Genomic DNA, 62,941 nt, shown 5'->3' on the forward strand with positions numbered 1-62,941 from the left:
CAGGAGCACAAGGAATGATCCAGAGAAAGAAACTGAAGAGAGGAAGGAGAGAGAGCAGCCTGGAAGCCTGAGCCCAGCTCCAGTGGTTCCAAGTCACCTTATCTGCCAGTGCTCTACATATCCCTCTAAGGCTACGGGTGGCAGAAAAAGTGTTGCTTTGCACTGGCCAAGTGAGCGTCCTCACCCTAGAGTTCCCTGTATCAGTAAAAGCCCCATGTGCCAGGCACTGTACTAAGTGCCCAACCAGACCCAAAGAATGGATTTAGAGTCCATGATATACCACCTCTCTCATTTTACAGAAGGGGAAACTAAGGCCTAGTAGGGAAGCAACTTGCCAGGATCGCACAAGCTTCAGAAGCAGTCATTGAACTATGACTTTCCTTGTTTGCTAATGTCAATTAAATGGGTTAAGCGTAAAATAAATGTGTTATGCCTTACAAGTGACCTAGTATGGAGTGAGAGCTGGCCCTACAGCCAGGAAGACCTGAATTCAGTTTCTGCCTTTGACACATACTAGCTCTGTGACCATGGACACCCCTTCACCTCTTCCCCATTCCTCTCATCTGTAAAATGGGGGTGACAATAGTAGTGAGAACAAAAAACATGAAATAATGGGGGGATGTTAAAGGCCTGAGGTTCAACTCCCAATTTTGCTACTTGGAAAGAGCACTGGCTCTAGAGTCCAAGGACCTGGGTTCAAATCCTTCTGTCTCACTTAACATCCTTAGGCCTCAGTTTCCTAACCTGTAAAATGATGAGGGCAGATGACGCCCCTTCTAGTTCTAGGGCTATTAGATTTGAAATCAGCCCATTGATCAGCCCAGTAATGCTTCCCCAGAACTTATACGGATGACTATTCTAAGTAAGTAAAACAATTCCCCTACAATCTTAAAAGATCTATAATTTATTTGAGCATGGTTTAAAAAAAAAAGGCAACCATAAGCCCAGTATCTGACTAATTTATCACGAAATACGCAAGAATGAGGTCTGATGTCATTGGTGCCATGCCCTTGGCTTTCTAGGTCAATTCATACAATCGCCTTCCTTTACGCTAAAGTAGGGAATGGCAACTTTCACATCCCTTTTGGGATTCATGTCACCACAAAAGCCAAACACAGCCCCATCAAACTCTACTTCCTTCCCTGCCAACCTCCCGATCCTTAACTAAGGACTTTCATGCCCAGACCTCGGAGAGAAAGAGCCACTGGGTTAAGGGCTAGGAAGTTAATACATCCAGTCTCCTCTCCTATTAGGTAAAAACAGCAATGCTAACTCTATCACTGTTTGTGTGACATTGGGCAAGCCTCCCTTGCCTCAGTTTCCTCATCTGTAAAGTGAAGGATTGGTTACTTCCAGTTCTAGACTGATGATCTATCAAGGTAAATAAGGACGCTGCTGAAGCACATCAGCAGTTATTCAGCCATTTCTAGCCTTGATGGGTTGCTTGGAGGCACTGGGAAGCTACTTGTACAGGGTCACACAGGTCTTCCCAACTGCACAGCCAGTTCTGATGGCTGGATTTGGAGTCAGAGGGTGTGGGTTCAAATCCTCCATCTGCCACTTCCCAGTTGGAGGAACTTGAACCAATGCTTCCTTTCTCATCTCGTGTCACTCAGGTGTCTTTCTTCCTCCCCTCAGTAAATTCCTATGACCCCCAGGATCAAATACAAAATGCTTTGGTATCTATAGCCCCTGCTTCCTACCTTTCCAATCTTCTTTGAAATGAATGGCCTTCCTGCTTCTACTTCCATGCGGCACCCTCCCAATTCCATCCCTGACTAGGTTAGACCCCACTTTGGGCCCCACACATGCTCTTAGCTTCCTCCAAGAAGGGCCACATCTCCCTCTGGTATTTACATAATTGTTGGCCTGTATCTTATTAGACCGTGAGTCCTGGGAGGGCAGGAGCTATGTTGGTCTTTCTTAGTAACCCTGGGGCTCACTACATCTGGCACAGAAGAAGTTTAAATAAATGCTAACCTCTCTGGGTCTCAGTTTCCTCATCTATAAAATGACTGGATTGGCCTAGATCATCTCTAAGGTCTCTTTCAGCTCTAAATGTGAGATCCTGGAGCCTCTCCTAGGGTCACCCAATCTCAGGTTTGGGAGGAACCACAATGCTTCTCTAGTGGAAATCCATAACTACAATGTGGCCCTCACCCCCATGTCCCCATGAGTGGCTGCTCTGAGGTATTTCTCTGGCCAAGAGGTCAGGCCCGCCAAAATTCCTTCCTGCCAGGCAGCCTGGCCTCCTTAGATCAAGTCCCCCTCCACCCATACACACAAAGGCATGTGGGAACCGCCAGCACATCTATTTGGGACCCTTGTGCATCAACCAGAGGCCTAAGTCAAAATAACACACACACACACCCCCCTCCCCCCCCCGAAAAAAAAAAAAAAACCAACTCCAGGTAAAACTCATCTGAAACTGAACTACCTGGTCAGTTCATTGAGACGAGGGGAGAGGGGGGAGAAGGAGACAAATAGACCCTAAGGTCCAAGCCTTCCAGGATGGGGCTGAAGGAGGCCAGCCCCACTCAACTCCCTTGGCCTGCCTAGGGGAAAGGAATAGGAATATAGGTCTCCTATGTAAGCTCCAGGCACCAGGCTAAGTGGTCATCACAACAATACTGGGAGGTAGGCGGTGTTGTTATCCCCATTTTATAGCTGAGGAAACTGAGGTAGCTAGGATTTGAACTGCCCATCTCTCCGTCCATTCTGCTATCAGCTGCCTCTGCCCAGAGGTCCCTCCCCAACTCTGTCTCTTATGGATTGGAACAAAGAAAGGAAACCCCTCACAATCAATCTACAGGTACTTATCCTGCACCTGCTCCTTTTTACATTCTACAGGGAGACACGTACATAAATATGTACAAAGTAAATTGGAAGTGCAGCTAGGGTGGTGAATTGGGAGGCAGGAAAGCCTCAGATACCTATGAGCTATGTGACCCTTGGTAAGTCACTAGAGCTCTCTCAGTCTCAGTTTCTTAATCTATGAAATGGGGATAATAAAAGCACCCATATCCAGGGTTGTGAGAATCAAGAGAGATAACCTACAAACACATTCTGCAAACCTCAAAGCTGCTATGTAATGGTTAGGGGAAGGAATCGGGCAATGTTTCATGGATGTGGTCCTTGGGCTGGGTTTTGAAGGCAGCAAGGAAACTCTAAGAGGCAAAACTAAGGTTAGCATCCAACAGTCCCCACCATGGTATAGGATCAAACGGTCATTAGAGGTCATCTGGTCCAACTCCCTTCATTTTACATTTGAGGAAAGTGAGGCCCAGAGGGGTTAGGAGATTCACCTAAAGTCATCCAAGGAGTACGAGGCAGTGTCATGTCTTGAATGGAAGCCCTCCAGCTGAAAACCTAGTATCCTGGGCCAAGTACATGGAAGAAGAAGCCAGTTCAATATGGGTGTCCACATACCATTTTCAAGGTTCCTGCCTGGCTTGGGGAGGTGGGGAATGGGGGGGAGGGTCAGAGAAAGAGAGAGTTGCATAAAGAAAAATGAATTCAGCTATAAAGATAGGCACTGGCCTGGAAACCTCAGGCAGAAAAGCAGCATAGCTGAGGAACCAGAATCTGGCCGATAAAGGCTGGCTAGGTTCTCCCTTCCATCTCTCTTCTCTGTTCCCTTTTTGCCCTGTTTTCCTGGAACCTTAGTTCCTCTGTTAAGGGCTGAAGTTCACCTATGAATGGGGAAAAGGGACTCCTAGCAGGAAGTTGGGGAAAGGCAGAGGACCCATGTCACTTCTAGGGGTGTCACATAAGGATTCATGGTTAGCCAAGGGAGAAATGTGGGAACGTCCTCACCCCTTCTCTCCCATAAGATCTACAGACACTGTGCATGGTCCTGGGCAGCATCCTGCCCTACTGTGTCCCCTAGCCTGGCCCTCCTCCTTACCCCTGTCCATGACCCCAGTATACCCCTCTCTACACTCTTAAGAAGACCATTTTGTCTGTCCATCCAGAAGACCTTAGGGAAATTCTTTGCTTTCCTCTGGGGGGTAGTACCCAGTCCCCAGCCCCCTTTTCTAATAAAAGAATGCTTTTTTGAGTCCACCCCAAACAGCATTTGCTACCGTTGGAGTTCAGTTCTAGTCAAGTTATTTCTCCGAGATCTACTCCAGGAGTGACATTCAGATATGCCCCTACCCTCCTCAATCTGGAGGCTGCTGGCTCAGCTGTAGCAAGCTAGGAGGAATGACAGGTCTCTTTTGTGAACTTATTCTTTAACTTCGCCCAGGGCCCCCAGGGCACTAGGCTGTCCTCATCTATACCAGTCCCAACCAAGCCAGGCTATCAGGGCCTTCAGCTCTGAATCTTGTCCCCTTTGGTTAGCCCCCTCCGCCTTCTCTATTTTGGTGATGAGACAAGAGTAAAGGTAATTCAAAACGGCCCACTCCTCCCTTTTTTCAGTTGTGTCTGACTCTTCGTGGCCCCATTTGGGGTTTTCTTGATACAGATACTAGAGTGGTTTGCCATACAGATGAAGAAACTGAGGCAAACAAGGTGAAGTGACCTGCCCAGAATCATACAGGTAGTAGGTGTCTGAGGCCAAATTTGAACTCAGGAAGATGAGTCTTTCTGACTCCAGACCTGATGTTCTATCCACTGCACCACCCAGTTGCTTCTGTCTTTTTACAGATGAGGAAACTGAAGACAAAGCAACAGGGTCGGTAAATAGTAGAGGCAGGTCTTGAATCTAAGTTCCCTGACTCTGGAGCCAAATATTCTTTCCACTGGATTCCAAATATTAAGGGCAGTTCTTCTCATGGGTTGGCCTGCTAAATTATGGGAAGGATGGAATGGTCACATTCCAGGATACCCCACCCTCACCATTTTATCTGGCCCAAAGGGCTCAAAGGCCCAGAATGTGGCCATGGAAGGTGAAAGCCCACCATCATCTTTCCAAAAGCATAGGAAGTGACCCCAAGCAAGTCATATTAATTAGCCCTAGTTCAGGTGTGGCCCTGCTTCCCCATCCATTAAACAGGGCGCCTGCTACCTGTACTCCATGACTGATGGGATTGTCTTGAGGTGGAAGAGACAATGGAGGAAAATTTTGAGACGGAGATCTTTGGAGGCACCTAGTTCAACTCGTATTTTTTTCAGTAATGTTTTATTCTACATGACCCCATTTGGGGTTTTCTTGGCAAAGATACTGCAGTTATTTGCCATTTCCTTCTCCAGTTCATTTTTACAGATGAGGAACCTGAGGCAAACAGGGTGCAGTGACTTGCCCAGGGTCACAAAGCTAGTAAGTGTCAGGCCAGATCTGAACTCAGGTCTTCCTGATTCCAGGGCCAGCACTCTATCTACTTCACCACCTAACTGTTTCCATTTTCTCCCTCATTTTACAGAAGGGGAAACTGAGACTTGGGGGAAATGACTTATCCAAGGTCACACAGACAGTAAGTGGAAGAAGGAGGAATCAGTTATCCTTATTATGGGTTACGCATTCAGATAATCACAGAATCTCAGAGTTGGAGGGGAATTCTGAGGTCAGTCAGATCAAGCATTATCTGAATAAAAATCTTTGCCCATAAACCTGATAAGTAGTCATGCTGCCAGTAGTTAAAAACCTTCCAGGAGGAGAGGGAGCTTCCTTCTAACCTCAACTCCCCAGCCTCTTTCTTCTAAAACTCCCCCCTCCAAAAAAGCTGAGGTGGAATAACATATCTATCCTCTCCATCCCCCACTCACAGCCCCCTACACCCCAAGTCTGCCCAGGAGATCTTGTCCAGCAGCCCTGGAAACCAAAGTCACAGGTCAGAAAGGCAGAGGAAGTCCTGACTGCCAGAGAGAAACTGAGGCTGGGAAGGACCCTCATCTTAGTTCCAGACCAGTGGGATGCAGGATGAGTTCTAGCCCTTGCCTCCAGCCCTGGCAAAGGGGCAAGAGGACAAGGATCCATGTGTTTCACTGCCCTCCAAAGAGCCCTAGGATTCCTCTTCCTACCCCAATGGGAGGTCAGCCTCATCCTCATCCACTGGACCCTGCCTGGAGTTCAGGAGCTGGTCAGGCCTTCCTCCAAGGTCCATCCACCTTAGAACCTATGCCAGCTGCCAGCAGGGGCCCGAGGCTGGGGGAGGGGGCACCCCCAGGCCTCCCACACCCAGTTTCTCATTTCTCCAGAGGATCTTGTTATGTTGGAATCCCCAATTCCTCCTCCCCCAAGTTGTCCCTATTAGCCGGTCTCCCCCCCTGGCCAGCCTCAGCCCGGGCTCCTCCCTCAAGCCCCACCCCCTTCACCTCATGCTTAGTGACCCCACTTCCGGGGGCTTGGCTACCACCACCAAACAGCCCAGGGATGGCATAAGGGAAACACTTTATCTGGGGATCTATGTCAGCTGCAAGGCGGGGGGGGGGGGGGCGGGGGGGGGGCAGGAGCTTCAGGCTGGGGATGGGCATCCTGGAGGGTGCAACCTCCCCTCCTCCAGGTATGGGTTCGTCCCTCTTCTCCCCAACTAATCTTGCCACTGCCCCCAAATTTCTGCCATAGACTCCATCTTACACGCGCCAAGAAGCCAGAAAGCAGAACTCCTGGGGGCGGGGTATCCCCCCCCCCCCAGCCTGGGTCTCCAAAGTCAACCCACTAACACGTTTGATCCCCAGCCCCAGGCACTTGCCCCAGCAGTGGGAAGAAAAGGTGGGCTAGGGGGTGAATGCCAAGAGGTGCTCAGCCTCCCCAGGCTGGGGCTGGGGCACAGCAGTAAGATGCCCTCAACCCAAGCCCATCTCTCACCCAGGATGGGGAGGGAAAAGTAGCTGGAGCGCCCCTTTGCCAGGGAGCACTTTTCTCCTCGGCCCCAGACTGGCACTGGGCAGAACTGACCTCATTCTCCAACTGCAGCAAACCTCTGTCCTCTTCCCTCTCCCAGATCACTCGGGCACCCCCCCACCCCCCAGCAAGGGTCGGAGGCTGACAGCTCCGGATCCCGAACATCCCCCCCTTCCCCGCAGGTGGAGGTAGGAAGTGGGGGGAGGGGTGCCCCCTCCCAGCCCCCTCCCCCCACACCACCATTCCAGCCGCGACCTCCCTAGTCACGTGTCTCCCAATGCACCCAAAATATAGACCCAGCCAGATTTTGTTCACCTCGCATGGGAGGGTAAGAGGGTGGGGGGAGAGATGGAGTGAAGGGGGGGGACGGCTTCAGCCCACCCGCCCCCCGGTATAAAAGTTTCTCTTACCTCGGAGGATCCCCAAGCACTCCTGCCCACCGGCGCCCCGGCCCCAGCTCGCTCCCGGCCAGGACTCAGCCTCCCGCCGCTGCCTCCTTAATTAATCTGGGAGAAAGGGGAAGACGAGGCAGAAGGAGAGGAGGAGGGGATGGGAGGAGGGAGAGAAAGACGGGGGGAGGGAGGGAGGCAGGGAGAGGGGAGGAGGAGGAGAAGGAGGGGGAGGAGGAGGAGGGGGAGAAGCTGCGGGGTGGGGGTGGGGTAATCTCTCCCCCCCACCCCCCCAGCCTAGGCACGCAGGGGGGCGGGGAGCGGACGAAGCCCCCGCTCCGGGGGCTGGGAGTGGAGCGGAGCGAGCCGAGGGTGGGGGCCGGGCCGGGCCGGGCTGGGCTGGGGGGGGCTCGCTCGCTCTCGCTCTCCCGGAGCTGGGCCCCCCCCCCGCGCGGGGCTGCAGCAGAGAGGAGGGGAGGGGGGGAGAGACGGGAGAGAAGGGAGAGGAGGAGAGCGGAGAGCGGAGAGGAGCCTCTTTGTTCTGTAATCCCAGTAAGATTGCAAGCCATTCGCCCCGTCTCTAATCCCAGCCCCGCTCAACAACCACCTCGATTGGCTGTCATTTACATACAGGATTAGCCCGAGCCGGCGCCCGGAGAGCCCGGCCGGCCGTGGGGACCCGGGAGGCGGACACCCGGGGGCGCAGGGAGGGGTCCCGGAGGGCGGGATGAGCGGGGAGAGCGCCCGCCTGCCCCGGGGCTGGGCACCCTGGGGGGCCCTGGCAGTCTGGGACTGGTCCCTTGAAAAGAGGGGAGATGACGGAGGAGGGGTGCAGGGGCGCGGAGGCTGGAAGAGAAAGAGGGCATGGGGGAGGGGTGCACCGGAGCGGGAGGCAGGGGCAGGAAGAGAAGGGCCTAGAAACTGGGGGAGGGAGGCCCCCTTTGGAAAAGATACCTGGCAGAAAAAAAGGGGGGGCGGGAAGAGCACCCAAGGATACATCCGAGGAGGAGGAGGGAGTAAACATCTTAGTAATAATCCCTATCCTTAGCGAGCTCTCGAGGATAACCCTGTGAGGGAGGCGGCGCGAGGATTATTATTCCCATTTTACAGATGGAGAAACTGACCTCCCAGCTTTTCAGGGCAATCAGCACTGCCCTGCACGGTGCTGAAGTGCTTCATCCTAGGGACATTTGTTAGGAGACTAGGCCAGGTGAAGAGACTGCAAGGACAGAAAAATGAAAGTCCCTGACCGCAAAGCCTCTCCTTTCTATCGCACATAGATATGTACACAGATATGGAAACAGAAACTGATACAAAGTAATTTCTAGAGCGACTCAGCTAGAGGGGAAGCAGGCCGGGGTTCTTGTAGGACGCTACACCTGAGCTCTCCCATTTCTTTTCAGCCCATGGGGTGTGTGGTGAGGGATCGGGGATTAGGTGACGAGTTTCCTGGCATATGCCCTCTGTGCCTCTCCAACACTTCAGGACTGGCTAGTATGGGGAGGCGCTCTAAGGGGGTGCTGGGGAAGCAAAGCTTCAGGGGCGTCAATATTCATGGAAATGACATGCCGCTGGAAGCGAGGATCTTAGACCTAAAGCAAGGCAGGACTTTAGAGACTATTCAGTCTAAGCCCCTTATTTCACAGATGAGGAAACTGAGGCACAGGGACATGATGTGACCTAGGTCACAGGGAAAATTCTGAAGACAGATCCTCAGACTCCAGAAGCAGGCTCAGGGTCCCCCCATTGGAAGCTGCTTTGCTTTTGCCTATCCTGGGCTGCCTCCCTTGAGGGGAGCGGGGAAGGGTGGGGGAGGAAGCTGATGGGATGTCGAGAGGGGAAATATCGAAGGGGGCGGGGTATCGTTGGAGGCAAAGTGCTGAGCTCTAGGCTAGAAGGGCCCTGTCTGGGAAGGGGAGGGGTGGGATGGTACACATTCCTCAGACTAGGAAGCTGAGGCAGGTAGAAAGCACTTTCCAGCGCGGGTCCCAGGCTCAAGGTCCACCCTGCTGGTGGTCCCTTAGCCTCAGGTCCAGTGCCTGAGGGAGAGGCGGTGCATGGGGGGCGCTGTTCATTGGGAGGATGTATGCAGTCCAGTGAGAGACTGGACCTCAGGTCTGTCTCTCTGCTCTGAGTCAGCCTAATGAAGTCATTCCCGAGGGGGCCCCTGTTGCCTCCCACGACCTTGTCTGGGCCTGTCTGTCCTCTTTCCTCCTGACACCCCCCCTCCTTCACCCTTCCATTCCTTCCTGGTTTTCCCTTTTCTTACCCTTCTGTAAGACACCCACCCACCCACCCCAAGGCATTGTCTGTCCCTTCTCCCTCCCTTGATTGGGCTGGCACATCTGCCTCCTCTTCCTCCCGTACTCCCTCCATTTCCATCACCCCCTCTGGTCCTTTCCCCCACCCCCCATGCCCCAGGCCCATCCAGGAGTTTGGGAGACTCTAGCCAGGAAGCCCTTATCTGACTCTCTCTCTGCCTGATTTACTAGTCCCTCCACAATCTGGCCCCACCCTCCTAATCCACCCTTATTTCCCCATCCTCTCCATGGCCACGCCTCCCTCCTTCCACTCCAACCAGGCACGTCTCCCCACTGTCCCCTGCCCACACCCCACTCATTCCCACTTTGCCACCTTTTTGCCCCTCCTGGAATGTCCTCTAACTAGCCAAAACTTATCTATCTGCTGGTCCAGGCCCTCCCTGCTCAGTCTTCCCTCCTCCTTGAAGCCCTCCCAGACTACCTTAGCCCACCCCATCTCTCTCTTTCTGGTCTCCTCCTATACACATAATTACATATTCTATCTTAGACTGAGGTCTGTGGTTTTGGGTGGTTTGGTGCCATGGCTAGGACCTGAGTTTGAATCTTGCTTTAAACACTTTCCATCTCTGTTCATGAGGCTAATAAGAGCACCGACCTCCCAGAATTTTTGCAAACCTTGAAAGTGCTGTATAAACACTAACTATGAATCTTGTTTCCCCACTGGTCTGTGAGCTCCTAGAAGGTCCTCTTTTTCTCCTCTTTTACTCAGATCGTAGACAACCCTAGGACTCAGCATTCAATAGGGATAACTCCTCTGAAAGTGTCCAGGACCAGACCACAGCCTGGGTTACCAAAAAAGTTTTTAAGGAGTCTCTCAAGCCTTAGACAAAAAATGCTGGTATAAACCTGGACCCCAAGAGGTACTTGGCATTGCCCTCAGTCTCAGGACATATATACTGGTAATGTGGTATGCCAATGGGGGCTGCCTCATTTTGCTCATTGCCAGCTGAGGCCAAATATCCCGAACCCCTACAATGAGAAAAGAAATCAATCAGCAAGCATTTATGAAGTGCCTACTGTGTGCCAGGAACCTGTACCAAGCTTTTGGGTACCAAAGCATTAATGAAATCATCCTTCTCCTCACTTTGCATCCTAAAGGGAAAAGATACTGATGAAAGGACTTGAGTTAGACCTTGAAGAATGGGTAGCATTGGAGGAGGAGGGATTATTCTCATCAGGTGGCAGGTACCACTGGGTAATCCCCACCTCTGAGATGGTGAAACAGCAGCTATCATTCCTCAAACACCCAGAATAACAGGTGAAGAGTGATATAGGAGAAGAGTGCTGCTGCAATAGAACTAGCTTAGTTCTAGCTCTGTGTGACCTTGGGAGAGTCCCTTGCCTTCTCTGGACCATTGGAGTTACTGATTTCTAAGGTTTCTTTCAGGTGACAATCTAGGACTCTACAAGAGCAATGAGGCTGGCACACACACACACACACACACACACACACACGCACACATTCTTCTATCCCCTCTGGAAACCAGATCCTATCACTGAATGTTCAGGGGGCACAGGCCACTGATGAAAGAGACTAAGGCACCCTATTCTCTGTCAATACCCCCTTGCTCAGCAACCAAGCAGTTGGCATGAGTATCTGTCTGTTGCTAATTCATAGACCTAGTAAGGGCTCCAGAAGCCATCTAGTCTAATGCCCTCATTTTAAGGATGGAACTGAGACCCAGGGAAGGTGAAGTACCTTGCCCAACTCACAGAGGGGATGAGCATTAAAAGTAGGATTTGAACCCAGGCCCTCAGATTCCAGAACTTCACTGAACACCTTCACCTCTCCACCCCCATTGCCACCCCAGCCTGACCCTTAGGAAAGAGGAAAAGGTTTAAAGCCAGGAATGTTGGCAGGGGAACAGGACAGAGTATTCTGCCAATCCAGTCACCGGGACCAAAATGAGGCTATTGGGGGCACCCATCCTCAAAGCAAAGGCTGGCTGGAGATCTCTTGTTTGAGCACCTCCAAACTGGAGATGGAACCATCCTGTTTGGACATCTATTGGGGCTCAGAAGGTGTCAGCCCAGTGGGAGCCCCAGGGAGGTGAGACAGGAGGGAGAGATTCAGCCAACAAAGGATCCAGTAACCTGGAAGTGTGCTCTAAGAACAGCTCGCCCATGGTGAGCAGGGGACTGTGTACAGCACTGCCCTCTGCAGGTGAGAAGTCAACTTGCAAGAAGAGAAGGAACCCCTCTGAACTTGGGATATACAACTGACCAAATCACTGGGATCCTAGGAATAATTATAATAACAGATAGTAACAATAATAACTCATTTCTGTGTGCTTCGATACTTACGAAACATTTCTTCCTCCAGACCCTGTGAGGAAGATAGGGTCGGTGAGTGATGAGTCAGAATAAATAATAGATTTTGAGTCAAAAGATGGGGGTTCAAATCCAGGAACTACTAGTTCACGTGACCATGGGTGAGTAGCGCTCACCTGTCTGTGCCTCCATTTCCCTATCTTCAAAATGAGGGGATTGGACTAACTCAGGGGTTCTTAACATTTGGGGCATCATGGACCCCTTAAGATAGCTGATAAAACCTCTAGGCCCCTTTTCAGAATAGTGGTTTAAATGCATATTATAAATAATGGTTTTAGATGAATATAATAAAATCCACAGGATTATAAAGGAGACCAATTACAGTGAAATGCTGTTATCAATTAAATTTTTTAAAAAAAGCCAAGTTCACAAACCTCAAGTGAAGAATCTCTAGGTTTCTGAGCTCCCTTTCAGTTCTAAATTTGATTTCCTGTTGGCAGTTATCCCCTCAAGTAATTTTTACATAGGAATGTCAACTTTAAGACATATAGGATAATGAATATAGATTCAGAAGGGACTTCAGAGGTCATTGGCTTCTAGAATTATCATCCAAGCACCTCATTTTACAAATGGAGAGACTGAGGCCCAGAGAAATTATGTGACCCCATAGGCTTGTAGGACCAGAGATTCAGAGCTGGAAGGAACATCAGAGGTTATCTAATCCAACCTCCTCATTTTATAGATGAGGAAACTGAGACCCATAGAGATGAAGTCACTTGTTCAGTATTGCCCAAGTGTCCCTTTTATAGAAACCACTGAATGTGTTCTTTGCAATAACCTGTATGTTTTGGATCTCTAGACTCTTGATTTTGGAGAGCCCCATTCCCTGGGCAATCTTTCAGCTCAGAACGTTGAATGATGGGCCAAACAGCAGAAAGGTAACGGCTTAGGTTGTTTACACTGCCTCTGCCAACTGGAAATCACCTTGGAAGCAAGAATCGGAGTCACTTTAACCTGTGTCTCTCACAGAGTAAAGAGTAGCAGCAGCAGTAGTAGTAGTAGATAGTAGAATCGAGATCTGAACTTGGGTCCAGAGCTTCAAATCCATTATTCCAAGTTGAGTGTTTTCTCCACTGTTCCCTGCTAGGTCAAGCTCCCCACAACCAGAAAGAATCGTCACCATCAATGATACTGATGGATTGGGACAGATCTACATTATCCTTCCCAAACCCATCTTCTTTCAAACTTCCTCATCCCTGTCTAAGGACCCACAATCTCCCAGATTTGTACCTTCAAGGTCATCCCCCCTCCTCACTCTCCCTCATCCCAGATCTTGTTCTATCTGTCTCCACAACCCCAAAGACATCTTTTCCTCCTTTCCACTTAAACAACCCCTCCTCTAGCTAAGACCCTTGTGGCCTCTCTCATGGGCTATTGCAATGGACTTCTAACTGGGCTTCCTATCCAGAGTCTCTTCCATTTCCAACTCATCCTCTGCCCAGCTGCCAAAGTGATTTCCTTAAAACACAGATCTGACTGCCACTTCCTTGCTTAATAAACTCTAACGGCTCCCTATTACTTCTAGGACCAAATATAATTTCATTTTTATCTTATCTTTTAAAATTTTTTGTTTACTTTGTATATTTTATGTTCTATGTATTTATCAGTATAGAAGCGGATATAACTGGTAAAAAGGAACAGTTTATGTATTGGGGGTGTGACAGCTAGGTGGCCCTGTGGACTTGGGAAGACCAGAATTAGACACTTAACTAGCTCGGTGGGCAAGTCACCTCACCACTGTCTACTCAGTTTCCCTATTTATAAAATGGAGATAACTTTCTAGGGTTGTGAGAATAAAACGAGTTAATATTTGTAAAGCATTTCTCACACCTTAAAGTCTTCTATAAATGCAGACTATTATCAGTGTTAAGTGATTTTAAAAAGAAGTTTGGATGTTACTCCAAGGATGATCTCCAAGGTCTGTTTCAACTCTGAGAGTATTTTGTATGGCAAGACACCCATAGTATTTCATTTTAAGAAGCACTAATTACCTAGCTAGGTGACACAGTGGATAGAATGCTGAGCCTGGATTCAAAGCTCCTGAGTTCAAATCCAGCCTCAGACACTTAGTAATTGTATGACTCTGAGCAAGTCACTTCACCTCTGCCTGCCTCAGTTTCCCCACTTGTAAAATGGGAGATAATAATAGCACTTATCTCCCAGGTGATTGTGAGGATCAAATGAGATAATAATTATGAAGTCCTTAGCACAATGCCTGGAGCATAGTAAGAGCTATATAAATATTTTTTTACACCTGCTATACACAAGACACCCTGGAGGCCACTTGCAGGACAAAGATAAAATAGGAAATTGTCCTTATATTCAAGGAGCTTAGAATCTATTAGGGGATACAATCCAAGGTAATATGAAGGGCAGCGAGAGAAGGGAACAGCTATTTATTAATCACCTACCATGTGCCTGTGCTAACCCTGACCCTGTGCTAAGCAGTTTACAAATATCATCTCATTTGATACTCACAACAGTTCTTGGAGGTGGATGCAATTATTATCTCCATTTTACAGATGAGGAAACTGAGGCAGACAGAGGGAGAGAACATTATCAAGTAGGGGTATGAGGAAGGCTTCTGGAGGAGATGTGACCTGAGTTGAGCTGGAGAAGGCTAAGCAAAAATTCTGAGAAGTAGAAGAGAGGAGGGAATGTATTACCAGCCTGGGGCAATGGCTCATGAAAATACCAGCAGAGGTGACCCATGCCTGTGGAATTCAGAGAACAGCTAGCAGTCCAGTTTGGATAAAATATTGAAAATAACAGAGAGTGGAATGTCTGGAGAGGTTCATAGGTTCATGTGTTTAGAGCTAGAAGTGACCTTTAATGTCATTGAGTCCAGACCCCTCATTTTACAGTTGAGGAAAATGAGGCCAGGCACATACTCACAGTCACATCAGCAATGAGCACCAGAGTAACAGTTCAAGCCCAGGGCCTCCAAGTCTAAATCTTCTGCTCCGTCTGCTGTCCCATACTACCCTAGGATTGGGGAGGGCTTTAAATCTGAAGCTGAGGAGTTTGTACATAGAAGCACAGGGTCTAGAGCTGGTACAGCCCTCGATGGGGGGAGTTGGACTTGAGGACCTCTAAGGCCCCTTCCAGCCAATTCTGTCTAGACAGTGACTGTAATGGTGAGCAGACATTGGGCACTAAGGTTATCATGGACTCACCAGTGGCGATGGTGCTATTGAAATGGTTATTGTTCTTAGAGTAAGAAGAGATGGAAAGCAGAGAGAATCGGGGTGGGGGTTGGGGAGGGAGCTATCTCACTGGGAAGGACAGATATCAAGATGTCTGTACTGGGTAGACCCAGATACCCTAATGGCTGGCTGGCTTGGCTATGAAGAACATCCTGGGGCTAATTAGAGAGAGTAGACAGACGTGAGTTTTCACTCATTCATACACCAACATAGACAGCTTATCTCTAGGGTAGGATTCCAAAGATGAAAGAATTAACTCACTTAGGGATGGGGAAGAATGATCTCAGAGGTCTAAGTCTACAAGGGAAAAGGTCACTTCTCTTGGAAGGGTGGGTGGTAAGATGCCCACGTTGAGTAGGTCCTGGCATCCTGATGGATATATCCAGATTTTTCATTTCCCTTCACTTGATAGTATTTTTTCCAATTACATGTAAAGATAGTTTTCAACATTCATTTTTATAAGATTCTGAGCTCCAATTTTTTTTCTCCCTCCTTCCCCTTTCACCTCCCCAAGATGGTATGCAATCTGATATAGACTATACATGTACGATCCTATTAGACATATTTCCACATTAGTCATGTTATAAAGGAAGAATCAGAACAAAAGAGAAAAACCATGAGAAAGAAAAAAAGAGAAAATAGTATGCTTTGACCTGCATTCAGACTCCATATTTCTTTCTCCAGATGTAGATAGCATTTTCCATCTTTTGGAATTGTCTTAGATCATCATCTCGCTGAGAAGAGCTAAGTCTATCAAAGCTGGTTATTGCACATTGTTGCTGTTACTATGTAGAGTGTTCTACTGGTTCTGCTCACTTCACTCAGCATCAGTTCATATAAATCTTTCCAGGTTTTTCTGAAGTCTACCTGCTCATCATTTCTTATAGCACAAAAGTATTCCATTACATTCATATATCACAACTTGTTCAGTTATTCCCCAGTGGATGGGCATCCCCTCAATGTCCAATTCTTTGCCACCACAAAAAGAGCTGCCATAAATATTTTTGTACATGTGGGTCTTTTTCCCTTTTCATGATCTCAACCCAAAGTATTTCCAAAATGATATTTTAGAGAGGAGAGAGTGCTAATAACTGGGAGGAATTTATGTGGGATGACACAAACTTGTGAAGCATTACATATATTTCTCAATCTCCTTTGTTGACTCTTCATCTATGTCCTACCCACTAACCATAGATGTTCCTCAAGACTGTGTCCAGGGACTTCTCTTTTCTCTCTAGCCTGCTTCACTTGTCTGTGTCATTAGATCCCAAGTGTTCAACTTTTATCTCTATGCCAATGATTCTAAGGTCAACGGGTCTAGAGTTAGTCTCTCTCCTGAGCTCCAATGCCACATTAATCATTACCTATGAGAAACTAGACTTACTGTAGACATGTCAAACTGATCATGTCCAAAGCAGAAATTTTGTCTTGATCTTTTCCCTAAAACCCTTTCCTCTTACTGCTGGTCACTATCAGATTTTCTATCTCAATGTAATTGACCCCTCACTCTCACTCACTACCCTTATCCAATTTATTGCTAAATCTTGCATTTCTAACTTTACAACATCTCTTCTATACACATTCTTTTTTTCCACTGATACAGCCCTTACCACGTTTCTGATCTCCATCACCTCTTGCTTGCAATATTTAATTGGTCTCTATTCCTCATGTGTCCCTCCACTCCTGTCCATCCTCCACTCAACTGCCAACATGGTCTTCCTAAAGCAAATGTCTAACCATATTTCTCACTTTCTCCTCCCCCACACACTCAATAAACTCTGGTGACTCCTTATTATCTCCAGGATCAAATAGAAAGTTCTCTGGAATGAAAAATTCTATACAACCTGGCCCCTTCTTACCCTTCTGGTCTTCTTGCATTTTATTCCCCTACAAGAACTTCATGATCCAGAGACACTGACCCCAGTTGAATGAAATAAAATGTGGACTTAAGACAAGAGAGTACCAACAAGCGATACCTGTCATTCACTCCTCTTATAAATGTATCGCAGAGTAGGGAACCCTAACTTAGAGGTCTGTTCAAGCTCCCCTCTTCCTTATTATTTTTATATCCTTACCTCTGAGTATCTCCTTCATTTCTTTTTTTATTTTGTATTTTAAAACAAGTCTTTATTGATGTCTTCTTACATCATCTTAGTTATATCAAGTATCCCTGCCTTTTCCAAAGAGCCATCCCATAGAACAAATAGCATTTTTTAGAAAAGAAAAAAATCACCACAACTGATCCATACATTGTTATTGTTCTTCAGTTGTTTTTCAATCACATGTGACTCTTTGTGACCTCATTTGGGGTTTTCTCAGCAAAGATATTGGAGTGGTTTGAATGAAGATGAGTCTTCCTGACTCTAAGTCCTGTTCTCTATCCACTGAAACATTTGATCAATACACTGAGAAAGTCCAAAAATCTATGTACTATGTAACACTTGTTAACATCTCCTAACCTCCATAAAGCTTGGGGGTGTCTTCTCATCTTTTTCCTTTGAGTCCTGTTTGATCTTTATAATTTTGTTACATTTGCATTTGATTTTTTGGTGTAATGTTCTTTTCAATTATATTGTTATAGTTACAGTGTATATTGTTTTCTTGATTCTGCTGACTTCACCCTGCATCAGTTCATAGAGATTCCAGGTTTCTCTTTTCATCACATGTCTTATAGCACACTAATATTCTATTACATTCATGTGTCATATATTTAGCCCCAGTCAATGGGCATTTAATTTGTTTTTTAATTCTTAGCTATCACAAAAAAATATTGCTCGAAAACTGGGAAAGAATTTTTACAACTAGTGTCAGTCATAAAGTTCTCATTTTCAAAATATAGAGAGAACTGAGTCAAATTTACAAAAATACAAGTCATTCCCCAGTTGATAAGTAGTTAAAGAATATGAACAGACAGTTTTCAGAGGAAGAAATTAAAGTTATCTATAGTCATATTAAAAAATGCTCTAAATCACTATTGATTGGAGAGATGCAAATCCAAACAACTCTGAGGTACCACATCACACCTATCAGATTGGCTAACATGACAAAACAGAAAGATGATAAATGTTGGAGGAACATATGGGAGAGTTGGGACATTAATTCATTGTTGGTGGAGCTGTGAACTGATCCAACCATTCTGGAGAGCAATTTGGAACTATGCCCAAAGGGCTACAAAAATATGCATACCCTTTGACCCAGAAATATTACTTCTAGGACTGTATCCCAAAGAGATCATAAAAATGGGAAAAGGTCCCACATGTACAAAAATATTTATAGCATCTCTCTTTGTGGTGGCCAAGAACTGGAAATTGAGGGGATGCCCATCAATAGGGAAATGGCTGAATAAATTGTGGTATATGAATGTAATGGAATACTATTGCACTATAAGAAATGACAAACAGGAGGACTTCAGAAAAGCCTGGAAAGACTTACATGAACTGATGCTGAGTAAAGCGAGCAGAACCAGGAGAACATTATACACAGTAACGGCCATAGTGTACAAGGACTGTTTGTGATAGACTTAGCCCTTCACAGCAATGCAAGGACTTAAAATATTCCCAAAGGACTCTTGAGGCAAAATACCATCCACATTCAGAGAAAGAACTATGGAGTCAGAATGCAGAATAAAGCAGACTATGTTCTCTTGTGTTTTGGTTTGTTTTGGTTTTTCTCATGGTTTCTATCATTCATTTTAATTCCTCTATGCAACATATGTGAAAATGTGGTTAATAAGAATGTATGAGTAGAACTCATATAAGACTGCATGCCATCTCAGGGAGGGGGGAAGGAGGGGGAAAAAAATCTAAGACTTATGGAAGTGATTGTTGAAAACTGAAAACAAATTTAAAAAAAAAATACTGCTCTAAAAGTATGTGTATATAGGAGACTTTATTCTTATTAATGTCTTCTTTGAGGTAAAAATCCAATAATGGAGCCTCAAATTCAAAAAGTAGGAATATTTAAATCACTTTACTTGCATAATTCCAAATTGCTTTCTGAAATGGTCGTACCATTTCATAGATCCACTAACAGTGTAGTGGTGTGCCTACCAATCCACATCCCCTTTAACCTTGGCTACTGTAATTTGTTGTCATTTTTGCCAGTTTGTAGGGTATGAGGGAAAATCCCAGGGTTATTTTGATGTGCATTTTTCTTATTATTTGTCACTTGGAGCATTCTTTTGTGTGGTTGTTGATAGGTTGCAATTCTTTTGAGAATTGTCCACATTATTTGATCATTTATCTATTGGGGAATGGCTATTAGTAATTTATATATGCATGTATGTGTTTATCTATATCTATCTATCTGTGTGTATCTTTCTATATCTTGGATTACAAATCCTTCTCAAAGAAATGTGATATCCACCACCCCTCCATTTCACCACTTCCCTTCTTATCCATTAATTAATATTGTCCGTTCAGAAACTTTTCAGTTTCAAGTAATCAAAATTATTTATTTTCTTTTTAAAAATTGCCTTTAAATATTATTTGATTAGGAATCTATCTCTTATTCTTGGAAATAAAAGGTATGTGATTTGTCTTCTCATTTTTAATGGTATGATCTTTAATATTAAAGTCACATATCCATTTAGAATGTATTGTGGAATATGGTATAAAATGTTGACCTAAGTCCATTTTCTTCTAGAATGCATTCCAGTTTTTCCCTAGGTAGTTTATGTTTTCCACCGTATCAAACCCTGAGTTATTGAGCTCTATTGTTTCTGAATCTCTCGTCTAGTCAGTTCCATTGATCTCTTTATTCTTTAACCAGTACAAAATGGTTTTGATGACTGATGTTTTATGATAGGTTGAAGTTTAGAAGTGCTATTCCCCCTTCATTTCTACTTCTTTTCACGATTTCTATGAATACTCTAGATCTTTTGTTTTTCCAAATGAATTTTTAAAACTTATTTTATCAAGTTCTATTAAGGTATGCCCTTATACCTTATGAGTATTATTATTATAAGTTTAAGTATTATTACTTATACTTATAAGTATTATTAAGGTATACCCTTATACCTCGGTCATTTGATGGGTATAGCATTAACAGTGTAAGTTAACTTGGTAATATGTGTTTTTATCATATTAGCACAGCCTATAAATGAACATTGAATATTCTATCAGCTATTTAAGTTGTTCTTTGTTGCTTTAAGGAGTACTTTGTAATTGAGTCTATACAAGTCTTTTTGTTGCACTTTGGTAGAACACTCCCCAGATATCTTATGCATTTTGGAGTTATTTGGAATGGGATTTCCTGTTTTATCATTGCTTCTTGTGTTTTGTTATCATTCTACAGAAGTGTTTTCAAATTTTGAGGATTTATTTTATAGCCTGCACCTTTGCTGAAGCAATTGTCTCAGTCAGTATCTTTGCTGAGTCTCTAGGATTTTCCAAATAAATCACATATGATCAGTAAATGGGATAGTTTTACCTTCTCTTCACTAATATTGATGCCTTTGATTACTTTTTCTTTTCTTACTGCTGTTTCTAGCATTTCCAGATCTATGTCAAATATTAGAATTCAAAGTAGACATCTTTGCTTCAATTCTGTATTTAATGGAAAAAGTTCTAGTTTGTCTCCATTGCATATGATGCTTACTTTTGATTTTAGATAAATGCTTTATGTGACATTTAAAATGGTCCCTCTATACCTGTGATTTGTAGGTTGTTTTTGCATAAAAGAATGTTGTACTTAGTTAAAGGCTTTTTTCTGAATCTACTGAGATGATCACGTGGTTTTGGATATTTTGTTTTTTAATATAATTAATTATGATGATTGTTTTCTTAATGCTGAACCATTCTTGAAACTTTCGCATAAATCCCACTTGCTTATAATGAATGATTTCTTGGATAAATCATTGTACCATTTTGCTTAAAATTTCTGAGCCGATGTTCACTAATCATAGCCTATAGTTTTCTTTCTGTGTTTTATCTTTCCCTGGTTTAGGCATCAGAGCTATATGTGTCTCATAAAAGGATTCTGGAAAAATGCTTTCTTTCTTTGTTGCTGTCCTTAAGTGTTGCATTTATGTACTCCTCTTACATTTCAGTTTTTTGGGATGTTCAAGAAACAAATAATCTTTTCAGTTCTGGTTTTCTTTCTAAAACTGTTTTTCAAAAGTCTCTTTATTACTACACATTCATTTTTTTCATTTGTGGTTAAGCTCAGATTTGTAGTGTAGGTCACCCTGGACTCCATCCTCAGTTCTATTGTGCTTTGAAACACATATTTTTCCATTCCTTCCAATATTTTCTGGTAGATACAAAATAGCCTTGTGTTATTTGAATTTCCTTTTCTTTATATATGAAGGTCTTTCTCCTAATTACTTGCAGAACTTAGCGTTTCTGAATTGAATTGTCAAATTTAACCACGATGTGTCTTGGTGTTTGCAGCCTTGTTTTCTTTTCTTTTTTTTCTGGAGGTGATCTGTGAATTTTTTCAATTGGTATTTCGTTTTCTATGTTCAGATGTTCTGGGTAGTTTTCTTCTGTTATTTCATTTATTTTGATGCTAAGTTCTACTCTGCTGTTATTCTGGGAGCTGTATGATCCTTAGGTTGTCTTTATGCATCCTATCTTTGAGATAAATACTTTTTTCCTAGCACGGTAGGCTTATTTTCTTTTAGTGTTATTGTTTTTTACTTCTCTTCCTCTCAATTGTCTTTTACTTCTGTATATTTGCATTCCCAACCTAGTCTTTTCTCTTTTGTTTCTTTGGTATAACTTGTCTTCGCAAATCTAGTCTTTCAATTATTTTTGCTGTTTAGGTTATACATTTTGCTCTCATAATTCTCATTTCTCTTTTGAACCACTCAAGGATAAAGTATGTGATATGGGTCCATGCTCTCCTCACATTCCACAGAGTCTTATAGTGTCGGATTATTTTCCTTTGTTTTATAATATTGATTCATAGCTGTCTGAACTTGTTTATTGGATCTGGAGCTGTATTTCATTGTTGTTACTATTTTTCCTATTGATTTGTTTGCTTATGTTCAACATCCTTGAAGTCTTTTCTTCCTGAGATCTTTAGTAATTGCAATTTTCCCCTTCTTGACTTCCCCCTATTCATATTCTGAATCTGTCCTCTCTGGTGGTAGTTTTCTTGGGGTTTGGATCTCAAGTTGTCTCAGCCACCTCCCACTATGGACAATTCATGGTTTGCCAGCCTAGATCTCTGCCTAACGTGACTTTTGGATAGTCAGAACTGGCCCCAACTGGATGCTGTGCTCTGTCTCTCAGACAGTGGAATGCTGCACTCTTTTCCAACCTCCTGCCCTACAGGATATTCTCTCCTGGTGTCCTGTCCTGCTCTTTCTATTTCTCAGTTCTTTGGCCTGGTATCTGCTTCATTAGTGGTCTGAGGTTGAACACCTCAGCACCAGTTAATTCAGAGCTTTGCAAAACTGGTACAATGGAGTTGTGCCCCCCAGCAGGCTTTTGCTCCAGAAGGGCTTCTGCTTGCCTTGCTGGCTCTCTGTCCCCGCCTAAGCAGGGACATCATGGAGCTGGAGTCTTCACAACAGTGGAAAGGGGGAGAGGAGAGCAAGGTGTGGGGTTGACTTTTGATGCAAGCTCTAAACTGTGTGTTGGATCCTTGGGTCTGCTAATGCAACCTCGTGCTAGTAGTATGGGAGGTTTGGGAGGGGTGATAAGTGAGTTTAGGGTCAGTGAGCATTAATTCATGAGATTTTTTTAAAAACTTTCTTTTGGATTCTAGGTGTCCTACTTCAGCTACCATACTTAGTGTGAACTCCTCACACATTTAGCAAGAGTGGCTTTATCTCAGAGATGTGACTCCATAGACAGTACCCCACTCCCACCTCCCCAGCAGGCTCCTAGGGGCATGCTTCTACCTCCCACCCTCAGTGGCAGTACCCTAGTTACTAAGTGATGGGGCTAGGATTAGAACACAGGTCTTTTCACTTTTAGGCTGGTGCTCCTACCATTGTACAGCACTGCTACTCACAGGATCTCAGAGTTGGAAGGGGCCTCAAAGACTGTCTCTAGAGTCCCTATTATGGAGTCCCTAGAAACTGGCCCTCCAGCCTCTGCCTGGAGATTCCCAGGGCAGAAGAACCCATGGCAACCTCTTGAGTCAGCCTGCTCTCTCTAGGATAGTTCTAATTTTGGGGAAGTAGAATTTCCTTCTATAAAGCCAAATGTCATCTCTAGGCAGTCTTCATCCTTTGTTCCCAGCTCTACCCTTTGGGTCAAGCAAAATAATCTGAATCTTTCTTCTCCATCATGTCCCCACTAAGTCTTTTCATTTTTGACCCTGTTATGGGAGCAATAATCTTTTCTTTGAGTTTATAACCACTGCCAAAATAAATCTACCACTATGCAAGAATTACGGAGGTAAGAAAAACATTGGTTTTATTATGCTTAAGGATAGATTCAGATCTCAGACAAAAAAATCTGAACCCCAATTAGGATTGTTACAAGGTCTCTTTTAGACAAAATTTTGTCAAAGTGACAGAGAAATAATTCTTTTACATATTGCAATCTTGTAAGTTCCTCTTAGGTCACAAAAATTAAAGAAAAGACAGATTCATCATCCAACACTTCCTTCAATGTCATGAATAATCTCATACATAAACAAACCCAGTTAAATAGACTCTATAGTTAAACTAAGGTAGGTTACATATTAAACTACATTTAGAGGGTTCACAAATAAGTTAATTGAGAGGGAGAGATTTACATGTGGCCAAGAAGTCAGGGACAGTTGAGATTCTTCCTCTGGCTTCTTGTGTAAGGAGTGGTTAAGGCCCCAAGTAAATTTTCATATCTCATAAGACAGGTTTTGGTCAGGTGAGGCTAATATTAACAGAAGACAGGCTTTCAGTTAACTAAAAGTTGCAGAAGGAATGGATCTGAGTCCCACATAATAATAATTAATTATAGGAAATAAAAAATAAAAAAATCCCTACTATAACCCTCACATGTTATGTGTTTAAGAGCCTTCACTCATCTAGTCAGTTAGCTCTGGAAGTTCTCCCGTTTCTTCATATCTTTCTTAAAATAATCAGTTGAATTGCTCTGAAATGAATACACTCCTCCAGGGCCAGTCTGACTAGGACAGGGGACAATGGAACTGCTATCTCCTTATTCTTGGACATTATGCTCCTGTTCAACCAGTGGATGATCTCCTGTATTGTACCACTGAGTTCTCATGAATTTGTAGTCCCCTTGTTGGTTGGGTCACTCTCCTGTCAATGTTTACATTTTATTAGAACTTTCCATACCTTAATCCAAAGGAATAGCTCTAATGGTGAAAATCTCAAGGAGTCAGGAAGGACAGAGGAAGAAATATTCAAAGCAGTGAAAAGGTTGTTCATCTATAAGTAGTCAGGCCACCAGAGTCTGCCAATCACTCTCCATGTGACCTTGGGCAATTCATTCCCCATCCCTTGTTCTTGGTTTCCATAGTTGTAAAATGAAGAGGTTGACTCGATGGTCTCTAAATTCCCTTTCTCTTCTGATATTCTATGGTTTCTTGGATCTCTTCCTAAGCTCAGTCCTCCTCAGACTTCTTTGCTGGATCTTCATTCTCTTTTCTATTCCGTAACATAGGTGCTTCTCAAGGTTCCGTTCTTTAGAGCTCTCCTCTTTCCTTTGGCAATCCTATTCACTCCCTCAGCTTCCATTAACCAGTTCTATTCAGATGCTTACTAGATGTAAGGATGGGAGGGCAAAGTCCCATTCAGACTTTGTCCACTTAGACCATGAATGGCCCATTTGTGATTTGTAAAGCTGTTACACTTTGAGTGGTTTTGTTTGCATGTGAAAGGGCCAGAAAACATCCTTGGAGAAGCTGACACACAATGGACTTACCCTGTCTTCCACTTTTTCTCCACCTGGGCAAATGATAGAGACTGAGAATTTTAAAATGGGGGAACCAACCTTAATCAAAAGAGTTAAAAAATCAGTCAATGCTGAAGGATCAGCTCTAGAAGTAGAACTTGGCTCTTAGCTCTTAGTTCTCCATTCCTGAGGACTGGCTTTTTCATCTTTTCCCTTTTGCCTCTTCAAGAGTGCAGCAATGGGGAAAGGGGAGGGGAGCAGGTTGGGGGCAAGGCTCTCCATCCTCCAAGCAATGAGTACTTGCAGCAGAAGCACTTGGACATAGGAAATATGTGCTTCCATGAAGCCTAACACAGGAATTCAAGGACTTTGCTTACTGAGCCCCCAACTTTTTGTGTAGATTTATGTGTTTGAGGAAGGAGTGCTTCTGAATTACCTGGACAGCATAATCCTGGATTCTAGCCCATCTATCAGAGAAAGGCTGAGTTTTGGGACTGGACCAGCTTTGAGAATTCCTTAGTTCAAAAGTATTAGGCACTGGATCTCTCAGAGAAAGATTGACTTATACTTGCTCCTTGGAGAAGGAAGAAAATGTTTCCTGTGTCTTACTTGGAGCACAAAGCCTGAGAAATTTGGCTGAGCAAGAAGTTCAAGGTGATGGAGACTATAGGCAAGTGATGTTTAACAATAAACAGTGGAGCTGAGTATGGCAGAGACCAAAAGACTAGGGTCAGAAAGAGCAGTACAAGGATATCACCATTGCCAAAACCCTGTGGGACTTACCCAGTGGGTGTGAGGGAGCCAGCTCCAACTGGCTTACAAGAGTCAGTTGTCAAATTTTCAGTGTGAACATTTACACCTCAGAAACGTCTAGGCATCTCACCTTGATTTACTGTTTTATTAATTGTCAAGACTTAAGGAAATATTAATAGTTAGTAGTTCAGATGTTGACATTGTGCCATTAACAATACTTTTTAACTGGCTTTCCAACTAGTTGTCAAATAAGAATAAGGACTGAGTCTGTGATTTCAGTGTTTTTAGAGAACTTTCTGGTGAGGAAACTCCCTCTTCCAATGCAAGTTGGCATCTGCTCTGTACCTTAGAGTTTAGAAAGTTGCCTTGGACACTGAGAGGGTAGTGACTTGCCCAGGGTCACACAGCCAGAAGGTGTCAGAGCAAGACTTAAATTCAGGTCACCCTGGCTTCAAGGCTGACTTGCTCCCCACCATGCCTTACTACCTCGGTTCCAAATCCATGTAATTAACTGTACCATCATCGAACCCATATCTTTTCATCTTTTCCACAAGAATAGTATGAGATACTTTATGAAAAGTTTTGCAGAAACCATGGTAAACTGTATCTACAGCCTTCCACTTCTCTCCTAATTGAGTAATTATGTCAAAAAAGGAAATGAGCATTGGTCTAGCATGACCTGTTCTTGACAAAACCAGGCTGGCTCTTTTTAAAAACTACTTCCTTTTCTAGATATTCACCAATCTTCTCTTTAATGATTCATTCCAGAATTTTCTCAAAAACAGAAATCAAGCTCCCTGGTTGATATAGCTTGTAGCTCTGTTTTCTTCCCCCTTTAAAAATAAAAGCAAAATTTACTTTTTCTTAATCTTGTGGCATTTCTTCTGTCTTCCGTATCTTTCAAACTTTACCAAAGATGTAGCTCATCTGTACCAAGTGTTTCTAATTCTTCAAGGACAGCTAGAGGATCTCATACTATTTCCTAATGTATCTTGGGTATTGACTTTCATCATTTGTGTTCTGTCATTTCCGATAGCATACCAAGGTCATCCTCCTTAGCACAGAAAACAGAAGCAAGGAATTAAGCATCCTTTCCTTCTTGATATTATGTTATAATTATCCCACCCACCTCAAGCAAAGAACCTATTCCTTCTTTGATTCTTTTTTTGTCACACACACACACACACACACACACAGATGCTAGCCTTAGCTTATTCTGAACTTTAGCATTCCTGATATTATTTTTACAGGACAATGCCACACTCTTATATCCATTCTTTGTTACCTGCACTTGCTTCCATCTTCTGTATATTTCTTCTTAAAACGGAATTTAGTTGGAGAGTTCCCTGTGCATCCACATCAGCTTCTTGAGATATCCATTTTCCTCCTTATTGTAGTGGTTTCCTATGTTTCTTCAGCATTTATTTCTTAAGCCTTTCCCATCCTTCCTGCACTGATTACTCCTGTAGCATTTTAGTCCATGGGGTCCTACCAATATGTCTTCTGAATCCTTTGAAATCAATTTTCTGAAAATTTAGGGTGTATGAAATTCTACTTCTCTACTGAAAGCTCTAGGAGGAACTGGACACTATTATTTCCATCCCAGTAATCAGTCCCTGCTTATTAGTGAGAATATTATCCAGAATAGAATTTACATGCATTGATTCTTTCATCCTTTGAAGAATTAAATGGCAAGGCAAATTAAGAGCTTATTAACTGATTTGCTTTGGAAAAAGACAAAGGGAGGGAGGGAGGGAGGGAGGGAAGGAGGGAGAGAGAGAGAGAGAGAGAGAGAGAGAGAGAGAGAGAGAGAGAGAGAGAGAGAGAGAGAGAGAGAGAAAATAAATTAAAGGTCAAATTTGACTCTTTACATTAGGACCTCCAGTTCCTTTCATTTGTTGTCTAAACTTTGGGCATTTGTATATATATGGTTGAGGTCCTGGATTTTACTGTTGGCTCCCTTTTTGTATTTTTGTTTCCTCTAAACTTCTGTGTGTCTCATTTTTCTGCCTGCATTGTAGCTACTATATGATATCTAACTTAAGGGATATACATAAGAAGTCTTTTCCCTCCCCAACCTTATTAGTTTAAATCCCATTTGATTTGGCTTACATGACACCCAGCAAATACATCCTTATAAACTTTTGCTAGGTGTACTCCATCTCTGGTCAGGAATCTGTCATTCTTCAATTTTAAGCTGTAGATCATGAATTTGAGTTCCATTTTCAGACAACTTTCTTAGCCAACTGTTGACCCCTCAAATTAATTTTTTCCCTTCTATATCTCTCGATCCTAATGAGTTTTAGTTTCTTGCCCAAGATTTCATATACTTTTTAGTTTAGGTCCCTAATGGAAGCATCATTTATGTCCTGATGAATCATCAGAATGAATGGTTGTCATCTGTTTTGTTAATTCTTGGGAGGTTTTCTGTTATGTTTTGGATAAATGCCCTGAGAAGACAACAGACTTTTCTCCTGCTCTTATCAGGTCAATCAAAAGCTGCCTGAGCAAGTAATCACCAACTACTTACTTACTTTTTGATTCTTCCCTAGTCAATAACAACCCTAATTTCCCTGTCAGCTAACTTGATTTCCTCATACTGCTACTGTCCCCCACATTTTTCTTCACCTGTTGAATTCCTACCTAAAAAAATAAAGCCTGATTTACACAATCACACATCTGTAGAGTTAGAAGGGACTTCCTAGGCTGTCTAGATACACATTTATTGTAACAAAAATCCCTTCTACAATATCCCCAACAAAGTGCCTACCTTAGAGATTCCCCTACCTCCTAAGCAGGCTGTTTTACTTTTGGATAGTGCTATTTTTTCTTAATTTTCATGCTATGTATTGTTTTTGCATCACTTTGGTTCTCAGTATGTCTCTCTCCTTGGCCAGGGGACCATCCCTTATGACAAAGAATGAAAAAGGAAGAGGAAAAAATAGTCAAAAAAAAAACCCTAACCAACCATTTCGACAGTATACAGCGTTCTGCACCAGTAATCTCTGATCTTCACAAACAAAATAGGGAGATGTATTCATGTATTTCTTTTGGGGGGCCAAATTTGGTCATTATCATTACACATTATTTAATTGCAAGGCTCTAATTAATAAGTTTTTGCTTTTTTTTTTAAATGTCAATCCTAAATTTGCCTCATTATAACTTTCACTGGATGTGCTTTATTTTCTGTGGCTAAGCAAAAATGAGCCAATTTTTCCGCCAGGTTTGCGTTCTTTGAATACATAAAGACAATGAAGGATTCCCACTTCCTTTAACTGATCCTCATGGGACATGGTCATTCTTATAACCCTGTTTTGGATAGGATCCAGTTTGTCAATGCCCTTGCAAAAATGAGTCACTTGGCACCGAATGCAGTCTTCTAGTGGTAATCTAACCAGAGCAGAGCAGCACAAGGGTCATTTTCCTTAAATGCCACTTCCCACATGAAACCTGCACTAGCCATATCTGTTGGTGATAACTTTACCTGTCATTTCAAAAGATGCTTTGTTTTTCATATTATCATGCATATTCATTAACTCGGTGTTTGTGTGTTTCCATCCTGCTTACCTGAAAGTTTCAGAAAGGTTTATCTTAGCTAAACTTTGTTCCTCCTAGCACCTAGGACAGAACTCTGCACACAGTAGGTATTTAAAAGTCTTCTTTGAGTTGAAGGAAGAAAGCTGGATTCTGGCTGTCCAGATAGCCTATGAAGATCCTTGTTCATTTCCTCCCTCCTAGAGCTCTCTTCTCTGTCTGTGTATCTATCCTGATCTCTTTACTCATCTGTCTCTCCATGAGCATCCCTGTTCCCTTCCTTTCCTCTGTCAGCCTCCATCTCTCTTTCTTTCTGCCTCTGCTGTGATTTTCCTTCCTTGAAATCTTTAAAGAACAGAAAGAGGTGTGTAATTGAGCCCCGGCCGTCACCATGGTTGCAGCTGCTGAGTAACTGAAGGATCAATTTGGAGCAAGTGACTCCATAATAATTGCATCTTAATAGCTTCTCAGTGCCCCAGCCTTGCTTACAGGAATCAGAGAGGTGGCTTGAGGTGGCCGGGACCCTGGTTGGGGAGAGAGAACTAATGGGGAGCCCTGGACACTGGATGACTGACCACACAGATCTTCAGTGGGTAAAACTTTGTAGGAGTTTCAGAGACTGCCATATGGGAACTCAAGGGGAGCAAAGAAGAGTGGGGAGCCAGAGAGCAGCCCCCTCATGTGCCTGGAACCTCTTCCAATTATTCTGGGCTCTCTTGGCTGTCCAGCCCCCGCCATTGCGATTATCATTCAGAATACTAGTCATAATAACACAATAATGTAATTATAATTACATACCTGCCTTGATAAATTACACTGGTGATGATTTGTCAGCATATAATGTGCTCTCAAATATAAGAATGTCAGAAACTCTTGAGTTCTGCCTAGAGAGTTCCCTTGAATGGTGCATATTCCCCTGACTTCAAACCAGGAGCTTGAGATGCTGTGGGGCTGCTTGGTCTCCCTTCCTCAAATATCTCCCTACAGCAATTGATCCTCCACTTAGTGTCAACATAATTTTCCTAAAAGCACAGGTCTAACTATGACGCTGCCCTACTCAGTTAACTCCAGTAGCTCCCTATTACGCCCAGAATGAAGTATAAAATGCCCTTTTGGGCATTTCAAGCCCTTCACAAACCCTTTCCTCAATTTCTTCTCGGTCAATTGTTATTAATTTGGGCTCCAAAGACCACCCCTGCTCAGAGGTCCATGAATAGATTTTAGGAATCCATGAACTGGGTGGGAAAAATATATCTTTATCTTCATTTATATTTAACAGAAACTTAGCAGTTCCTTCAATTAAGAATTAAAAATAACAATGATATTCTGAGAAGGGTTTCACCAGACTACCAAAGGAATCTAGGACAGAAACAAGGTTAGGAATCCTTGAACTGGGACATCTTAATATCTTACTTGAGTCCACCCCTCTCACAGTGCCCCTGGCTGCAGTTCTAACTGTTCTAGAAGTCTGTATCAATGAGAGTGAGCCATGGAAAATCGACCAGCAGTTGTTGTCTGGTACTGTTGTGTCCAGTTTTCTGATTTGAGCCTAGGATGATAGGTTGAAGGTATGAGCAGATCAAAGACCAGTTCATATTGGATTACTCTATGTGGCCTTAGAGGGATCATTCATCTCCCTAAGTCTGTTTCCTCATCTGTAAATGAGAAAGATGATCTCTGAGGTCTAACTTTAGAGCTATGATCTGGCTTCAGTTTCCCCATTTGTAAAGTGAGGATGTTGGACCTGGTGCTCTCTGAGTTCCCTTCTAGCTCGGGGTCTGTGATCCCATGATTCTGGGTTGAGGACTCTGTCCTAGGTCCTGAGAGGGCTGGGCATGGCCTGTAAGATCATATCCAGGAAAACCTTGGAACTCTGAATCCAGAATGGAAGGGTAATCAGGACAAGGATGAGAATGCCAGATTAGCCATTCTAGGCACTGGGCTGAGACAGGGTGGGCTGGGTGACACTGAAAATTCTCAGGCCAGGAAAGCTCTGTCTCTGCCATTGCCAGCCAGGGTAGAGGGGCATCAGGTGCACATAGACAGGTCAGCTCTCAAACCCCAAAATAGCCTCTCCCAGAGATCCTTTCAGCAGGATCTGTTGAAAGGGCTTTGAGCCACATCCTGGGCATCTTTCCTATTTTTATTCTTTTCTGTTCTCTACTCCTGCCCCCAACAAATCTCTCACAAGTTCTCTGACCCTTCCAGCGCCATGGCTCCCACTGGGTCAGTGCAGTTGAGCACTCATTCGCTTCACTCTCCTACTGCTCAGGGCTGTTATTACCTTCAATTCCTGAACCAGTCAGCTGTAGATAATATTAAATAAATATTTAGAAAGGCCAGTGGGACAGAGCAAGATGAAAGAAAGGGAGAACAAGGAGAGAGGGAGGCTATTTCAGGGGGACAACAGGCAAAGTCAGTCAGGAAGGTAGATTCAATCTAATGGGAAGGAGGATGAAACTGCCTGTCCCCCTTTTAAAATATACTCCCCATTCCTGTCCTTCCCCCCACCCTCCCCATCCAGACATTCCCAGCAGGCTATGCTACAGGAATGAATATCCAGGGCCTCAGTATCCTACTGTTCCCACCTTTCATCCTCCCATAAGACAAGTAGGGCACAGTCCTCTCCAGGTCTCCCTGAGTCTATGTGTCATTGTCTCTTAGAGGAACCCTTTCCCTCCCCCACTCCCATATCGTGTAATTGCCTCCTTCTAATAGGGGCTTGGAGATCCAAGGTCCCCCTCCCAAGGCCAAAGCAGACAACTCTGATTGATGAGCAGTGTCCTGGATGTTGTTGCATTTATTATTAATAAACCCTCTGTTCCCCTCAGGGGTAAACAGTTGGAAGGAGCCTTTCAAATTCGTTTCTCCTTCTCTGAAAGTTAAAGAAAAGAATTAATAAATAGTCCATAATTCTGGCAAACTATTGAATCATCCAAGAGGAAATAGAAATGTCTAGGAGATTCTGGAAAACCATGGATTGGGGGAAGGTCACTACTCATTCCCTCAACCTAGACATCTGTTCAAAGAGCTTGAGAGACCAGTCTTCATCCTTGGTATTAAGATGCACATAATTCTTGTAGCAACATTTAAAAAATAATAGCATTATATGCAATAATAATAATGGCCACTTCTCATCTATACAGTCCTTGATGGTTTATGAAACAATTTCACATCTTTTGTCTTGTTTGATTCTCATGAGAGCCCTATGTAACGGGCAGGGCAGGGATTGCCACCCCCAAACTGAGCAAGTAAATTTCCCATTATCATCCAGCTAGAATCAAGATTTTCTGAGTCCGATAGACTCAGTTTTCCTGTATCCTATTCCTGGGCTCTTTCCATTGGGCCAAGTCAGTACTCCATAAGTAATGCTCAGGATTAGAGACTAAGAGACCTTGGAAGACATCAAGGTCAACTCCCTCATTTTATTGATGAGGAAAAAATGAGAGATGGAGAGAAATGAAGAGACTAGCCCAGGGTCACAGAGTTAGCAATTGCCTGAGGCAAGATTTGAACTCAAGTCTTTCCGACTCCAAATCTAGCACTCTATCCATTATACCACCTAGATGCATTGCTGACCCATTGATTCCCTCCAACTCTCTGCATTACCCCTTACCTTACTCCCAGGCTATACACATTGAGATATGAAATAGGAAAGAGCATTATTTTTTGAACTCAGAGATCTGGGTTCAAATCCTGTCTCTGTTACTGTCCCTGTGACCTTGGGTAAGTCACAATCTGAGCCACTGTTTCCTCATATGTAAAATGAGACTCTGGATGCAATACCCTCTAAGATCCCTTTCATTTCTAGATCTGTGACCCTATAATCTATTCAGATGATTGACTGGTCATCACAGGTCACACTCTGGGATTGAATTTGCAGGAGCTTTAGGAAAGGGACCACAGAGGAGTATCTCCCTACTGCAAATGATTATTGTGTCCTGCGAGGTAACACACCTTGTTACCTTCAGGGGAATCTGACCCTGAGACTCTCACCACAGGCAGTGAAACAACTAATTAATCAAGCATTAAGCATTTATTAAGTGTCTACTGTGTGCTAAGGTCCAGGTCTCAGTCTTGCTGTTAGCTTGTTATGTAACCTTGGCCATCCCTTCTTGTCTCTGGCTCTCAGCTTTGTCATCTGTAGAATCAGGAAGAACCAGCTCCCCTGAGTACTTTAAGGTAGAGGATTCATCTGAGAGATTCACTTGCAGAGAACTGGAAACAAAGCAGATGCCCACTGACGGGGAAATAACAGAATGAATTGTTACATAAATGTAAAGGCATGCAACTGTGCCACAAGAAATGATGACTAGGAAAAATATGGAGAAGCATCAGAAGATTTCTACAAACTGATGCAAAGTGAAGTAAGAAGAACCAGGAAAACAGTGTACACACTGACTACAATAGTATAAATGGAAAGAAAAACAATAAACAATAAAAACAAAATGTCTATGTAATTAAAATGACAAAATTTGGCCCCAAAGAAGAAATTTCAAAATTTTTGTGCCAGAGGTGAGGATGGGGGTGGTTGGGTGTGGAATATTGCATATACTATCAGACATGATTAGTTTTGTTGAATTGCTTTTTCTTCTTGTTTTTAGTATTGGTTATGGGGCAGCTAGGTGGTACAGTGGATAGAACATCAGTGCAGGAGTCAGGAGGACCTGAGTTCAAATCTCACCTCAGACACTTGACATTCACTAACTGTGTGACCTTGGGCATGTCACTTAACCCCAATTGCCTCATCCTGGGTCATCTCCAGTCATCCTGATGAATATCTGGTCGCTGGATTTAGATGGCTCTGGAGGAGAAGTGAGGCTGGTGACCTGCACAGCCCTCCCTCACTCAAAACAAAGTCAAGTGCAAGTCATGTCATCATTTCTCTGATGGCATGGTCTTTTTCAGCAACAAAGGACCAACACACACACACACAGATGAAGTATTGGTTACAAGTGATGACTATCTAAGGGCAAGAGAAGGGATATATTTAGAAATGAAGATATAAAAACAAAAGATAGCAATAAAAAGTTTTTAAAAGAAAGCGAGATTGTGTATCTTTTGCTTTCACAATTGGTAGGGAAAGGGTAGAGAGGGAGAGAATACGGAACTGAAAATTTAAAAAAAATTAAATAAAGAGAGCTGTGGTATTGTATAATAGAAAGAGTGTTAGATTTGAAGTCAAGAAGACCAGGATTAACATCTTTCCTCTGAAACTTACACTCTCTGTGCCTCACCTTGATAACCTATAACATGGGGATAATTATAACTTCAGCAACTACCTCACAGGAGTTGTTATGAGAGTCCAGTGACATAACCATTTATTGGCTTGCCAATTGTCTCTAGACTTAAGGAAATAATGGAGACAATGCTAATAATGCAGAGTAAATTTAAAAGTGATTCATGTATACATTTTCCCCCTGATAAGCCAGTTGTTAAACCTGGTCCCTTCCTTGAAGGATTTTTCAGTATGAAGCAGTTGCACATTTTGGAAGACAACCCCAACTATGCTTGCATTTGAAGTAAGACAATTCAGCTCGTTTAGTCCAGTCTCTTCTTTGACAAGAAAAGCAAACCAAGGCCCAGAAAGCGTAAACTACCTGTCGATGGTCACACAAGTGGAAGGTAACTGTCTTTTTCTCTGCTCTGTTCTCTCCACTTTAACCAACAGAATTTGGAGAGACTGCCAGAACACTGGAAAACAGTGCGGAGTCCTTTTCTGGTAGGTCTTAGGAAGTGGTTCAATTATAATGGCGTCCACCTAAGTCTTTATAGATCTGTACCAAGAGCCCTGGGACCAAGTGGTGTTGATATTAGCCATCTGGAATGCACAGGAACATATTGATGAAAGATGACCACATAGACTTTAGGGGAGGATCCAGAGACCTCTTGGGAAAGAGGACTTCATAGGAGGAAACTAGAATTTGGTAGGTGACTTAAAAAGAACACATATGTCTGCAGCTTCTTACACCCTCTGAGATGTATTCAGAACCCTCCCCCATAATCCACAAATCTTTGCATTAATTGATGTCATGTATTCCTAAGGATTGACTCCAAGGGCTCTGGCTACTTGCCATTGGTTCTTAGCAAGTGTGTTTCTCTGGGTGGACCAAGCATGTGCTTCCTTTGAACCCAGGTGCCTTTGTCTGGGTCTTCCTTTTCCTTCTGGTTGTTTTCTTCACACACACACACACACACACACACACACACACACACACACACACACACACACACACACACTTTAAGAAGCCATCTCTGTTCCGCTCAGTTCACACAGTAATTCTCTTGGAGGAGAATCTTCCCTTTAACTGAATGGTTTATGTCAGGGACGGGCAATCTACTGCCTGAGAACCAAATCTAGCTGCTGCCTGCTTTTGAACCAGATAAAAATAGTTGTTACATTTTAAAATAAAATTTTATTAAATTTTAAAATGTGAAAACCATTTTTAGCTGAGGGTTACACAAAAACAGGCAGCAAGCTGGATTTTTGGCCCTTGGTCAGTGGTTTGCTGATCCCTGGTTTATATAATAGTCATAGGATGCTGGGTAATGATATTGACCCATCTAGGCATGTCCTAGTAACATATGTGGGCTGTTCCTTATAGAACTGTTCCCATACCTTGATGTTCTGCCTCTGATACTTATTACCTATGCAACCATGAATAAGTCTCTTAATCTCGGGAGACCTTGGTTTCTACATCTGTAAAATGAGGGGGTTGGTCTGACAAGGACAGAGATCTGGGATCCAAAAAGGCATTGACTAGCTAGAAATGTTGGGCAGACTCTAATGAGATGACCTTTAATAGGGATAATTGTATAGTCCTATACCTGAATTCTAAAGAGCATCTTCAGTCAGTCAATAGGCATTTATTTAACACCTACTATGTGCACTTTTGCTAAGTGTACAATATAAGATGGGTAGAATGAGATTAAACAACCAGATTTCTAAAAAAGATCTGAGGGATTTGGCAGACTACAAATTCAATACGAATTAATAATACAATAGGATAGGCAGGAAAATGAATGTGATCCTAGGCTGTGTTAAGGGTAGCAATGTCCAGGCTGGAGGGAGTGATGGTACTATAGCATGATGCCCTAGTCAAACCACATCTGCAATTCTGTGCTCAGTGCTGATCACTCTATTTTAGGGAGGATATTAACAAGCTGGGGCATGAGTTAATTTGTTCAAGGTGCAGAATGACACATACATTTTTAGACAAGGAAAGTAGGGGATATAATCAACAGTCAATAAACATTTATTAAGTTCCTACAGTGGGGATACGAAAAGAGGTAAAAGGCAGTCTTTGTCCTTAAAGATCTAATGGAGGATACAATAAACAGACAACTAAGTACAAATGAGCTATAAACAAGGTAAACAGGAAACAAATGAGAGAAGAAAGACACTAGAATTAAAAGGAGTTGGTAAAGGCTTCCCCTAGAGGATGGGGTTTGAGTTGAAAAGAAGCCTGGAGGTGTAGGTTATGGGGTGGGGGGAGAGGGAGAGGGAGAGAGACAGAGAGACAAAGAGAGAGAGAGAGATACACAGAAAGAGTGCATTCCAGGTTTGGGGGGCAGCTAGAGAAAATGCCCAGAGTCAAGAGATAGAGTGTCTTGTTCCAGAATAGCCTGGAGGCCAGTGTCACTGGATCAAAGGGTACATATTATGGGGAGTAAAATATAAGAAGATTGGAAAGGTGGAAAGGGGTGAAGTTATGAAGGGCTTTGAATGCCAGACAGAGCACTGGGTATTTGATCCTGGAGCAATAGGGAGCCAGAGGAGTTTATTGAGTAGTAGGTGACATATTTGAAGCTGCACTTTAAGAAAATCACTTTGGAGACTGAATGAAGGACGGGTTGGAGGGAGGAGAGACTTGAGGCAGGAAGACCTGCTAGCAGGCTATTGCAAAAGTCCATATGTTTTGTCTGGCTATGCAAATGTCTTTTTTCCCCCCCAAGTTTATTTATTTTAATTAATTAATTAATTAATTTGCTTTCAGTTTTCAACAATCACTTCCATAAGTCTTAAATTTTTCCCCCTCCCTCCCCCCTCCTTCCCTGAGACAGCATGCAATCTTATATGGGCTCTACACATACATTCTTATGAAACACATTTTGGCACTAGTCATGTTGCATAGAAGAATTAAAATGAATGGGAGAAATCATGAGAAAAACCAAACCAAACCAAAACATGAAAATATCTTTAATGAGTTTTATTTTTCCTTAAAATATTTTGAGGGGATGGGATATGAGAGAGAAAATTAGTGTTTATTAATCTAAAAATAAAATTAAAAAAATCAAATTGGGGTGTGTTCAGAGGAGACTGGACAGGAAAGGTCCTTGAAACTATGCCTTTATTTCTCTGTTAATATGGAGAGGAGATAGTTGTTTTCTGATATTTGAAAGGTATGGAAGAAAGATTATAGGCAGCAAGATGGTGTGGTGGATAGTCAGGAAGATTTAGTCTCAAAATTGTCCTCAGATACATACTAACTATAGGACTGTGGGCAAGTCACTTGACCATGTCTTCCTCAGTTTCCTCATGTGTAAAATGGGAATAATAATAGTATCTACCCCCCAGGGTTGTTGGAAAATTAAAATATGATAATATTTACAAAGTGATCTGTAAAACTTAAAGCACTATGTAAAAATGGTAGATATTATTATTATCTTAATTACTATTATAAATCTTGGGTGCCTTGGTCTCAATGGGCAAAACTAGGAGAAAATTGTGTGTTGGAGTGGGGCATGGAGTTGTGGAGGTCATTGTAAGAACAACTGTATAGTAATGAGAGCTGTCCAAAGGTGAAATGAGTTGTTTTGGGATGTGGTGGAAACCTCTTTATTAGAGGTCTTTGCGAGAGGCCAGATGAAACCTTGTTCAAGATATTTATTGTTTGTGAAATCTTGTTTAAGTATGGGTTGGGCAAATTGGCCTCTGAGATAAAAATGATGGTAACATTGTGATTATAATAGCATTTATAAAGTGCTTCAAGGCTTACAAAGAACTTTAGAAATATGATCACATCTTATCCTCTCAACAATCCCAGGATCTATGTGCTATTACTAGCTTTCTTTTACAGATAAAGAAACTGAGGAAAACAGGGGTTAAATGACTTACTCAGGGTCACAAAGCCGATATCAGAGGTTGGATTTGAATTCAGGTCTTCTTGACTCCAGATCCAAGGCTCTATCCACTGAGCCACCCAGCTTTCTGAGAGAAGTTAAATGACTAGATCCTGTCTTAAGTGTTGGGGTTATAAATAAAAAGCCAAATGGTCCCTGCTCACAAACAGCTCTGCTCTAATGGTGGTAGAAGAGGCAGGTAGAAAGTTTCGATTGCAAATCAGATGGAAAGAGCATGGTCCTTAGGGTGAGTTGGCAAAGCGGGGCAGGTGTCTTCTTGGATGTCATGTCTAGTGTTAACATTGTGTTTGCTTCTGATACTGAGCCATGAGACAGAGTCAAGGACTCTGATGATGAGAACTTTTAATTCTGGGTCTTCAGGAGTGGGGCAGGGGGAGGGGGATTGCTGCTAAGGAGGCAGGGTTGTCAGTACCTACAGAAATGATTGCCAGGTCTTGTTTATCTCTGAGAGGTTCACCCTTCTGCTGCATGGGGGAACCTGGAACCAGGATTGGAAGTCAGAGGGTGGGGCTTTGTGATCACAGATTCAGAGCTGGAAGGGGACATTGAGTACAACTCAAGTGAGGCAGATGTTGGCACAGTGAATAGAGTGCCAGGCCTGGGGTCAGGAAGACCAGAGTCCAAATCCGGCCCCCGATACTCCCTAGCTGTGTGACTCTGGGCAAGTCACTTAACCTCTGTCTGATCATGTGAGAAAATAATGGTAAAGTGCTTAGCACACGACTAGTCGTGTCCTTTGTGATTCCACTTGGGGTTTTCTTGAAGGGGTTTGCCATTTCCTTCTCCCTCTCATTTGACAGATGAGGAAACTGAAGCAAACAGGATGAAGTGATTTGCCCAAGGTCACACAGCTGGACACGTCTGAGGCCTGATTTGAACTTGGGAAGATGAGTGTTCCTGACTCTAGGCCTGGTGCTCAACACACTATGGCACCCCTTAGAGTCTCACCTCGCACATTCCAGGTGCTATATAAAAGTTGGTCAAACAAAATTTTGCAGATGAAGAAATTGAGGCACAAAGAGGTTAAATTACTTGCCCAGGGTCACACAGCCAGTATAAAATCCATGATGTAGTTTTAACCCAAGACTTTGTGATTCCAAGTCCAACATCTTGTCCGCTTCACCAGCTAGTTTAGTTTGTGGTAACAGAAGGGTTGGTGATCCCCTTCAGAAAGGTTGTTCATCTTAATGAAGATCACAGAGACTAGGTGGAAAGTGGGATCATTGTTATAGCAGGGCCCTGCTATCCCCAGGGTTGTCTACATCAGTGTCTGAGGGAAGGTCAGGGAGGAGGAAGGGGGTTGATCAAGGAAATGTTTTCAGATTAGTGATCTCTAGCTGGAAGGGGCCTAAAAGTTCTCTAGTCCTAGGCCCTCATTTTACAGATGGGGAAACAGACCCAGGGGAATAAAGTGACATAGGATCATAGATCCTGGAATTCAGTCCAACTCATTTTACAGATGAGGAAATTGAGACCCAGAAAGATAGTGATTTGCTATAATAGAGAGGAGGTTGGAAGCCAGGTGCTTTCACTCCAGAACCAGCCTGCCATCTTTCCACCATCCTGTGCCTTGGATTGCTCAAGGGGGAGGGCTGGACTTTCTCCCTTCATCCTTCAGCTCCCCATGCCCCCCCACCTCCCTTCAGGGGTTGCAAATGTTTGCCAGAACAGGGCTGGGACAGGAAAGGTTAACCCAGGAGACCAAGGCTGGAGCTGACAGACAGCCTGTGGCTGGGAGGCCTTTGGCAAGAGGCCAGGTTTAGGAAAAGAATATCAAATGTCCTTTGGAAAATGAGACTCTCCGCCATCTCCCCACCTCCCCCCACTCCCCACCCAGACCTAAAGGAGAAGAAAGAAGCCAGCTTTTCTAATTAGATTTCATGTGACCTAGTGACAAATCCTCCCTCTGCCCTGTTTAGAAGTGACATCTCTTTTTATGATTTGCCCATCCCCTATTCCACAGAGACCGGAAGAAAGCAACAGTCAGAGAGAGAACCAGGAGGCAGGCCGTGCCCAGCAGTCACTAATTAACAAATTAGAGAGAAAAACACCCACCCTTCCTTGTGCAGAGGTAATTGTTTTCTGGCTGGGCTGCTTTTCATCAGACAGCCCTCTTCCTGTTGAGGCGGAGATAGATTGGGTTTGAAGGCACCTCTGATTTGGGATTCTGCCTTCCTTCCCCTGCTTTCCTCCGTCCTTCCTTTTTTCCTGTTCCACTTTTCATCTCCCCCTTTTCCCTGCTTGTACTTTTCGTAACCCCCTCCCTATCTCCCATCATTATCATCAAAGCCCAACCAGTCAAATCTATTGAAGCTTCTCTCCTGCCTACCTTTGGGCTTGAGGTTATAAAGGGAGACCCCAGAAGCCTTGTGCCCATGGCTGGGCATCCCTTCCTTAGGACTGCGGGCTGGAGCCTAGATCTCCACTGGAAGGAATCTCAAAGAAGCCTTCTGGCCTAACCCCCTTATTTTACAAACAGGGAAACTGAGGCCCCAGGGGAGAAAGTGACATAGGATCATAGATCCTGGAAAAGACCTTAGAGGCATCTAGTCCAACTCCCTCATTTTACAGATGGGGAAACTGAGGTCCCAGGAGAACAAGTAACTTGCCCAAGGTCATACACATAGTAAGCCTCCAACGTGGGACTGGAAGCCTGTCCTTGTACTTCTGTGCTCTGGCTGGATCGCTGCCCTCAGGAGGGAAGGAGGGTAATAACTCACCCTTATTTAGCACGTCGGTGTGAACAAAGGAGTATATGATCAGACGAGCAATGGCAGGTTTTATCTGGAACACAGCCCCCCTCATTGCTGTTCTGGCGTACGGCCATGCCTGGGTTTAGGGATGGCATCAGGTAGACACTTTAGCGTGCTCTGTCCACTACAATGAAGCTGGAAGAGCTGGGCACTTCGGGTGACCCCGCTGGAAGTTCTCCCAGTCCCCCGATCTCTTTGTACACCTCCAGCACCCATCCATTTGGTCCAGGGGAGCGGCAGATCGGACCGACAACACTGCCTCTCTGTTCTTTCTGTCTAGCTCTCCCAGCTAGTGGGGGCCATCGGACTGTCTAGACTCGCCTCAGCCCAGCTGTTCCCCACATGCTTTGCTGCGTGCCACCAGCATGCCTCCATTTAGGAACCGTGGGAATGGAGGTAGGTCCCCCGGGCACGCCCCCCTTGCTTGCAGCAGATTACTTCAAAGAGGCTAATTCTCCAGAAGTAAAAGAAGTTAAGAGGTAGCGGGCCTCCCAGGGGGAGTCTGGGGCGGGGGTGGGGCTTTGGTTTTACTATTGACGGTATCAATCCTCTCCCTGTAGAGAATTCTGCAGATTTTCCTTGGCGTGTTGTGATGAGGAACAGTAGGAAAGAGGGAGAAAAGGGATCCTCCTGGGTCTGTTGGATGAGTCCTCTTCTATAAGAAGATAGTGAAGCAGAGAGAAAGCGTATTGGGCTAATTCAATCGATCGATCGATACACATTCATTACTATGTGACCGGCACTGTGCTAATCTCGGAGATGAATGAATGAATGAATGAATGAATGAATGAATGAATGAATGAATGAATGAATGAATGAATGTATGAATGAATGAATGAATGAATGCATGAATGCATGAATGTATGAATGAATGGAATGTCATATCAGAAGCATAGTTAGAAGGCTGATGTGTCTGGATCACAGAATTCACAAAGACATAACATAACAAAGCTAGAAAAGTAGGATGGGTCAGGCTACCTTGAAGGTCAAATAAACAAATTTTTATTTCATTCTGGCATCAATAAAAGGGAACCATGTGGATTTCCTGAGCAGGAAAATGAGGTGACCAGATCCAGGCTTAAGGAAATCATTTGGGTGGTGGTGGGGAGGAGGATTGAAATGGGAAAAACCACTTAGGAGGCTATTTCAACAGCCCAGGTGAAACCTAGATATGGGTTACAGATGAGGAAAGTGAGACCCAGAGAGCCGTGACTTGGTAACAAGTAGCAGAGCTGAGATTCTGACTTGTTTCCTGACCTCAAATCCAGCACACTTTACACTGTCCACCCTGCTCCAATACGTGTCTATGTGCATTAGATGTGTATTAGATTTGGGGCCAGAAGACCTGAGTATGAATGTTGTTTCTTCTACTTGGTAGTAGCTACTTCCTAGATGTATGACTAAGGGCAGGTCACGTAACTGCCACTGACCTCAGTTTCCTCACCTGTAAAATGAGAGGGTATAGCCTTTAAAGTCCCTTTCATAGAATCTCTGTGATCCTGTGAAAGTAGGGGTGTGCTAGAACCAACTCAAACTGGTTTGTGAGAGCTGATAGTTAAATTTTTCAATATGAGTATTTATACTTTGGGAATTGGCACATACTACCAATCAGAGCTTGATTTATTTTTAAAAAATTTTTAACATTCACTTTCATAAGATTCTGAGTTCCAAATTTTTTCCCTCCCTCCCCTTTCTCCTCCCCAAGATAGTAAGTAACCTGATAATAGGCTATACATGTACAATCATATTAAACATACTTCCATATTAGTCATGTTGTGAAAGAAGAATCAGAACAAAAGAGAAAAACCACAAGAAAAAAAAATTAAAAAAGGTGAAAATAGTATCTTCAATGTGCATTCAGACTGCATAATTCTTTGGATGTGGACAGCATTTTCCATCATGTGTCTTTTGGAATTGTCTTTGTATACAATTTGTCATTATGTTGCTGAGAAGAGTAAAGTGTATCACAAAGTTCATCATCAAACAATGTTGCTATTACCAGGTACAATGTTCTCCTGGTTCTACTCACTTCACTCTGCATCAGTCCATAGAAGTGTTTCCAGGTTTTTCTGAAGTCCACCTGCTCATCATTTCTTATAACACAATAGTATTCCATTACATTCATATACCACAACTTTTTCAGTCATTCCTCAGTTGACGGATGTCCCCTCAATTTCCAATTCTTTGACACCACAAAAAGAGACACTGTAAATATTTTTGTACATGTGGGTCCTTTTCCCTTTTTGGTGATCTCTTTGATATACAGACCTAGTAGTGGTATTGCTAGATCAAAGGATATGCACAGTTTTATAGCCCTTTGGGCATAATTCCAAATTGCTCTCCAGAATGATTGGATCAGTTCACAACTTCACCAACAATGCATTAGTGTCCCAATTTTTCTCATATCTTCTCCAACATTTATCATTTTCCTTTTCTGTCATGTTAGTCAACCTGATAGGTATGAGGTGGTACCTCAGAGTTGTTTTTAGTGTGCATATCTCTAATCAATAGTGATTTAGAACATTTTTTCTTATGACTGTAGATAACTTCAATTTCTTTCTCTGAAAACTACCTGTTCATATCCTTTGACCATTTATCAATTGGGGAATGACATGTATTCTTATAAATTTGACTCATTCTCTTATAGTTTAGAAATGAGACATTTGTGAGAAAAACTGGCAGTAAAAATTGTTTCCTAATTTTCTGCTTTCCTTCTAATCTTGGTTGCATTGACTTTGTGCAAAACTTTTTAATTCAATGTAATAAAAATTATCCATTTTACATTTCTTGATGTTCTCTATCTCATTTGGTTATAAATTCTTCCCTTCTCCACAGATCTGGCAGGTAAACTATTTGTTGCTCTCCTAATTTGCATATGATATCACCCTTTATGTCTAAATCATGTACTCATTTTGACTTTATCTTGGCATATGGTGCAAGATGTTGGTCTATGTCTACTTTCTATACTATTTTCCAGTTTCCACATCAGCTTTTATTAAATAGTGTGTTCTTATCCTAGAAGCTGGGTAATTTGAGTTTATCAAACAGTAGATTACTATAATTATTTACTGCACTGTTTTGTGTACCTAACCTATTCCATTGATCTACCACTATTTCTTAGCCAGTACCAAATAGTTTTGATGATTGCTGCTTTATAATGCAGTTTTAGATCTGATGGCTAGGCCACCTTCCTTTGCATTTTTTTCATTAATTTCCTTGATTGGTTTTGTAAATTGATTATCTAAACTTAAGAAGTGTGATCCTGGACAAGTCACTTAACTGTTTGCCTCAAAAAAGAAAAGGAAAATATGGAGTAACTTATAATAATGTAAATTAAATTTTAAAATGTTTAATGCACACTTTTTTCCTTTTTCTGGAGGGCTAGCACCTTCCCATATAAAAGTGACGTATTAAAGGAGACATATTAAACATTTTGCTGTTCAAACTTCATCAATCAAGCAGCAAGCATTTATTAAGTGCCTACTGTGTGCCAGGCCCTGTGGTATGTGCTGAAGATACAAAGACCAAAATCAGCCCAGTCCCTTCCCTCAAGGGGCTTATATTTGGAAGGCATTCAGGTCCTATTAGCCTGGATGCCCCCCTTGCAGTCAGGGCTTCTGACTTACTAGGGGCCCTGTTGGCCAGTCAGCTACTGAAAAGGATTAGGATAACTTGCTAATTTTCAAAAATTGCTAGCATCTGGATACTTTCCCTGGAATGCAATCATTTTCATGTCACATGAAGTTAATTGGAGGACTTTGAGTGGAAAGAGAGATGGTGTTGGTGGAGGACGCTGATTTGGGGATGGATCCTCAGTATTGGAAGAAAGGAAATTTCTCAACCCCTCTCTTATATTCTCCCATCTCCTACCTGCCCCTGCCTGGGCATGCAGCTGCAACCCTGCCTGACCAGCCCAGAGTTCAGGCCTCCATCAGGGAATTGGGCATCTGGCATCTTAGGGCTCTGGTATTGGCATGGATTCCTGTTTCCACTTCAGGAGTGGGACCAGCAAGCCAGGAAGATACAGGATGTTTCTATTGGGTAGATGAATTATCTACAGATTGAAACTATCTGTGAATAATTCAAATGATCCACTTACAGATTCCAGGAGCCAGCCTCAATGGCCTCTATCTTCCTCCTCCAGCACACACAAGCACACACACATAAACTTCAGTCTTAGGGTCAATGCTGTGAACTCAAGAGATGGAAGGAACCCTAGGGAAAGGCTAGCCCCACTAACTCATGCTTCAAATGGGGAAACTGAGGCCAAGAGAAGCCCAAGATCACACTGGTAGTTGAAACCTATACCCTCTTACTGACCCTCAGTTATTATCACAGAGACTGGGAGAGAAGAAGAGTCCTAAGAATGGAATGGGTCCCTTTTCTTCCTTCTCCCCTGCCCTACAACTCCCTCTTTCCTAGAGACTCTGAATCTTCTGGGAATTATTCAGGGGTCCAGTTCTAGGAAGTGGACAATCAGAGCTAATAATGCCTAGGCCCATGATTCATCATATTTGTCACTGAGATATGCGGTAAGAGGTGGGACAAATGGAAAGTGCATTGGATCGGAAGTCAGAAAACCTGATTGAATCCAGCCTTCACCACTTGATTCTTGGGTGAACTTGCAAAGTCTTTTGAAAGAGTGCAAGTTCTACAGAACAAATCCTTTTGTGAAGGGAATTTGTTCTGTGAAGTTTGGATTCAGTCACAGGACTGCACTTGAGAACCTAAAGGGGCACATGTGGCCTGGAATCAAGCTTTTGACTTGTACCTCAGGACTGTGTCTCTTTCTGGCCCCTTCTTGTGCCTGGGTCCTCTTTGGTTCACTTGCTAGTAGCACAGCACCTCCAATCTGGGGGTCTTATCTTGCTGTTCTCCTTCTAGGGACAGAAGTCCCCATCTGAGCCTTAGATCCCAAGGTGACCTTGCTTGGCTGGGCCTCCATCTCTACCTCACCTACTTGTCAGGATATAGACTTGCTGCCCACTCTGGACTTCTGCAAAGCCACCCACCCACCTTAGTGGGCCTCTGTCCATTATCTGGGCCAGTCAGGTGAAGCTGTCTAGTCTCCAGGTTCTCACCTCCCTCCCTCTGTGAATCAAGGCTCTTTCCACTACCCCACACTGCCTCTGAAACACTTACAACTGGGAAGCTGTAGAATGATCTTCTATATTCTAGTTGAAAAGCATCTGAGCCTTTTTTGGAAGAGACCTGCTAGTGGCCCAGACGTTCAGCCACCCACATGAATGGGACACTTCCAGACACTGGAGGAGCTCCTCTCAGCATATCCATTACATTACCTGGGCACAAGGAAATATTCAAGTTAGTCAACTCTGTTGGGAGGCAGTGTTACATAATGAGTTCAAATATCACCTCAAATACTGGCTTTGCCCAAGTAATTTAATGTAGGCCTCAGTTTCTTGATCTGCAAAATGAGGGAACTGTATTAGATAACATCTAAGATTCCTTCTGCTTCTAAATCTATGATCTTGTAAATATTGCCAAGTGCCCTAAATGGAAGCTATCATCTTTCAAGAGTTCTGCCTCTACATCCACACTGGAAAAACCAGGTGGATGAAATCTTGATCATAATAGGAAGTTGAATGGGATACTTACAGAGTTTGTCAGATGTAACCAAAGGACTAGTCAATTTCACTGATAAGTAACACTTCAGTCTGTTACTTGACTTGTTCCCATATCTGATTTTATCACCCTGAATTCTAGGATACTTCAAGGGTCTCTTTCCTCCCTAATTAATAAAACTTCAAAACACATTTCAGTCATCTAAATTCAGAGTCCCCACCAATTCATCAAATTCATTTTTTTCCAGTTGTTTTCCAGTCATGTTCCAGTCAATGATCCCATCTGGGATTTTCTTGGCAAAGATACTGGAGTGGTTTAGCATTTCTTTCTCCAGCTCATTTAACAAATGAGGAAACTGAGGCAAACAGAGTTGAATGATTTTCCAGGATCACCCAGGTAGTAAGTGTCTGAGAGTAGATTTGAACTCAGAAAGATAAGTCTTCCTGATTCCAGGCCCAACTCTCTCTGCTGTGCTACCCAGCTGGCACATGCATGAATACAATTTATTTATTAAACTAGAGAAACCTCTTTTCCCAATAGCAGTTACTGACATTTTGCTATATTAAATCCCTTAATCTTCTAAGATTAAATAAATATCAAAGTTACTAAATATAAAATTTATTGACAATGAAATAAATGATAAAACAAAGACATGAACAATTAAGGACAACATTTTAGCTTTAAAAATGATCACAATCAGAGTCATCTCAAATCCTCACTGTAATGGAAAATTTTTCTTCACCTTTGAGGACACAATCCCGCACCATTTAGTTCATTTAATATAACAAATAAAATCCATTCATAAGATTAAGGTTAAAACAGAGAAGTGTCCTTCATATTCTCTCTCTTTTCTCTCTGTCTCTGTCTCTCTTTCTGTCTCTCTGTCTCTGTCCGTCTGTCCCTTTCTCTGTCGCTGTGTGTCTTTCTCTCTTTTCCCCAGCCATGATAGGAAAATAGTCTCTTCAGTTTCTCTCAAGCCATCATTCTTAATCATTTCCCCAAACTGATAGTTAAAACCACCATTTCTACAGCATTCCAATTGACTTTTAAAGATATAGTAATAGTATTTGTAGTCTGGTCAAACATACATACATATGTAACACCTGTTGACCCATATATAAAAAAAAAGCATATACATACATATATATATGAATGTATATGTGTATATATGTATTATGTATATATGTTCATGTGCGTATATTTTGTACGTAATATAAACCACTTCTGCCCAGACCTAGGGAGGTTTCCCCAAAGAACATGCCCTCAACTTTGTGCTATGATATATAAAAGTAGGGGGATGTGACTCCTGACTGGCTGAGAAATATCTGGTTATGGTGAATGTGAGAGAGATAGGACCTCAGATTATGGGAGGACTTTGAGAGGGGATGCTGACTTTCGAATGGTGAACTGGAGATCTCCTTCGGAGTAGACACATGGGGAAGCTGGACCCTGCCATGCCCCTGAATTCTGATACTTCCACCACTAGAGAATGCTAAGAGCAGATTCCCGTCACCACAAAATCATTCCTCTCCTTGGTTCTGCTAGGATTTCCATTCCAACTTCAAAGTTGAAGAACTTATTTACTCTGATGAATTCTACTGTCATCTCTAATCTGTATAAATTCTCAGATTTTAGCGTAACTTGGATAAAGAGACTTATCTATTGGATAAGAGACCACTATTTATAATGGTATTTTGTGTAACCAGGGTTTGGTGGGAAAGAGCTAAGTTGGGGAATGTTGGCTAAGGGTTACCCTTCCTTTGAAAATGACTAAGGGAAGTTCTCAAACCCTCTTCACATCCCTAGACTACAGATATTTGATATGTGGAAGACAGATATTATTCTAGCCAGGTGGAAAATGGAGAAGGCTGGAGAGTTTGTCCACTCTGGTGGTCCTGGATGCTGCCAGCCTCCTTTTTGCCAGTCTCATGGCGAGGGCCCAGCTCTTCTCTTGCTTCTCCCAAATTGCAGTGTTCCCTGGAGCCAAGGTGGCTGAATTCCAGGTCAGAGAGCTCTATGTGCCACAGGTGGGCCAGCTGTATTTATGTTAGACAGCTCCCAATCACACACCCCTTCCATAATGTCATACATTATGGCTAACATTTATACTGGACCTTAGGTTTTATGGAAACTTTACAAATGCTGCTTCATTTTACTTTCACAGCAGTCTTGGCAAGTAGGTGCTCTTATCCTCCGTATTTTACGGGCAAGGAAACTGAGGCAGATAGCTGTTAAGTGACTTGTTAATGTCACATCTGAGGCTGCATCCGAACTCAGGTCTTATTGACTCCAACTTTAGAGCCCTATTCACTCCACAAATGTACCTCCATACACTGTACACGTGCAACACATGTATGTGCACACATAAGCTGTGTGTATGTATACAATGCATATGCACGAATAAATACCGTGCATGTACCTATGCACAGAGGATACATGTTCATATATGTATGCATATGCACACATATATATGCATGCATGTGTACAGCTACAATCCAATATATACTATTATTTCAATTCTGTCTGACTCTCTGACACCATTTGGGGTTTTCTTGGCAGAGATACTGGACTGGTTTGCTATTTCCTTCACCAGTTCATTTTGCAGATAAGGAAACAGAGGCAAACAGGGTGAAGTGACTTGCCCAGGGTCACACAGCGAGTAAGTATCAGAGGCCAGATCTGAACTCAGGGCTTTCTGATTTCAGGCCAGCCATTCTATTCACTGTGCCCCTCAGCTGCCTTGTGGTGTGTATGTGTGTGTATGTGTACACATACATACATATCTCACATGAACACTGAACTGGGCCCAGAATTGAGTGGGAGGAAAGCAGTACGCTGGATTGCCTTTGGGAAACTATACTGTGCTTTTTCTACAGCCTACAGTTCTCTCTGAAACAAAGGCCCATCCTTATTTTTTTTTACAATGCTATCCTCCCAGAGACGCTTTGTGACCTTGAGTGATGGACTACTTCTTTCTCCCAGGAATTAAGGCTGAGGGTCACCCACAGGGCAGCGAAGAAGTACACAGTGGGGGTAGGAGTAGACTGTGGTACATGGCTAAGAGGTACCCAGGAGAAACAGAGTCACAGCTTTATCAGAGAGCTGTATGACTGGAGAAAAAGGACCCGCCTTGCCCTAGTCAGCTGCTTAATCAATGGTGGCTGAATTGGATTGAGGATTCCAAGAATAGGTCACAGGAAGTGCTCAGATAATAATATACCATTGACTCTGGGGAGCAGATAGAATTCTGTATGAGTTTTGAGGCTTGGAAGCCAACGAGGTCCAGAGTGGTTGGAGAAGGCCTCCTGACTGGGTTCTTGCAGGGCAGCTAGGACCGGGACTGGCTTCTGTGTCTCTATTAGGCTGAATTTCAGGATGCTCCTCACTTTGTTCATTCCACTCTTGGATGGGACTGGTGTTGGCTTCAGAGGCCTGGTCCCCTGCCCAGAATAAGTTCCCCTCTATGGCATCATAAGATTGAGAGATGGAAAGGACCTTAGAAATCGACTAATTCAAGATCCTCATTTTACAAAGAGGAACCTGAAGATGGCAGAGGGGGTGTCCTGCCCAAGGTCATACACATAATAAATGGTAGGACCTGGACTTGAAATCAGATCCAGTGCTGTTCCCAGCCAGCCAGCCAGCCTCTGCTTGCATATTTCTTGTGACAGGAAGCTCACTCTCTATACAAGCATTCTATTTGACTTGTGGCATTTTCTAATTTTTTTCTTCATAGAAGACCTGATTTCATGTACCGCTTTTGATGTTTACTGTCTGTATGACTCTGGACAAATTACTTCATCTCCCTCAATTTTTCCATCTGTAACAGTGAGGGGCATTAGATTGGATGAACCCAGAGACCCCTTTCAGTTTTAAATTGATGATTCTCTGGTTTCCCAACATGTCTTCCTTTTCTCCCTCTCCTAGAGAATGTAAAAAAGTTGGGGGTGGGGGGGGGGTGTTGGAAACTCCATTTCAGCAATCTGAACAACATATCCACCAATCCTGACATTGTATGTAGTGTTCCACTCTGAGGTCCCCCACCTCTGCAAAGAAGGGAGGGAGGGAGGGAGTTATGTCCTCCTATTTCTTCCTTGGGTCCAGCCCCAAGTGGCATTTCCACACTGTGGAAGGACAGCCCCCCCCCACCTATGGCCCATGGCCCTGCTTTGTTATCATCACCCTCTACATCTATGCAAGGCCTACGATCCCACAAGTATTAGGGAAATATCTGTATCTTGAACCTGGTCTATTTTCCAGCAAAGGAGGGCAGAAGGGAGGCAGGACTATTTATTTCAGCAGGGCCCCATCCTAAAGGATTAGGTAATCAACAGCTTCCTGAAACGATCTCTCTCTCTTTTTTTTTTTATTTGGGGGGGATCCAGCTCGAGCTTCTGCTGACAAAGCCACATTTCACCGCGGCTCATGGCGGTGCCCGAGATTGAAGTATATAGGTCAGGCCTGTTTGCCTTCTGTGGGGCCTCCTCACACCTGGTACTGGGAATAAGCAAAATCATTTCAGTTTATTGACTTAGGGAAAAGATCTGGATTGTTTAGAGAGTGAGAAACTGACTTTAAGGTGGGCTGGGGTTGGAGGTAGAAAAGGCTGGAGGGGGAAGACCAGTTGCTCCCAGGGAGGGGTGTCATGTCACCCCCCCCCCCCACTTGGGGACAAGCCTTAGGAAGGCAGTACTATGCTGGAGACAATTATCATTATTAATAATGATAACTTTAAAGTTCAAAAAAGCACTTTCATGATAACATTTCATCTGAGCCTTCCTACACTCCAGGAAGGTGAGTGCCATGAACCTCAAATGTGTTTCCCTGCCTCAAATCTCTGCCTCCAGTCCCCCAATCCATTACCAATCCACTTACCATTATCCAATACCACTTACGAAAATAAGTTTCTTTAGGTACAGGTCTGACCATGTCATTCCCCCTGCTCAGTGAATTCCCATGGCTTCTAGGATAAAGTATAAGCTCTTCTGTTTGGGTTTTAAAGCCCTTCACAATCTGATCCCAAACTTCTTTTCCAGCTTGGGCCTCAAGTCAGGAAGACCTGAGTTCAAATCCAGTCTCAGATATTTACAAGATGGGTGACCTTGGGCAAGTCACCTGTTTGCCTCAGTTTCTTCATCTCTAAAATGAGCTGAAGAAGAAAATGACAAACACTCCAGTATCTCTGCCAAATGGGGTCATGACTGTAAAAGGACAAAAACAACAAAATTTTATTCTGCATATATTTTCACGTGTATACTCCTCTCCTGATAGAATGGAAACTTTTTGAAGGCTTTGTATTTTTAGTACCTAGCACAATGCCTGGCACATTCGAGCCGTGTGACCGTAGGCAAGTCACTTGACCAATGTTTGCCTCAACTATAAAACGAGGACAATAAAAGCAGTGCCTACTTCTCAGGGTTGTTGTGAATCTCACAGTGCCTGGCACATAGTAGGTACCATATACGTGCTCATTCCCTTTCTCTTCTCATCTCGTAGGTGGTTATAGACACTTGTTAATCCCATGATTCCCATTTTTCAAATGAGAAAACTGAGGCTCAGAAGTTAAGCGTTTTGCCAATTTCTATGTACTGCAGAGAGCCTTGGACGTGGCTGGTGACAGTGGACGTGGGTTGTGATTTTGACTCTGCCATATGTGAAGGATTTTAGAGCCAGGAGCTGTATGGTCCTCTCTGGGTCTCATTCATCTCATCTATATGATGGAGATAATCATATCTGTTCTGCGGGACAGGAGGGATGGCTACAAAAACCTGAAGAGATATAGGAATATATAGGAATGTAAGGAATGATGAACTTCATTGCCATCCTGAAAGACTGGTCATTTAGGACCAGAGTGGATGCATTTATGGAGACCAGCAAATGGGTGGAGAACTAACAGCAGGCAAAGGTGTATCTCAAAAAACATAGCTCATTTGGTCTGACCATGTTACTCCCATGTTCAAGAATCATTGGTGGCTCCCTATTGTCCCCAGGACAATATAAAATTCTTAGCCTGGCATTCAATGCCTGCCACTCTCTGGTGACAGCCCACTTTTCTAGGCTTATTTCACATTACTTCCCTTTATCATTCCAGCCAAAGTGGCCTCTCAGTGTTGTCCTGAACCTGGCACTGACTTTCCCCTCCCCTCCATGGCTTTCCATAGGATTCCCTACCCCCCACTCCCAAGACTCTAATATTGGTTTCTTTCAAGGCTTAGCTCCAGCACCATGTCTTCCATGAAGCCTTTGTTGATTCCTCCCAGTGGTAAGTTCTTCTCTCTCCTCAAATTACCTTGTACCTCTTGGATCTCCCTAGTGGAATGTAAGTTTCCGAGGACAAGAACAAAAATTATTTTGTCTTCATCTCCTTAGCACCTGACACAATATCTTGCCAGGTTGGCAGCTAGGTGGCACAGTAAATAGAGTGCAGGCCTGGAGTCAGGAAGACTTAGCTTCCTAAGTTCAAATCTACCCTTAGATGCTCGTTGGCTGTTTGACCCTGCCCAAGTTGCTTAACCCTGCGTGCCTCAGTTTCCTTATTTGTAAAATGAATTGGAGAAGGAAATGGCAAACCACTCTAGTATCTCTGCCAAGAAAACCCCAAATGGGAGCACAGGGAGTCAGAACATGACTGAAAAATCAATGATCAAAACTGAATGGATGCATGAATCACCCTCTCATTGTGTCAGACTCTGTCTCAAGTCAGAGAGAGAGAGACAGAGACAGAGATGGAGAGAAACAGAGACACAGAGAGAGATATTGAAAAGATCAGAGATTTAGAGCTGATCCACATGTTATAGACAAAGAAACTGAGACATCAAGAGGCCATGCAATTGACCAAGATCACACATATAGTAAGTGGCAGAATATTAAATCTAGGTTATTTTATCTTTGGGTTTTTTTAATTTATTATACCCAGAGGTGTGCGGTTAGATATTTAACAAAAAGCTCTTGGGGAGCGTGGGGGTGGGGAAGGGAGAGACAAGGAGGTACTCACTACACACTTTTAAGTTTAATCTGCATCATTGACATTCTCTCCATCCCTTTCTTAAGTCTAGCGAAACAATACACCAAGCCCTGTTAGAGACTTTGCAGATTCACAAGCTGAAAATGCTCACATTGAAAATTTAACAATCAGTCTTTCCCAAACCAGTGTGAACTGGCTCCAGCACACCTGGCATGCGCCTTGATTTTTCATAGAGTAGGTTGCAAAGAGTTCAGAGGAAGGATAAGTAGGATCCCATGGAGAAAGAGCTTCAGGGGAAGTTTTTTCAAGGAGGAATGGGAAACTCTTAAGAATGAAATTCCAAAGATGCAAAGGAAAAGAATTCCAAAGAGGAGGAAGAATGGGAGTTGTCTGAAGAGCCTGGGGTGGCTGCACAGGGAACTCCCCAACAATGATATAATAACAGTAGTTGTGGTGGTTCAGTTGCTTCAGATTCTTCATGCCCCCATTTGGGGTTTTCTTGGCAGAGATACTGGAGGGGTTTGGCCATTTCCTTCTCCAGGTCATTTTACAGATGAGGAAACTGAGGCAAACAGGGTGAAGTGACTTGCCCAAAGTCACACAGCTAGTAAGTGTTTAAGATGGGATTTGCATTAAGATCTTCCGTATTCCAAGCCTGGTGCTTTATCCACTGCGCCACCTAGCTGCCCCAAATAGTAGTAGTAGCCAGCCTTTATAAAATATCTTAAGGTGTGTGAAACCCTTTACAAATATTATCTTATTTGATCCCCACAACAACCCTGGGAGGTAGGTGTTGTTATGATCCCCATTTTAAAATTGAGGAAACTGAGGCAGACAGATTAAGTGACTTGCCCAGGGTCACACAGCTAGTCAGCGTCTGAGGCTGGAGTCAAACTCAGGTCTTCCAGACATCAGATCCAGGGCTCTGCCCACTGAGTCATTTTGCTGCCATTCACCTTATGTTAAAAAAGAAAATATATATATATATGCGTATGTATAAACCAAAAAGATAATTTCTATAAATATAAATTTATATCTATAAATATTTATATATAACATGTTCTATATTATAATTATATATAATAAACATATCTATAAATATTTAAGTATGTATAAATGCATACGTGTGTGTATACGTGTGCATGTGTACACACACACACTCACACTCACACACACACTCACACACTGAAAAATATAGAAGGAAGAGCAAGCAACAGAAAGCTAAGAGAAAAGCCTGAGATGGCCCTATAAAAAGAGCATCTGAAGCTTAGACTGAGCTAGGGTGCCAAGGCAAGATGAGGATAAGCTGTTTTTTCTTCTAAGCTTTGTTGAGGTGAATGGGGTGATGATAACTGGTGACTGGGAGGAGGCTGGGCTTTTTAATTCTAATTTTGTTTCCGTTTTCTCCATTAAAGAGAATGACCTTGGCACAGGAAATGTCAGGACAAAATGGCTTACATCAAGTCTCTACCCAAGATATACAAGGAGATAGTAAGCAGGGGTCTGATGGTCCTAGATGAATTCAAGCTTCTGGGTTCAGATGAACCAAGAACATGCCCAGGTACTGAAAGAACTGGCTGAGGGGATGGGAGCCACTTTCATATATGTCTAAAAGATCTGGGATGTGTATATATTTGTGTTTATGTGAGGGTGTGTATGTTTGTGGTGGGAAAAGCCTTTGGATTTGAAACCAGAAAACCTGAGAGAAGTGTCACAAAATTGGAGGAAGGGACATGTGGTCTCAATTTTCAAAAGAGCAAAGAGAATAGTCTGCAAATCTTAAGCCAGTGAGCTTCTCTGAGATTCTTGAGAGAATTCGAGAATGGATGACTAAAAGGAAGGTTGTTAGACCTTTCCAGAGAAAGGGAAGCAGAGATCATATGCAGAATCAGCATGGTGCCTTCATCAAGAACAAGTCAAGTGAAGTTAACTTAATTTCCATTTGAGAAATATTATTAAAATGGCAGATTAGAGAGTTTATTTAGAATTTAGCAAAGCATTTGACTAAGCAAAAAATCATACTATTCTTATGGAAAAGATGGAGAGATGTAGATTAGAGGAGAGGTATCAAATACATAGCCCACAACACTCACAAGTGCAGCCCAAAACAGATTAAAATGTAGTTCCTATTTGACTTTTATGTGTTGATGTATTAGTAAAAAGAAATACATAAACATGTATGGTTTTCTAAGTCAGTATGTGACCCTCAGGGATCCTTACCTACTGATTAGTGGCCTTGGTTTCTATTTGACGTTGACATCACTGATGCAGAAGATAATAATTAGATAGACTCAGAACTAATTTAATGATTGCTTTCAAATAACTGTTAATGATTCAACATCCACATAGCAAGTGATTTCCAGGAGAATGCTCTAGGGATTTCCATTTGACACTGGACTATTTAACATTATTTTTTATCAATGATTTAGAAAACCACATAGATAGCATGCTTAGCAGCTAGGTGGAACCATTGATAAGACCATTGAGGCAGACATGAGTTAAAATCCAGTCTTAGCCACTGACTAGCTGTTTGACCTTGGGCAAGTCACCTAATCTCTGTCTGCCTCAGTTTCCTCACCAGTAAAACAAGTAAAATAATAGCACCTACCTCAAAGGGTTGTTGCAAAGCCCAAATGAGATAAGATTCAAACCTTAAAGTGCCATTTATATGCTGGTTAACTATTATTCCCAAGTGATGCAGAAGGGAAGAATTAACCCACTGGATAACTGAATCGGGTTCCAAAATGATTTTGACAGGCTAACACAATGGGATGAACTTAATAAGATGAAATTCAATAAGGATAAATGCAAATTCCACTCCTTTTCTTCAAAAATTCAACCTTTCACATACAAGATGGGGAAACATGGTTAGATAGCAGAAAAAATCTGGGGTGGGGTGGGGGATGGTTAGTGAGCTGCGAGTTTAACATGAGGCAGTAGCATGCCATGGTGGCCAAAAAAAGGTAAGGGGACCTGGGACTACATTAAGAAATTCTAGGCCCTATTGCCTTAGTTTCCTCATTTGTCAAATGGGTTGGGGAAAGAAATGGCCAACCGCTCCAGTATCTTGACCAAGAAAACTCCAGATGCCGTGATGGAGAGTGGGACAGGACTGAAAACGACTGATCATGCCCTCTAGGGTGGTCAGACCATGCTTGCAGCGTTGTGTTCAGGTCTAGGGGCTGTGGTTTGAGAAGGCACATCGATAAGCTGTGCAGCATCACCCAGAATGGGAAGGGCTTTGAGACCATGGCAAATAAGGAACAACTAAATACCAGAGAAGGGAAGACTCAGGGACCAGACGCTGTCTTTAAGTATCTGAAGGACCAACAAGCGCAGGAGGAATTAGACTCGCGTTTGGCCCTAGGAACAGAAGAAGCAGCCATCATGGAAGCTGTGAAGGAAATGTAGGCTTGATGGCAGGGAATGTCTGTCCCCATGTGGGGTGGGAATCCTGGAGCTCCCAGAGGAGGGCTTGGAGGAGCGGCTGGGTCACTGTCTGTCCAATGCTGCCATGGAGATCCTGGTGCCCAGGCGGGATCGGTAGGGGCTGAGCTCCTGTCGCCTTAGCAATTCTGGGATGCTGTGAACATGGCACCTGGGCTAAGGGGCGAGGTCAGCTCGGCTCGCAGAGCTTAGACCGGGCGAGGGGGTTGGAGACCACTGAACGTCGCAGCGGAAGACTTGTTTCTTGATAAAAAGACGTTCATTGTTTAGATATCATCTTGATTTCCGAATATGTTCTTCCCCACCCCTAGACCCAGTGAACCATCCTTGTAACAAAAACGGGGCGAGAAGAAAAGTCGGGCAGAACTAACCAAGATGGAAACTGAGGCTGACAGAATGTCGAACGTTCCTCACCTCTTGAAGAAGGGAGGAGGATGGATTTTCTCATTTTAAAATCTGGGACAAAGCTTAGTTAATCATTATAATTACACCGTGTCCTTTTTTCTTCCTTTCCTTTCCTTTCCTTTCCTTTCCTTTCCTTTCCTTTCCTTTCCTTTCCTTTCCTTTCCTTTCCTTTCCTTTCCTTTCCTTTCCTTTCCTTTCCTTTCCTTCCCTTCCCTTCCCTTCCCTTCCCTTCCCTTCCCTTCCCTTCCCTTCCCTTTCCTTTCCTTTCCTTTCCTTTCCTTTCCTTTCTTTTCCTTCTTTCGTTCCTTCCTTCCTTCCTTTTATTTCTCTTCTTTCCTTAATTTCTTTCTCTCTTCCTTTCTCTCTCATTTTTCCTTTTTCTCTCTCCTTTCTTTCCCTCTCTTTCTTTCCTTCTCTCTCTTTCTTTTTTCCTTTCTCTCTCCCTTTTTTCTTTCTTCTTTTATCCTTTCTTTTGCTTAATTCTTTCTTTCTAGTCCTCTCCTTTTTTAATTGAGGAAAATAAATGTGCATTTGATTAAGGAACTTGGCTGAGGTCCCATAGTTAACGAGTAGCAGAACCAGAAGTTACATCCAAGTTTTCTTCACTCTTTCCACTCCATCATCATAGAACCTGAGGAACACTAAAGTAGGGACCCACACACTGAGAGATTGGATCAAGAAGGTCAAAATGTGGTCACAGACAGTCTGCGGAGCAGGAATCAGGGACCCAGACAGAGCAGGGTAGTCCAGTAGAAAAGAGAAGTGAGTTTGGAGTAAGAGTGACTTCTCTTCTCTGAGTGCACAGGAGGTGGAATAAGAAGGCTGTTCCCCACACCTAGAGGTCCCTCCCTCCTTACTTCTTCCTCTTAGCTTCCTTCAAGACTCACCTTCTGCCAAAGGTCCTTTCCAGTGCCCAACCACAACCTCCTGAGATGTGCTTCCTTCTACTCCATGTCCTTGGTGTTTGCCTGTAATCTTCCCCAGTGGAATGACAGGTCCCTGAAGGCAGGGATCAGGCTTTGGTCCTAACATTCTTTGTGTTCCTGATGCTTCTCACGAGCCTGACATATAGTAAGTGCTTCATAAATGATTGATGATGACTGACTCAGTATCTGACCTTCCTCATCAGTACCCTCTACCACACACAGTTTTCTGTGAAAAAACCAAACACCAGTGTGTTTATATGAGAGGTTTGTGTGTACGTATGTATACGTGTGTGTGTATATATATGTGTGTGTATGTGAATGCTTGTGAGGGTTTATGAATGTGTATACATGTATGTATATATGCGCGTGTAAGTGTGTGAGTGTGAATACTTGTGAGGATGTATGTATGTGTGTGTACATGTATGTAAGTGTTTGTGTAAGGGTATATGTTTGTGAGGATATATACATACATGAGGGTATATGTATGTGTATATTTGTGTTTATATGAGGGTATGTATGTGTCTGGTGGAAAAAGCCTTTGGATTTGAAATCAGAAAACCTAAGTTCTCTTACTGACTCAGCTACGTCTGTCTGTACCTCAGTTTCCCCCTGTGTGAAATGGAGAGATGCTAGATAGTGTCTTGGGCCCCTTCAAGCTCTGGCACTCTTTGCTTTGGAATCCATCAAAGACAGGTTGTAAAACCCCCAAGTTCCCACCCCCTGAGGCCCTCTATGCCCCCCACCCCCTAACCCTCTAACCACCCCAGGATCACCCCCAGTCTTTGCAGGCCCAGTCTTGTCCCTGGCTCTGCAGGCAGCAAGGAACTGAGCCAGTCCTGGTAGGACAAGGCCAAGGTTATGGGCTCCAAGCACATTGTTATTCTGCTCGCCAGGATCTCTCCCCCACCCAAAGTAAACTTCGGGAATGTCTATCAGCTTGATCTAGTAATTAATACCCTTGACGGTTTTTATTGGAATGAGACAGGACCTGAACATGCCTTGCCTTTTAATTAATAACCAGCCTCCACCATGGCTGGGGGAACACACTCCCTTGCCTCCTGTCCTTGGGAACAGAGATTCCCAGAACAACCCCCCCTCCCCAGTCCCCTGCCCAGCCCCAGCAGCCAGCCCTCTTGGCAGGCCAGCTCAGCCCATTGTCCTGTGCCCTGAATCACAATCAAGCTGGTCTTGTCCATCTGATCCCTGCTTTCCTCCCACCAGCCCTTCCCCCATGTACTTCCCCCACCCCCAGCACACACATACACACAAACATAGACACACACACACACACACATAGACACACACACACACACACGCACACACACACACACTCTGCTTCCCCAAGATTCAGTGCCAGATCTCTCCTGTCATCACATGGTCCTAATCTGTCCCACATAATCAAAGTTCAGTCATGGATTATTTTAGGAGAGAGAAAGAACCCTGAGGGTCCTTGGCTGGGGCTTGGGACCCCTTTCCAGAGTGGACAGACTCCCTGACAGTGGAGGAGAGGAGAAAGAGTGACCTCATGGGTCCACTTGGAGTTGGGAGACCAGAAGAGCCTGGAATTCTAGACCCCAATGTCCTTCCTAGGGACAGGTTTGACTGCCTCTGAGATAGAGGGTCATCCTTAAACAAGACATCTGAGATGTGCTAGGATTTGGAGGGACATAATGAAGCTCATTCTTATGCTCATGGGCTCAGGATGTGCTGGATAGTAGAGGCCCTGGGTTGGATCTCATGTGGGAAGGGGTGACCTGTCTTTCATGGAATCCCAGTGAGGGACAGCCAGATTGAGAGGTAAGGGTGGGGGTGGGGCGAGGACAGACAGACAGGCAGGAAAGCAGATGGGTGAGCAGACAGACAAAAGGTAATTTTCACTCATTGATCTTAATTCTGTCCTTTGGGACCAAGCAGACCAAATCTCTCTCTTCCACTTGAGAGCCTTTCAAATATTTGAAAACAATGATCATGTCTTCTCTTCTTGAAACAGACAGAAAGACACTCATGAAGACAGAGAGTCTAGAAACATGTATCCTCAGCGAGTGGACAAGGCTTCCTTCTGCTCTGGAGGATTCCTAGACAGGCTCATTCTCACTCCTTGCCTTACTCCTAGATCTGTGGCTCCTCGTACCCTTCCTTCAATATCAGGTACAGGCTTCCCATCAGACTGTATCACCCCTCATAAACTCTGGAAATAAGGGATCCTTGGACTTATGCAACTCTAGTTGGGAAGATTCCCTGAGCAAAGCTTTATACAGCTCTTTAACATTTACAAAGGGCTGTGAGAGAGATCTTCAGATCTGACCTTACCTCGCACCTGCCCATCAGCTCAAATCCAAAGATTAGCATTCCCTGATATTCAGGGCCTGCCACAGTCTGACCTTTTCACTACATATTCAACTTTCAGGAAGTGGCTCATCCTCTTCCCCACCTGAAAGGGTCTCACTGTCCCCCAGATTATTAGAGTGGCCAAGGGCTAGGACAAAGGAAATGAACTTGGGTCAGTCCCTGCTCAGGACTGATAACACTGTGAGAGAATAAAGGACACCATAAGAGCTACTATTGTATTATCTACTGAATGTTCACTTGCTAAAGAATGGTAAAGACTGATCTAGCTGTTCTTCACCAGGATGGTTTTCATGCAATGGTATGAATGGAAAGAGTAAAAATGGAAAAAGTGAGAATGGGGGGGGGGGGGGAGTGAAAATGGAAAAAAATGAATGGAAATAGACATGGTGACAATGAAAGCTCTTAATGCAAGGAAACAAATTTAGCATCATGGTTATCAGTGAGACTGGATGGCATGGGACTTGTGATTTGGATTTGGACAGGCAAACCTATTCAAAAGAAATCTGAGTGGATCAATGCTGAGAGGTAGGTTCTATTATTAGCCCCATTTTAACAGATGAGGAAAGTGAAGCTGAGCAGGTTAAAGTGATGTGTTCAGGGTCACACAACATAAGTCTCTGAGGTAGGGTTTGTGCTTGGATCTTCTTGACTCTAGGCCTTGACCTCTATCCACTGCACAACTTAGCTGCCTGGATTTTCATAAAGGAGAGCCTGGACAAAGGCTTATACAAATCTGATAGAGCTGAAAAAAGTAGGCTTGTGAGTGCTACTAGTTTTTAATGACTTTTCTCTAACAATGATGTCTATGACTTCTTCCCATTAATTCATTGTCTTCTCTTTCAGATATTTTGATAATCACTCCCTCAGTGCTCTCAACTTTGTGCATTTTCTCTTGTAGATTTGGTTTACATGCATTTGATCTGGTCTAGGTACTCCTCAGGTCTTCATCTTGCTCAGCATCATTTCCATTTCCTTATACAGCACATCTCTCTGCCTTTGGGCACTCAGGGGTTAAGAGACTAAATGTGGTGGTTCCACTGTCATTGATGTCTAAAATAGTTTGCAAGAGAATGTGTTCTACTTTTGTCTCTTGGTCTCTTTACTTTTATAAATGCTCCTGGGATGATCTGGCTTAATTGGGTCTTATACTAAGTTTTTTTAAAGGTCTGGGTTCCCTACCACTCTTTTCTCTTTTGTGAAGAATCCTGAAGCTAACCTCCATTATCATCTGTAAAGTTTTACAAATAAGTTTATGTGCTAAAATGACTACCATGTGTTTTCACTTGGCAAAGAGATAAGTATCTTCTGGCAGAGAACTCCTTGGGTCAATTGTTAGTGGCAGTGGCTTTATCTCAGTTAACTGCTTTACTTCCTACTCCTGTAGAAAATTGTGATAAATAGAACAATGTCTTTTCCTTCATCCCTTTCCTATTTTCCATTGCCTGTGTTTGAATAGGTCAGGTTTGAGAAGTTGTAATCTTCTCATTGTTACTTTTTCTTCTAAATTAGTGTTAATTTTCACCTTTGCTCTAATGAATTGAGGATCTGACCACACACAGGCAGCCGGTTCATAAATGACTCCCACATAGCCATTTTCTGTCTGGCAATAAACAAATTTAATTTTTTCTGTGATGATCGGTACTGACCATACCTGATACTTTTTGACTGTCTTCTTGAAGAAAAGTGTCTATAATTTAGGAAGCTTCCAAGAAGTCTGAATAAACCCTTGGCATCTTTCACTTCTAATGCCAAACTAGATCTTCTAACATGGTTTTTGTGATCCTGCCTTATGCCCATCTTTGAAATGAAGTCAGTAAGTATCAATGTAGGTACCAACTTGGTCTAGAGGATCTTGTCAAGTGGTTTGATCATTTTCATCTTCTCCATCTGATGTTGGTATATGGGCTGCAACAGCCTTCCTGGTCTTCTTTTTGCTTGTATTTGTCTCAAGGACTGAAAGATGAGAGAATAAGAATAGTAAGAATAGCTAACATTTATATGGTGCTTATGATGTACCAGTCACTATGCTGAGTGTTTTTAATGTATATATGTATATGAATTTATCTCATTTGATCCTCACAAAACCCTAGGAGGTAGGTGCTGTTATTATTCTCATTTTATGGAGGAAGAAACTGAAGCAATGAGAGGTTAAGTGACTTGTCCAAAGTCACACTGCTAGGAAGTGTCTGAGGCCAGATTTGAAATCAGGGTCTTCCTAACTCCAGTCCTAGTGATCTCTCCACCATACC

At 43.3% G+C, this 62,941-nt stretch overlaps 1 protein-coding gene and 1 long non-coding RNA gene across 6 annotated transcripts in view; one reads left to right on the forward strand and one right to left on the reverse strand.

The window, feature by feature from the left end:
- The window catches only part of GTF2IRD1 (GTF2I repeat domain containing 1), a 220,665-nt gene extending 213,307 nt beyond the window's left edge, over window positions 1-7,358 (reverse strand). For all 5 annotated transcript variants that reach the window (XM_072640170.1, XM_072640171.1, XM_072640169.1 and 2 more), the window contains exon 1: window positions 7,198-7,358. The gene's annotated coding sequence lies outside the window, so the exon portion shown is untranslated. The remainder of the gene's footprint in view (window positions 1-7,197) is intronic.
- A 32,966-nt stretch (window positions 7,359-40,324) lies between these two features.
- LOC140523467 (uncharacterized) lies at window positions 40,325-57,959 on the forward strand. The gene is made up of 4 exons (XR_011973406.1): window positions 40,325-40,973; window positions 41,299-41,414; window positions 54,981-55,126; window positions 57,324-57,959. It is a non-coding gene; the product is annotated as an uncharacterized lncRNA (long non-coding RNA).
- Window positions 57,960-62,941: the final 4,982 nt, after the last annotated feature.

Source organism: Notamacropus eugenii, chromosome 2 (genome assembly GCF_028372415.1).
Source record: "Notamacropus eugenii isolate mMacEug1 chromosome 2, mMacEug1.pri_v2, whole genome shotgun sequence".
NCBI lineage: Eukaryota > Metazoa > Chordata > Mammalia > Diprotodontia > Macropodidae > Notamacropus > Notamacropus eugenii.